This window comes from Eumetopias jubatus, unplaced genomic scaffold (assembly GCF_037043125.1).
Source record: "Eumetopias jubatus isolate StellerSeaLion01/CBP00866 unplaced genomic scaffold, mEumJub1_p1.0 scaffold_10, whole genome shotgun sequence".
NCBI lineage: Eukaryota > Metazoa > Chordata > Mammalia > Carnivora > Otariidae > Eumetopias > Eumetopias jubatus.
In genome coordinates this window covers 53,945,521-54,017,609 of record NW_028274816.1, presented here as the reverse complement: position 1 = coordinate 54,017,609, position 72,089 = coordinate 53,945,521, and the positions used below count along the sequence as shown (strand labels likewise).

The window sequence follows — 72,089 nt, the reverse complement described above, 5'->3', positions numbered from 1 at the left end:
AATTTTCAGGACTGTTTTTTGAGAAATAGATTAAATCAGGAGAGATTACTTTTAAAAAAATAAATAAAAACTTAAAAAAAATTGTTGCATAGTATTAAATGAAAAAAAAAGATTCAAGTGTATGTTATGGGGTTGGGGGATCGACAAACAGGTGAGAAGGAAAAAAAGTACAAACTTCCAGCTATAAAATAAGTCAGGGGATGAAAAGTACAGCATAGGGAATATAATCAATAATAATACAATAACTTCGTGCAGTGACAGACTGTAATTACACTTATCATGGTGAGCATTTTGCAATGCATCTAACTGTCAAATCACTGTATTATACACCTGAAACTAGTATGTCAACTACACTTCCATTTAAAAAAATAAAACAAAATTTAAAAAGTAAAAAATAAAACAAAATAAAGGTATGAAATACTTTTTAAAATTCTTAAAAGAAATAAAGCTGTATTTATGTTATGAATACAAATACACAGCTACAAATACATATGATGAAGAGATTATGGAAATAAAGCATCTATTTGCAGAGGAAGTAGTAAAGTGCAAAATATTTTCATTTCTATTGTTTTCTACTTTTTTTTTAAAGATTTTATTTATTTATTTGACAGAGAGAGACACAGCAAGAGAGGGAACACAAGCAGGGGGAGTGGGAGAGGGAGAAGCAGGCTTTCCGCTGAGCAGGGAGCCCGATGCAGGGATTGATCCCAGGACCCTGGGATCATGACCTGAGCCGAAGGCAGTCGCTTAACGACTGAGCCACCCAGGCACCCCAAGTTTTCTTCTTTTACTTGTGAGATTAAAAAAATGATGAAATAAAAGCTAAAACCAAAACCAATTAAACTTAAAAGTCATAAAGAAAAAAGCACCTGACACACTCAACAAGTCCTCAGATGCACTCTCCTTAAAAGAGAACTTGTGTCCAGTCTCTGAAGACTAAAACGTTAAAGATTTTTTATGTATTTATTTGACAGAGAGAGACAGTGAGAGAGGGAACACAAGCAGGGGGAGTGGGAGAGGGAGAAGCAGGCTTCCCGCTGAGCAGGGAGCCCGATGTGGGGCTCGATCCTAGGATCCTGGGATCATGACCTGAGCCGAAGGTAGACACTTAACGACTGAGCCACCCGGGTGCCCTAAAATGACTTTTTTTTAAAAAGATTTTATTTATTTATTTGAGAGAGAGAGAGAGAGAGAGAGAACGAGCAGGGAGCCCAATGTGGGGCTTGATCCCAGGACCCAGAGATCACAACCGGAGCTGAAGGCAGATGCTTAACCAACTTTAGCTCCCCTAAAATGACATTTTTAACAGTAAGAAAGACAAACTCTACTCACCTTGAACACGTTCATATTCTCTTTCCTTCCGGGGAAACAGAATCCTAGAAAGATAGACTGGAAAGGAGAAAAAAGTCAATGGAAACTCGTCAAGTATGTCACTAACCTATGGGACGGCGCAGGTGAACATGGCTTGATGAGCAGAACACGGCATGCATACCAGATACCCCCCGACCCCTTTCAGTAGGAGTTCAAGGAACAACCTGCCCAACCACACGAATGGCCTCATCCCAGTGTGCCTGTAGCTTCTGCAGTAGTAATTCTTATTCTGGGCCGGGTATAAATTGAGACAATAGCAGTAAGAGAAGGCTTTGGAGTCAATATGCACGGGCTGAAGTCCTGGCTAGGCTATTCAGTAGCAGTGTCATCTTGGGAAGATGATTAACATCTCTTTGCCTCAGTTCTGTCATCTGCAAGTGGGGGAGAACAATGGTATCAACCTCATGGGACTGCTGTAAGGTAGGAAGCTATCAGAGCACTCTCAGTTTCCTATTTCTTTCCAACTGCAGAATGATATTCTATAGTTTGAAATTATCCCTATAAATGTGATTTCTACCAAGAGAACATTGTTAAAATATGTGGAGTTCACAGGTTGTTGCTCTATCACGTCATGAGTCAGGGACTGCTCAAAATCTCTGGCTGTCTTCCTGATAATTTGTTACCTCAACAATAATATCTAAATTGACATGGCCAACTTTTTATAAAAAGGTATAAAAATAAGTGAAGTTTCTTTCTTTCTAAGCAGGAAGTGCACTTTTGACAGGTAGGCATTGAGGTAAAGAAAACTAATCAAACCCAAGATTTTGCAACAACAATAGGTTGACAGTCCATACCTAAGTTAAATAAAAAAGACAAGCATCTGAGTTGTAAACGCATTGTTATAAATAAAGGAATGTACAAGAAATAAACAGGTGAGAAGAGAAAGTTCCCCCTATAGCAGAAGGCAAACCAAAAAATGTAGAATGAAAGATAGTTAGATAATCATCAATGGATGCTAAAAAAATGGTGAAAGTTTGGGAAGAAATAAGATAGTCACATGGTCTCAAAATATTAACTGGAAGATACCTTACCAAAGAAAACAAAGTTGAAACCAGCAATTGGGACAAACCCACAAACGGACACGTACTTCCCATGATGCACTGAGAAGGTGCCTTACCACTTACTTCTGTAGCATCCCGGCTGCTAATGCAGAGCCTGAACCTAATCATAAACATCAGATAAACCAAAAAAAGAGGGACATTCTACAAAATAATTTGCCAATATTCCTCATGAATATCATGAATTAAATAAATAAAGTCAGAGGATTCATTCTCTTTTTTTGTTTTGTTTTAAGTAATCTTTATATCCAGTGGGAGCTCAAACTCACAATCCCGGAGATCAAGAGTCACATGCTCTACCACTGGACCAGCCAAGTGCTCCGGAATCATTCCAGATTAAAGGAGATTAATGAAATAAAAACTAAGTTCAATGCATATCACAGGACTGAACCCTGAACTAGAAAAAGAAAACTGCTCTCAGAGACTTTATTGGGGAAACTCGAAAAACTGAATATGGGCTGTGGATTAGATAATAATTTGTTATCAATGTAATTAATTCCATTTTGATCAGTTTCTAGCTTGCCCTCAAATGGTTCAGCAAAGAAAAACAAAAACAAAATACAAGTATGATAAAGCTGTGAAAGAGACCCCAAAAATGGCATTGGAAGCTAGCAGGACCAACAGCTAGAACTTGGTGTTTCCCACTAATCAGCGAGAATCTCACAGGGCCACTCAGTCTCAGTGATCGTGATGAACAAGAAAAGGACAAGAGACTCCGTAACACAGAGACAAAGACATTCTACAATGACAGGAAAAAAAAAAAAACAAACCCAAGAACTGCCCCCCCCATGAGTGACTGACTACTTTATTAATAGTGACAACTGAAGTCTCAATTTTGTTTCTCCCATCTACTAGCTAAAAATAATTACAACATCCAGTCATCAACTTGCTTCTGCTTTTGAACAGCATGCGAACCAGAACAAATCCTCACTGCTTAAAATTCCCCAACTCAGCTAACACAAGCCAAAACCCTGTAAGCAGCCCCACCTAATAGCCTTTTACCAAGACACCTGGGTGTGTGGGCTGCTTTGCTTCAGCGAGCGAAAATAAACTTAACTCTTTGACTACAGGTATGTTCCTGGGAGGTTTTGGCTGACGGTCACTAACAGAGCAAACAGGCCAAACATAAGTAATTTGATGGGCACCAGGGTGGCTCAGTTGGTTAAACGTCTGACTCCTTTTTTTTTTTAAAGATTTATTTGAGAAAGAGAGAGAGGGTGTGCACACAGGTGTGTGGGCAGGGAAAGAGGGAGTTCTCACTCCCCACTGAGTGTGGAGCCCAATGTAGGGCTTGATCCCAGGACCCTGAGATCCCCTGAGGGGAAAAAAATATATCCAGCTCAGTTTTTTTTTTAAGATTTTATTTATTTTTTGACAGAGAGAGAGAGACAGTGAGAGAGGGAACACAAGCAGGGGGAGTGGGAGAGGGAGAAGCAGGCTTCCTGCGGAGCAGGGAGCCTGATGCGGGGCTCGATCCCAGGACCCTGGGACCATGACCTGAGCTGAAGGCCGAGGCTTAACGACTGAGCCACCCAGGCGCCCCTCCAGCTCAGTTTTATCTGTTACATCCAGCAAAGTCAATCTTTTAGGCCTCAGTTTCTAGACAAGAACCTTTCCTGAGCTTCTCGAATTTTCACATGCACAGGAATCTCCCCAGGATCTTGCTGGAATGCAGATTCCTGGGCCCCACAGGCAGAACGTCTGAATCAGAATGTCTCGGAAGGGGCTCAAGGATGAGCATTTCTACCCAAGTGATGCCAATGCCACTGGTTTGTAGACCACAATTTAAGTGGCACTGCAGCGTACCACCAGGCCCAAAGAAAGCAGCCTCCACTAAACAGAAATATACACAAAGAGAAACCAGACAAAAAGGCTAAGATGTTATCATTACATTCCAAGGTTATACGTAATTAAAGTTTTTATTTATATATTTCTGTATTTTCCATAGGGATTAGGCTACTTCTATGACATAAATATTATTTGAAATAAATGACACAGATCAGAAAGCTACCTTAAAGTAGGAAAGATAGGGGAGCCTGGGTGGCTCAGTGGGTTAAGCATCAGACTCTTGGTTTCCACTTAGGTCATGATCTCTGGGTCATAGGATCCAGCCCCATGTAGGGCTTCGCAGTGGGGAGTCTGCTTGAGATTCTCTTTCTCTCCGTCTCCGTCTGCTTCTGCCCCTTCCCAGCTCGTGCTTTCTCTCTCTAAATAAAATGAATCTTTTAAAAACAATAAAATAAAGTAGGAAAAACAGCAGTACCACTTAACACAGCCACTGTGTGACGGAAATGGGTTCATTTGCGTAAAGCTTTTAGAATCGAACTTAGCAACTAAGGCTCAGCTATAATCATTACTCAAGTGCGTGTCCCACACATTCTCCAATTTACGTGACTATCGCAGTAGAAGAATGCCAAGTCCTACTCACGCGGAGCTCTGATGCCTCCTCCTCCGCGCAGTGCTTTTTGAGAAGTCAGGGCTGGGGAAGGAAAGGAGGTTGTGAAATACCGGGTTTGTTTCCGTTCCCGATAAATTACACTCCTCAGTACCAGCTAGAAGCAACTCTCCTTCCAAAAAAAAGGTCAGGAGTCCAGGACAATTCAGCTGCCTGGGCTCACAGAACCTCACTGCGAAATGGGCGCTTCTCGGATAATTACAGCAGTATTAGTAACAAGAAGTCTCCTGCCAGGCAGTTACAAACCTTTTACTTGTACTATCTCGTTTCTTTCCTCACAACACTGTAATAGGAAGGTATTACTTTTATTTCCCTTTTACACAACAGCAAACCAAGACACAGAGGGATTAAGCACCCTACCCAGTAACCCACCCATATGAAGACGGCTAGTTCGCAGGTGGGGAGCCAGGACAGGGGTGCAGAGAGCCCGGGAGACCCTTAAACCCGGAGAAGCACAACCAGAGCCCGCCCCATCCAGGGCAGGTCCCCAACGCGCAAAGAAGTTCCGCCCAGGAGAACGCAAATCCCTACCCCGGGCTATCACACCTCCGTTTTTAGCCGCTCTTCCTCTTTCTCCCCAAATGAAATGCTGGTGGCTGCGGGACCCAGGTGCGTTTTCGGGAGAAGTTTGAATGGGTCGTGGACAGCCGACATGAAACACCGTAATCAGGGAAAAGATGGCTGCTACGGCGTCCTCCTGGGGCGGAAGTGCCTGCGACCAACCAGCACTCCTGGACTACACTTCCCAGAATTCCCGAGAACCACCTTCTTCAATGGAAGTACCTGTGACTACACGGAGCTCCTGGACTACACTTCCCAGAACTCCGCAGCACCACCGTCTTGAATGGAGGTACCTACGACTACATGGAGCTCCTGGACTACACTTCCCAGAATCCCGCGGCGGGGTGGGGGTGGGGGGACGTTTACAGACCGGCCTCACTGTAGCTGCGGGATGTGACTACTAGGACTCTGGACCACAACAGGTTCCCAATTGCCTGGGGCGGGAGATAGGCAGAAGCACCGCCCTATTACCCTTCACCAACTCAGGGACCGGAAAACAGACAAAGCCGCTCCCCTTTTGCGGAAATGCCTGACTACTCTAAGATCCTGGTTTTCACTTGCTGGAATCCCTAAGAAGGTCTGGGCAGACGTCTTGCTATTCTAGCACGTCGGCCGTAGAAGAGTGTAGATTCTGTTCATCGAAAGGCTGAGAAGCTGAGTACCACTTTAGATAAGCTTGAGGGGCTAAAACAACGTAAATCCGCTGCTTACCACAGAGGCGTCCTGGTAAACCCCAAAGAGCTTCACCATAGGACTAAGAGCAAAAGGAAACTGGGCCTTCTTTGGCAGGAATTAAAGGCAAATGTTAAAATTACCTCAGTCCCTGAAATTACGTGAAAATGAATTGCTGGCCTCTTCCAACCCTTGCAGAAGCAAGTGAAAATCCTTTGTAAAGGAAGATGTCAGTCATCATCCTGGGCCTCAAATTATTTCTATAATTGTAGAATTTGTGATGTCAATATTACGCCAAGAGAACTTCGTTGTGGGGTGGAGCATTACTTGGCATAAAGAGGGTCATTTCATAATGATAAAATTTCCAAAGTACCAGAAAGTAAAAACTTCAGTTCATACTTTATAAAGCGAAAATTGACAGAAATACAAAGAGAAAGATTCCAACTCAGTTGGAACTGGAGGGGTTTGTTTTTTTTTTTTTTTTAGATTTTATTTATTTTAGAGAGAACGTGCATGAGCAGGGGAGGGGCGGAGGGAGAGGGAGAGAATCGCAAGCAGCCTCCCTGCTGAGTGAAGCCCCTTGCAGGGCTCCATCTCATCACCCTGAAATCATGACCTGAGCCCAAATCAAGAGTCAGACACTTAACCAACTGAGCCACCCAGGTGCCCCAGAACTAGAGATTTTAACACACACATAGAAGGAAATGTTGAGCCTTAAATGCATGTATTAAAATAGAAGAGAAGCTGAAAATCCATCCTGAAAACATCAATCTCAGAAGGTGAATAAACAAATGGCAAAACTAAAGAAAGCAGATAGAAGAAAATAAGACCAGGTTGATGAAATACAAACAAAATTAAGTGGATCTTCCCCTCCCACAAAAGGCCAAAAGATCACCCTGTGGATAAAGCAATAAAATTGATGAGAGTATGGTGAGAATGACTAAGAAAAAAAAACATATATGAAAAATATTATCAGGAATAAAAAAGAGAACATCACTAAATATTATGATACTGTGAACAACTTTATAAAAATGTATTTGTGAATTTAAATGAAATCAATATATTTCTAGAAAAACAAAAATCTAAACTTACATAATAAAATTAATACTTAATGAAATGACAGATATTTCACTTTTGAAATTGGGAATGAGAACACAATGCTGATTATAACTACTTAAAGTTGTACTGGATCTTGTATCCAGCAAACTTGCCAAACTCATCTATAAATTTCCATGTTAATGCCACATTTATCTGGACTTTCTATACACCTAATCATGTTAATTGTAAGTAACAACAATTTTATTTTTTCTTTTCCAATTTGTACACCTTCTCTTTATTTTTCATTCTTTCTTGAACCGGCCAATATCACTTTATTTCCTCTAATATATTCTCAATTTTTGTCTTGAATATTTTAAAGCAAATCCCAGAGATGTACTTGCACAAGTAAAAACATTACTATCTATCTCTTACTAATAAGAACATTTTTTTTTAATTAGTCTCCACCCCCAACGGGTCTTGAACTCATGTTCCACTACCTGAACCAGCCAGGTGCCCCTGATAACATTTTTAAAGCCTAAATATATTGTACAATTATACATTTAAGAAAAGTAAAAATATTTGTTTAATAACAATTTATGCCCAAATCCTGATAAAAATTTTTTCAATTGTGTTAAATGTCTACTTAATTTTATTGAATCCAGATATAAAAAAAGACCCATACATTTTATTTATTGGTTATCACTATTAAATATTTCTAAAAAATACGCTTTTCTTTCTTTTTTTTTTTTTTTTAGTATAAGACTGAATTCACGGAAAATCACATTATTTTCCCTACACTTGGACTACTTTGGATTTGGCTAATTGCCCCAGCAACATTGAAACCTATAACTCAATGGAACAATAATTAAAGGATTCTTTTGTCTTTTTTATGTTTTTGTGTTCCAAATTTTTCTGGAATATCATCCTCCAAGAGCCATGCCTGGCTTAATACAACATGGCACACAGACCAGATACAGAAGTTCTTCCCACTACAAGTAAACTGAAATCTTGAATGTAGTATGATAAAATATGACAACATAATTTAACATTTTATTTATTCATTCACCTTTTCCCCATGATATCCTCCATTCCCTTCTCTACCCCACAAGCAATCATTCTAATTTGTTTAGCATGTTACCTTTTCAGTGTGTTTTTGTGCAAAATGTGTGCAGTCTATGTGCATGTGTTGTTTTTTTTAAAGATTTATTGATTTATTTGACAGAGAGAAATTGCACATGTGTTTTCAATTTACATAAATGATACTGTGTCATAAAATTCATTCTGGTGTTTTTCTCCATTCAGGTGTATGCTTTTAAGATTTATCCACCCATCTGATTTATTTTAGAGGACTCCATTTTCTGCACCCATAACATCTTTTTTTAAGTTTTTATTTAAATTCGTTAGTAAACATACAGTGTAATATTAGTTTCAGGTGTACAATTTAGTGATTTAGCACATCAGCACTTCAGTCCCGCATTGGGCTCCCTGCTCGGCAAGGAGTCTGCTTCTCCCTCTGCGCTCCGCCCCCACCCCCCGACACACACAGCTCATGTGCACACTCTCTCAAAAAAAATAAAATCGTTTTTTAAAAAACCACAAATATTTTATTAGGGCTAATATCTATGAGAGAAAATGAAAGGGAACCTGGGAAGGGGGCTGTCAGAACCATCAGATCATGGTACAAGTGTGACCCTGAGTGAAGGAATTTTGGAAGAAAGATTTGGTGATCATACTAGACTGCCCTGTAATTTTTTTTTGTTTGCACATTCATAGTTTTCATTAGTTTCAGGGGTAGAATTTAATGATTCATCAGTTGCATATAACACCCAGTGCTCATTACATCAAGTGCCCTCCTTAATGCCCATCATCCAGTTACCCCATCACCCCACCCAACTCCCCTCCAGCAACACTGTTTGTTCCCTAGATTTAAGAGTCTCTTATGGTTTGTCTCCCTCTCTGATTTCATCTCATTTTATTTTTCTTTCCCTTCCCCTATGTTCATCTGTTTTGTTTCTTAAATTCCACATATGAGTGAAATCATATGGTATTTGTCTTTCTCTGACTTATTTCACTTAGCATAATACCCTCTACTTCCATCCACGTGGTTGTAAATGGCAAGATTTCATTCTTTTTGATGGCTGAGTAATATTCCACACACACACACACACACACACACACACACACACACGTGTGTGTATATATATACCACCTCTTCTTTATTCATTCATCTGTCAACAGCTCTTTCCATAGTTTGGTTATTGTGGGCGTTGCTGCTATAAATATTGGGAGACTGCCTTGTAACCTAAGTAAAGTTCTTCAAAGCTGTCAGGGAGTCCCTGAAAAAAAGTCATTGGATAGCCAGGAGTCCCAGCCTCCAAGAATGGCCCATCTTAGGATTTTTATTGTGTTGACTGGGAGCAATCATGGTAAGACACCTCCATGCAAATGTGGTGGTAGATTTTAGCACACAGCAGTGGGAGCCTTTAATCAATTATGCTCCCTGCAGTCAGGTAATTGTGAAGCAGGAAACTGTCTTGTCAATTTGGGTTTATCTGATATTCCCTCATGATTAGATTTGATTGTGTATTTTTTTTTTTTGGCAGTAATAAGAGTGAAGCAACATCATATCAGGGGACTTAAAATGTTGGTTTGTTCTGTTATCAATGATATGAACATCTTGGCTAAGAGATTATTCACCAGATTTCTCCATGATATACTTACTCTATTTCCTTTTATAATTAATAATACTTTATGGAGAGAAATTTTCAGCTGTGTAGTATCCATCCTGTTTCTCAGTAACTTTAAACCAATAAAGCCATACCTGCTGTCTTATGGGTTGAGGATGACAAATCATTTTTTTTCATCTACTGAGTTTTCTGTTACAAATTCCCTGATAACCTATTATGGTATCTTATGACAGCAAAACGACAAAAACCAAACCAAACCAAAATGAAGGCACTGGTTTCTGACATCATGTGTGCAGAAAAGTTTAACATAGAGCTGAGAGTGCTACCTGTAAAGAGGCCTGCTTGCTAGCCTGGCTCTTGATCAGTATCTGCGTACTTGGATTGCGCCGGAGGATTCCTAACATTCCCTAAGAGTATCTCACATTGCCTAAACTCTTTGTGCAACATGGTTTATGTTGAATATCTATTTTCCTTCTGAGAGTCTTTAATTTTGGTACATGCCAGGCAGAGAATGCCTAAGTGACCAGCCCCCAGTAAAAAAATCTAAGGCACCAAGTCTCTGATGCACCTCTCTGGTGACAGTTACACGTTATCACAATTTAGTGCTCAAGGAACTTAGTACATTGTGATTCCATAAAGAGCGAACTCTTGGAAGCTAAAACCTGATTTCCTCCAGACTTCATCCTTTGTACCTTCCCTCTTTTCTCACTTTACTTTTATCCTTTCAGTGTAACAAATCAGTTGTGAGTACTCCTAGTGTCTTGTGAGTATTCATAGAGAATGAAAGAACATGGAAGTAGCCTTAGGAACCCCCAACATACCACACAAATTGATACAACACAAGCCTTAGTGAATACCTACTAACATCCTATGAATATGTGGTCCAGAAAATCAATTGTGGGAACCTGTCTCAACTAGATATAATTTGGTGAGTTTAAAGCTCTTTAATTAACTACAATGAAAAATCACCATTGTGTCTGACTGTGGACTGGCATCCAAACCTGCTCTCCATCTTTATTGGTTCCATATCCACAGGGTCAACTATTATTTTTTCTTTCTTCATGCACACCTTTTCAAAAAGGAATCTTTTTTTTTTAATGCCTCCATGATGTATGTATACTCATTTTGCTTCTAGCTCCAGGATTTGCCCTCTCACTGTTATGGATTTATACTTCAAGCACAGCATGCATCAATTACAAAGATACAATTGTTAAAACTCAACTTCTCTGCATGTAAAACAATCAGAGAAGTTCTTGGCTTTGAAATTGGCTTCCAGAACCCATTCCTTAATTTTGATCTTATACGCCATATGACAATATAGAACACTCATAATGGCTTAATGTCAAGGGAAAATTATTTGGTACTTTGATAAATTCTATTACAGTAATTTACTGCTTTGGTAATATTCCATATTCAATGAAAAACTAAAACATAACTTAAATGGAAAAATATCAGGGGTGGAGGAGAGAGGAATTTAAAAATGGGAAAAGACCACAAAATGCTCCTTGCCAAGGAAAAGCACTATGGAAGAGCATCCCTTTATATGTTATCTTATACATGTACACATATACACGTGCATGCACACAGAAACACACAAGGATCTATGGTGGATTATGCTATGAAGGCTACAATCTGATTTTTCAAAGCCCATACTATGTATTTCTCTCATTACAGATATCTGCCATAATCTTAATGGCTTCAATATAGGAATATACCAAAACTCAAATTCCTACGTATGTGCACTTATCCCATTTATAAAAACTCAGTGACATCATCAATACAGTGCTCATCTTTTTAGTATTTTAATCTCATAATCTTAACTTCCAAATATGATTCCCAGATCAAAGAATGTACAATCTATATTGACATATAACTCCTTTCCCAGAACCATGCTTCAGTGCTGCCAATAGGGAAAAGCATATAAATATCAATCTCACCTCAGAAATACATCTGATAAAATTATCAAATTCTCACAAACTTGGGGCATATTCCTTTCATGGGTGTGGGGAATAAAGTATAGACTCTATGTGAGAAGTTTTGATAAAAGAAATACTACAGTAATTAGAAGGCAAACATTACGAGTTGTGATGGAAATGCAATTAGAAATCACCAAATCAAGGTTGATTAAGAAAATTGTTATTGGTTAACTACTGGTGACACTTTCAAAGTGTTATAGTAAATACCTGCCTTAACATCGATAGATAAAAAAAGATTAGTTGTGTGAAATGCAGTTAAGTCCTTGCTAAGTTAAAAAAAAAAAAAAAACTTTTTCAGTCTGTACTGTCAGAAAAATTACAAAAGACAGTTCAATGTATACAATCCTTGGAAAAACTGGACAGGGGCCAGATAAGAACCCAACTTGAGAACAGAGGCTGTGGGAGGAAAGGAACCAATTGTAGTACAGTAATAACATTAATGTGTGGATTGTAGTATCAGGTGATTTTCTACATTTCAACAAATGTCCATTTCCCTGAATTAATTTTATTTTGCAGGTTTCCTCCTCTGGACACAATTTTCCTGTTTATTTAACATACACGTAGTAAGCACACCTACAAGTGCTAGTCAATGTTAAGGTTGTTTAGATTTTTTTAAACTTTTATTTAAATTCCAGTTAGTGAACATACAGTGTATTAGTTTCAGGTGTACAATATAGTAATTCAACAATCCCATATATCACCCAGCGCTCATCCGAAGTGCACTCCTTAATCCCCATTACCTGTGTAACCCATCCCCCCAACCACCTCCCCTCTGGTAACCATCAGTTTGTTCTCTATAAAAGAGTCTGTTTCTTGGTTTGCCTCTCTTTTTCTCCCTTTGTTCATTTGTTTTGTTTCTTAAATTCCACATGAGTGAAATCATATGGTATCTGTCTTTGACTTATTTCACTCAGCATAACAATCTCTGGCTCCACCTTTGTTGTTGTAAATGGCAAGATTTTTCTTTTCTATGCCTGAATAATATCCCATTGTATACATACACATCTTCTTTATCCATTCATCAATTGATGGAAACGGGCTATTTCCGTGGTTTCGCTATTGTAAGTAATGCTGCTATAAACACTAGGGTGCATGTATCCCTTTGTATTAGTATTTTTGTATTCTTTGGGCAAATACCTAGTAGTACAATTGCTAGATCCTAGGGTATTCTATTTTTAACTTTCTGAGGAACCTCCATACTGTTTTCCACAGTAGCTGCACCAGTTTACGTTACCATCAACAGTGCAGGAGGGTTCCCCTTTCTCCACATCTTGCCAAAACCTGTTGTTTCTTGTCTTGATTTTAGCCATTCTGACAGGAATGAGGTGCTAACTCATTGTAATTTTGATTTGGATTTCCCTGACAATAAGTGATGTTGAGCATCTTTTCATGTGTTTCTTGCCACCTGGATTTCTTCTGGGAGAAATATCTATTTAAGTCTTGTGCCTATTTTTTAATTGGATTATTCACTTTTTGGGTGTTGAGTTTTATAAGTTCTTTATATATTTTGGACATTACCTCCTTATCGAATATGTCATTGGCAAATACCTTCTCCCATTCAGTAGGCTGCCTTCTAGTTTTGTTTCCTTTGCTATACAGAAGCTTTTTATTTTGATGTAGTCCCAATAATTTATTTTTGCTTTTGTTTCTCTTGCCTCAGAAGACTGATCTAGAAACAAGTTGCTACAGCTGATGTCAGAGAAATTACTGCCTGTGCTTTCTTCAAGGACTTTTATGGTCTCAGGTCTCACACTTAGGTCTTTCATCCATTTTGAATTTATTTTTGTGTATGGTGTAAGAAAGTAGTCCAATTTCATTCTTTTGCATGTGGCTGTCCAGTTTTTCCAACACCATTTGTTGAAAAAAAAAAAAAACCTCTTTTTCCCATTGGATAGTCTTCCCTGCTTTGTTGTAGATTAACTGGCCACATAATTATGGGTTCATTTCTGGGTTTTCTATTCTGTTTTATTGACCTATGTGTCTTGTTTTTGTGCCAGTACCATACAATTTTGTTTACTACAGTTTTGTAATATAACTTGAAGTCCAGAATTATGATGCCTTCAGCTTTGAGGGCTGTATAGATTTAGCAGCAAAGTCCCAGCCCTCATGGAGCTTACATTCTAGTGGGTATCAATTCTAGTATACCCATCATTATACTTGTGTTAAAGGCCAGACCAAACTCTTTTCCTAAGTACTACTACCTCCTAAGTGATTCTGAACAAAGACTTACCACATCACTTACAAGGTTTCTCAACTGTGATCTTGTGAAAACTGAGCTATGTTCAATTATTGCTTAAATACCAACTAAACTAACACAAGTATTTTCTCTCTTATGAGACTCAATGATGATAAGAATTCAGGGTTTTATTAATAAGCATCATTTTGGAGAACTTCTTTCTGATGATTCTTTGATGTTCTTACCACTCTTCTTACTTTCATAAAATGTATTGCCACCATGAGTTTTGCGGTGATGTGAAAGTTTTGATCGCCAACGGAAGCTCTGACCACACGTCTCACACTTGTAAGGTGTCTCCCCTGTGTGAACCCGCTGATGAGACTGCAGCTGCGAAGAGTGGCGGAAGACCTTGCCACACACATCACATTTGTATGGTTTCTCTTCACTGTGAACACTCTGATGAACCTTCAGACTTGAGGCCTGACTGAAGTGTTTACCACACTCCCCACACTTGTAGGGTTTCTCTCCTGTGTGGACCCTCTGATGCATGTCAAGATTCAAGCTCCATTTGAAGCCCTTCCCACACTCCTCACATTTGTATGGCTTTTCTCCCGTGTGGACTTTCTGATGGGCTTGAAGGTGTGAACTGCGACCAAAACTCTTCCCACACTCCTCACATTTGAATGGTTTCTCTCCACTATGGATTCTCTGATGGGCCAGAAGATTTGCGGCCTGCCTGAATACTTTGCCACATTCCTCACAATTAAATGGTTTCTCTCCTGTGTGGATTCTGCAATGAATTTTGAGATCTGCTCTACGATTGAATCCCTTCCCACACTCTTCACATTTGTGTGGTTTCTCACCAGTATGGATCAGCTGGTGAATCTGAAGTCGGGAACTCTGATTGAAGCCCTGCCCACACTCCTCACACTTGTAAGGTTTCTCTATGCTGTGGGTCTTCAGATGGGACTGAAGATATGCTCTCTGACTGAAGTCCTTCCCACATACCTCACATTTATAGGGTCTCTCTCCCGTGTGGACTACCAGATGAACTTGATAACGGGTTTTTGTACCAAAGTTCTTCCCACACTCATCGCATTTGTATGGCTTCTCTCCTGTGTGGACTCTCTGATGTGCCTGAAGATTTGAACTCATAGTAAAGCCTTTACCACACACTTTGCATACATATGGTTTCTCTCCAGTATGGATTCTCTGATGGGCCCGAAAATGTGAAGGCTGAATGAAGCCCTTCCCACACTCCTCACATTTATAAGGTTTCTCTCGTGTGTGGCCCTTCTGATGGATATGAAGATTTGAGCTACAAAAGAAACACTTCCCGCACTCCTCACATTTGTACAGTTTTTCTCCTGTGTGGACCATACAATGACTATTAAGTGATGATCTACGTCGGAAACTCTTGCCACATTTATCACATTTGAAGGGTTTCTCCCCAGTGTGGATTCTCTGATGTTCCTGAAGATGTGAAGCATGAATGAACGCCCTTCCACACTGCTCACAATTATAAGGTTTCTCTTCCATGTGCAATTTATAATGAACATTAAGTGCTGATCTACGACAGAAGCCATTCCCACACTTCTCACATTTGAATGGCTTCTCCACAGTGTGAACTTTCTGATGAGTTTGCAGACATGAGCTCTGGCTGAATTCCTTACCACACTCATCACACTTGTAGCGTTTCTCTCCCAGATGAACTCTCTGATGAATATGAAGTGCTGAGCTGTAACAGAAGCTTTTTCCACACTCACGACACGTATGAGACTTCACTCCTGAGTGTGTTTGTTGATGAAGATCAAGGCTGGAGACATCACTGAAATATTTCTTAAATTCACTAGACTGATCAGGTTTCTGGCCTGTGTGAGTTACAGACTGTCCTGCTCCAACCTGTCCAGGTGAATCACCTTGTGTGGGGAGCTGAGAACTCTTTATCATGGAGCCCTGACACCTGGTTAAGTCACTTGCAATCTGTTGCCAGATCCGCCAGCAGGAAAGCTCTTCAGGTGGTTCTGCTTCTATAACAGTCTTCATCTTACTTTGGATCTTTCCTCCTGTAAAGACAGAATGCAGAGATGTGGACAACTGAAGACTTTGTTCAGTGTTCTCAAGGTTTCACATTTAGGAGACAGCATGAGACTTTAATGAATCCAGAGAATATTGGGTAGGTCTTTTCCATTGTGTATCTTATTCTCTGGTTTACACGTGTGTGGAATCCAAGAGGGGGTCCAGTGGGCTCCTATCCACTATGCAAGTACACACCAAGTCTCCTTTTTTTTTTAAAGATTTTATTTATTTATTAGAGAGAGAGAGAACAAACGGGGAGGAAGGGCAGAGGCAGAGGGAGAAGCAGGCTCCCTGTTGAGCAGGGAGCCCGATGCAGGGCTCAATCCCAGGACCCTGGGATCATGACCTGAACCGAAGGCAACCACTTAACTGACTGAGCCACCCACGCACCCCCCACACCAAGTCTCCTAAGAGAGGTACAAGTTAAATGCCAAAGACTTAATTCAAAAATTGATAATATAATTCAAATGTTAACCTATGGTCATTTCCACTGAATTTGGAAGTCAGTGTAGAATTTGAATAGCAAATTATATAGTTAATAAATTATGGAGACAGAAACGTTATATAAGTCCACAATAGCCAAACTGTGGAAAGAGCCAACATGTCCATCGACAGATGAATGGATAAAGAAGATGTGGTATATATACACAATGGAATATTATGCAGCCATCAAAAGGAATGAGATCTTGCCATTTGCAATGACGTGGATGGAACTGGAGGGTGTTATGCTGAGTGAAATAAGTCAATCAGAGAAAGACATGTATCATATGACCTCACTGATATGAGGAATTCTTAATCTCAGGAAACAAACTGAGTGTTGCTGAGTGGTGGGGGGTGGGAGGGATGGGGTGGCTGGGTGATAGACATTGGGGAGGGTATGTGCTATGGTGAGCGCTGTGAATTGTGCAAGACGGTTGAATCACAGATCTGTACTTCTGAAACAAATAATGCAAGATATGTTAAGAAAAAAGAAAAAGAAGAAGATAGCAGGAGGGGAAGAATGAAGGGGAGTAAGTCGGAGGGGGAGACAAACCATGAGAGATGATGGACTCTGAAAAACAAACTGAGGGTTCTAGAGGGGAGGGGGGGTGGGGGGATGGGTTAGCCTGGTGATGGGTATTAAGGAGGGCACGTTCTGCGTGGAGCACTGGGTGTAATGCACAATGAATCATGGAACACTACATCAAGAACTAATGATGTAATGTATGGTGATTAACATAACAATAAAAAAATTTTAAAAAATAAAAATATATATATATAAAAAAAGAAACGTTATATAATAAAATATGAATTGACTAGAACTTCAAGAAAAGCAATAACATAATCAAATTTTGGGTTCATGTTATATATCCTAATATCCAATACCCTGAAATATTTCTATTTATATTTATATATTCAAAGTATTCCTGGAAATTCTGCACGTTTACCTAATCTTATCTTTGTTTTGACAGACATTAAATGAGTTGGCTACTATTACAAATTTTTGACCACTTCTAATAATTTAAGTTCAGAAATGTGTTTTCTAAATTATCTCATTGGTATTCCCAAGTCTCTATATTTATACAAAGGTTATCTGAACATTTGGAGATTATTTTTTCAATAAACTTTTCAATTAGCTTAAGAAGTACTTTTCTTAAAACTCAACAATAAGAAAAAAAAGAACCTGGTTTAAAAATGAACCAAAGACCTTAACATACACCCTACTGAAGAAAATATACAAAGGGCCAATAAGTGTATGAAAAGATGCTCCACATCTTACGTAATCAGGGAAATGCAAATCCAAACACCGAGACACCCTACACACATACTAGAATGGCCAAAATCCAGAACACCAACACCATCAAATGCTGCCAAGATGTGGAGCAACCAGAAATGTCATTCATTGCTGGTGGGAATGCAAAATGGTACAGCCACTTTTGAAGAGTTTGGCAGTTTCTTCCTTTCTTTCTTTTTTTAAGATTTTATTTATTTGAGAGAGAGTGAACACAAGCAGGGGGAGGGGCAGAGGGAGAAGCAGACTCCCTACTGAGCAGGGAGCCCAATGCAGGGCTCGATCCCAGGACTCCAAGATCACAGCCTGAGCCGAAGGCAGACACTTAACCAACTGAGTCACCCAAGTACCCCAGGTTTGGTGGTTTCTTACAAAACTAAACATACTCTTACCATACCTTCCTGCTATTGTACAATCTGGTATTAACCAAAAGGAGTTGAAATTTTAAGCCCACACAAAAAACTATACACAGATTTTTATAGCAGGTTTATTCAAAAGGACAAAACTTGGAAGGAACTAAGGTGTCCTCCAGGAGGTGAACAGATACATATTAACTGTGGTACATCCACACAATGGGACATTATTTGGTGCTAAAAAGAAGTGAGCTATTAAGGCATGAAAAGATATGGAGAAAATGTAATGCATATTACTAAGTGAGAGAAGCCACACTGAAAAGTACAATTCCAACTGTACAACATTCTTGAAAAGGCTAAAGTATGGATGGAGTAAAAAGATCAGTTGTTGCCAAGGGTTAGAGGGGAGGGATGAAGAGGTGGAGAACAGGATTTTTAGGGAAGTGTAACTACTCTATGTGATATAATAATAGTGTGTACACGGCTTTATCCATTTGTCCAAGTCCATAAAATGTACACCACCAAGAATGAACCCTAATGTAGAGTACAGACTCAGTGATAACAACGTGTCAACACAGGTTCATCAATTTTATCTGGCAGGGGATATTGATGTAAGATGCTGTGGGTACATGGGGACAGGTTTATATGGGAGATCTCTGTCCCTTTTTTTGCTATGAACCTAAAACTGCTCTAAAAAAAATAGTCTTTGAAAGCACTACTGAAAAAAATGTTTACAAAAGAAAAATTTGGGCCCCTTGGGTGGCTCAGTCGGTTAAGCATCTGCCTTCGGCTCAGGTCATGATCCCAGGGTCCCGGGATCGAGCCCCACATCTGGCTCCCTGCATGGTGGGGAGCCTGCTTCTCCCTTTGCCTGCCGCTCCCCCTGCTTGTGCTCTCTCGAGCTCTCTCTCCCCACCCCATCAAATAAATAAAATCTTTAAAAAAGAGAAAAATTCACTCCCCTACCTGTATGAACAGTCAATTAAAAGCTGCCCCCTCTTTCAATCCAGCAGACATGTGGTAAACAGCCTCTATATAACTACATAAGCCTTGCATCACTTTATTGGAAAGTTACTTCAGTGTCGAGGTATCTTGAATGTCTAGAATGACTTGTGGGTTTGGGAGCAAATACCCAAAGCACATGGACTAAAATAAGCATAAAGCAAAGAGTGGAACTTAAGTTTCTACAGGCAAGTTTCCTTCATGAGGACAAAAGGGAAATAAAGTTGAACAGAAAATATACATGGCTCTAAAACCTGACAGAAATTCAGATCTCTAGGAAAACTGTGAAAACAACAGAAATGGAGCCTGGGAGAAGGAAAAGGTAAGGTTACAGTATGAGCTCTGAAAGCCAATCCTAGAGTGGGCGTTCAATCCTGCCAGGAACTCTTCCCAGACAGATGCATGGATGGTTCCTAATGATTTTTAGGTCTCTGCTCAAAGTGAGCCCAGCAACAAGCCCCTTTACCGCCCAGTGTAAAATAATCAATCCTGTCCTCACCCAGTTCACCTCCGGTGACTCCTATCCCTCCTTTTTTATGTTCCATGCAGCATCCTGCACCATGGCTAACACGCTAAGTGATCTGTTGCTCACCATGTCTTTTCCACCACGATGCAGCATCAAGGAGGGAAACATGTTACACTTTTTGGGCTGAACACATTTTACACTTTCCTACTTTATAACCAATGTCCAGAATCATGTCTGGAACATGGTGCATAGTCAACAAATGCAATGAATAAATGAATCCCAGTTTGACTATTTTGGTGAGAGTTTAAGCCAAGTCTTAGAAGGAAAACATCTTTTCCAAGTAAGTTATTTGAAACAGAAAAGGGACAGAACACTGTGGTTTTGCTGGGAAGCTGAAAAGCTGTATAGGGGACATCAAGAACCAGAGGTACATGACGCAGGATGCTAATAAGAAAATCAAAGGTGGGGGCGCCTGGGTGGCTCAGTCGGTTTGGCATCTGCTTTCGGCTCAGGTCATGATCTCAGGGTCCTGGGATTGGCCCCACGTCAGGCTCTCTGCTCAGCGGGGGTCTGCTTCTCCCTCTCTGTGCTCTCTCTCTCGCTCTCTCTCAAGTAAAAAAAAATAAAAGAGAAAATCAAAGGTGGCAAGAATCCCTGGGATGAAAAGAAAGAAGGGCCTATTGCTGGTTCTTTCTGAAGCTTTAGGACTGTCTGTCTGATAAGAGTGTAGAAACACAGTACATATACAAATGTGTGGATAAAATAGCCCATCACAACAATTTTTCAAATTAAAAAGCTCTAATACTCCAGTGAGCTGGAAATATTTAAAAGCGTGTAATAAGCTTTCAGAAAAAAGAACCAGGACAGAAACTATCAAAGCACCACAGCCAACAGGACAGGGGTCATTACATAAAATGCCTATGAAAGTCACAGATGTGAACTCACACGTGAAATGTTTGTTCTGATTACAATGAAAGATCCATTTCTTACTATGGCTCATGCTCAAAAAAACTTGAAAACTTTGGTTCTAGAAGTTCCCCAGTTCTTAATTAAACAAATTGTTCAAATGGAAAGATAAGTTGCAAGAACAGAATCTTGGAAAAATATTACGTAGGTGAGTATGTACTTTTTTGGTAGGTAATGTAGTTCATGGTTATATTTAACAAACTGACCCTTGGAAAGAGTAGTTGTGTGGGGTGCCTGGGTGGTTCAGGCAGTTGAGCAGTCGGTTCTTGGTTTCGGTTCAGGTCATGATCTTAGGGTTGTGAGATCGAGCCCCGCGTCAGGTTCCGTGCTTGGCAGGGGGTCTGCTTGAGGATTCTGTCTCTCTCCCTCTGCCCCTCCCAACACCTGCACACATGCTCTCTCTCTCAAATAAATAAATCTAAACAAAACAAAACAAAAAGAGTAGCTGTGTGAGGGGAACAGGAAATACCTCTGAGGATGTGACAGTAAGTTTCCTGATTCTCTCTAGGTTAGAATGTTCACTAGTTGAAAAACACCCAATCTTCATTAAAAATCAAGGGAAAACTGTATGACATCTATATTCTTTAACATTTGTTTAATAGCTAAATTTGTAGAAAAAGCACGATATATTTCTGAACCAGATATACAGGCAGCATTCACGTATGTGTCTCCTATTACTCTCACTTTAAATCTTCCCCCTCAAGGACAAGGAAGGGGAAACCAGGGGGCAGTAACATGGGTGGGGGCTTTGAAAGAGGCAAATGGGCTGCAGATGGCAAATCTTCAAGAGGAAGGCAGCTTACAACCTGGTTGACACTGACACTATAGGAAACAGATCTTTTTCCCTCTGTTGGGGGATCTGAGAATCAGAATCAGAATTCTCGTCCCAAAAGTATTCTTCCCAGAAATGAAAATGCCCCCTAATGGAAGATTCCAGGAAGGCCACAGGCAAAGGGTGTTACTCAGTATGGTTACAACCACAATGCTTCTAAGTTTCTCTGGGACACGGGTCAAGTGCACAGACCAACACACATTCATGCCAAGGGCACCCCCAAGAAAGTGAGTGAAATAGAAAGTAACTGGATAGGCATTAATCAGAAGACAAACAATGTCCTGCAACATCCTTCATTTACTCTGGTTTGCACAGGACCTACAGCTATCTCCCCGACCCATGGAGACACAGGGGTCTCCTATCCATTGACACATTCACCAAATCAACACATATTTCCAGACACCTGCCACATACCTGATGATTCTAGGCACTGAGGACAGAGCAATGAACAAAAGAGACACAGTCCCTCACTTGTGGGGATCACACTCCAGGGGAGAGAGAGAAGAGATGACCAAACAAACGAAACACATGAGGCACAATATAAGGAGGAATAAGGAGAGTAAAGGGAGGGTGATGTTTTATGTAAGTTGGTCAGAAAAGGCCTCTCTTGTGATACTGAAACTGAGCACAGACAGGAAGGATGCATGGACGGATGGATGGATGGATGGATGGATGGATGGAAGGAAGGAAGGAAGGAAGGAAGGAAGGAAGGAAGGAAGGAAGGAAGGAAGGAGGTGGGGAGGGGAAGGAGGGATGGGAGGCAGGGGACGAAGGATTTCAGGTAAGAGTACGCCGGCCAGGGGGTAAGGGCTCTGAGGCAGAAGGATATGTAGTAGGCAGATTAACTGGCTCCCGAAGAATCCATATCCTGATTTTTGGAGCCCAGAATATGTTACATAACACAGCAAAGGGGAATTAAGGTTGCAGATGGAATTAAGGCTGCTAATTAGCTGACCTTAAAATGGAAGACTATTTTCTATTTTCTGGGTGGGCTCAAAGCAATGGAAAGGATCCTTCGAGATGGAAGAAGAGCGTAGGAAGGCAATGTGACTGCAGAAGAACGGACAGGGAAAAGCAAGGCTGCTGGCAGTGAAGATGGAGGAAAGGGGCCACAAGTTTAAAAACCTGGGGTAACTTCTAGAAGCTGAAAAAGCAAAGACACAGATTCTCTCCTAGAGCCTCCAAAAAGAAATGCATCTGTGCAGACACTTTGACCGTAGCCCAGTAAAAACCATGTCATACCGAGGACCCGGAGAACTGTGTGGCAGTCCACCTGTGTCGTTCTAAGCCGTGAAGTGTGTGGCAATTTGTGACAGTGGCAGTGGGCACTGCAGCGTCTCTGGCCAGGCTGAGAAACACGGGGGGCGCAATGTGAGTGGAGGGGGTGGAGCAAGAGGAAGTGGAGAGGTGATGTGGGAGAGAGGAGCACACTGTGGAGGACTCTAGAAGCCACTTGAAGAGGTTTTAACTCCGGAAACCTGAGTGGCTCAGTAGGTTAAGTGTCTGCCTTCGGCTCAGGTCATGGTCCCGGGGTCCTGGGATCGAGCCCCGCATCGGGCTCCCTGCTCGGAGAGGAGCCTGCTCCTCCCTCTACCTCTGCCTCTCCCCGCTTCTTGCACTCTCTCTTTCTCTCTAAAATAAATAAATACACTCTTAAAAAAATAAAAAATAAAGAGGCTTTAACTCAAAGAAAAATAAGCCGTACAGGGTTTTGAGCAGAGGAATGGTGCCCTGACTTGCATTTCCTAAGGATCACACTGGCCACTACATGGAGAACAGACAATACAAGGGAAGGTGTGGAAAAAGGTGTGCCATACAAAGACGGCTGAAATGATTCAAGACGGGGTCTGGTCATTTGGACCAGGTGAGATGGTCACCTGGGGGGAAGAAGTAAGACACACGGAAGAACACCGGCAAGGACTCCCATCTGCTTGGTTCTTAACCTGATCTCTCTTCTCTGTTGGTTGCTGGAATCATCCAAAGCTTTTTTGCTCTAAGTGGAACATATCATGTCTAAAGGGGTGCTGCGTTGTGAACATGCAAAGTTACATATTTATTATTTTTTTTTAAAGATTTTATTTATTTATTTGACAGAGAGAGACAGCGAGAGAGTGAACACAAGCAGGGGGAGTGGGAGAGGGAGAAGCAGGCTTCCCGCTGAGCAGAGAGCCCGATGCGGGACTCAATCCCAGGACCCTGGGATCATGACCTGAGCTGAAGGCAGACACTTAATGACTGAGCCACCCAGGCACCCCTGCAAAGTCACATATTTAAGATGAACACACAAGGGCGCCTGGGTGGCTCACTCAGTTAAGTGTCTGCCTTCGGCTCAGGTCATGATCCTGGGATCAAGCCTCCCATTGGGCTCCCCACTTAGCAGAGTCTGCTTCTCCCTCTCCCTCTCCTCCCCTCTCAAGCCCTCTCTCTCTCAAATAAATAAAAATCTTAAAAAAAAAATTAAAAAATAAAATGAACACACAAAAGGTACAAATGAGTATTTGGATTCCTACACATACCGGTCAATTAATCAAAATCAGCGTTTTTCAAACATTTAAAAAAATATGACCTATTTCAAGACCCAGACATATATGCATGACAGAAACCTATTTCTAACCAACGTCTATCACACAATTGGCAGATTTTTACTGTGATGTATTCATTACAGCTAACTGAGATTTTCAAACTGAGATAACAAACTGAGATTTTCTACTTTATTAAAAAAACTGCTGGTACACCATCAACACAGGTAACCATTTCAAAAGCCCCGAAGCCTTGAACACCCAAGGACACAGAGTCAATCCAGGAAGCAGATATTGAGGCATACAGCGCCTATGCTCACCCACAGAAATCAGATTCCTGAAGTTCTCCAACATCACGTCTCCGTACAGCTTCCTCTGGGCGGGGTCCAGCAGCCCCAGCTCCTCCTCCGTGAAGACCACTGCCACATCCTTGAACGTCACCGTCTCCTACAACATCAAGCACACGCAACCTCAATCTTGCACCCAGTGGCCACTGGGAGTGGGGCAGCATTGAGGAGGTGGAAAGGATGGTGTGAAGTGGTTTCAGAGTTTGAGGGACTCAAGTCCATCGGCAGGGTTCCAGGCCCTTCTCCTCCTACCCTGCCAATGCCACACACTGAAGTTCCTTCAAGGATTAAACAAGGGAATACCTATTGCCTTTGGAACAGTACATGGCACAGAGGAGGTGCCTAACAAACATCTGATATCAATCGTATTATTTCTTCATGTTGCCAACACCAGTACCTTTTTCATCACATTTTGTGGCTCTGTGTTATCCCAGAGAACAGATCTCTATCCTTACCTGTTCTGAACAAATGATATTTAATTTTACATATTTTTCTCATTATAACCCATCTGCAAAGTACGTCGTTTTACGTAGATCTTGTTGCCCTGCCTGATGACTTGAAAATAATTGCTAGAGAAAATTAAAAGGTCAAAAATGGGCACATTTAAAATTACGATCATATGATGATAGATTTTCTTCCCAATCTTTTTCCTACTTCCCTGATCTTTCAAGGGAATACAACAACCCGGGTTCTCCATACAATGGCCAAGAGCAGGTTACGTGTTTTTCTATGGTTTTGGCAATCTGATTTGGAAGAACAAGTTGTATAAGTATTCCCACTTATTTGATTGTAAATTAATAGAACTACCTTTTCAGGGGCGCCTGGGTGGCTCAGTCGGTTAAGCGTCTGCCTTCAGCTCAGGTCATGATCCCGGAGTCCCGGGATCAAGCCCCGCATCGGGCTCCCTGCTCAGCGGTGAGCCTGCTTCTCCCTCTGCCTCCCTTCTCACCCCCACTCATGCTCTCTCTCAAATAAATAAAAAATATCTTAAAAAAAAAAAAGGACTACCCTTTTTAGATGTTTATTCGTATTTCTCCTTTTTAACATGGCTGTGCATATCCTTCTTTATATTCCATTGGGGTTTTTTTTTTTCCCTTTCCCATATGCGTAAGTTTCCTATTATGGGCTTTGTCTCTTTTTTGGCATCCCTGTGGTAAATATTTTTGCCCCAGGTTACTGTTCTGGTAATTCCATGTAAAGTGTCTTTTGCCACAGAGGAATTTAAAGATTTTATACAAGAATTGTGCTAACTGCTGTCTTTGCGCCTGCAGGTCAGTGAAGGGGAGCAGCCACAGGAAGAGACACAGCCCAAGACAGGGGTCAGGGACAGCGCCACCTGTGGAAATCATCTCACAGAAGAGCGCTCCAGGGGCGCCTGGGTGGCTCAGTCGGCTAAGCATCTGCCTTCGGCTCAGGTCATGATCCCAGGGTCCTGGGATCGAGCCCCACATTGGGCTTCCTGCTCAGCGGGGAGCCTGCTTCTCCCTCTCCTTCTGCCGCTCCCCCTGCTTGTGCTCACTCTCTCTCTCTGCCAAATAAATAAAAATCTTAAAAAAAAAAAAAAAAAAAAGCACTCCAGACACACACACCACAGGGCCCAGGGCCTGAAATGAACTCTGTCTTCCTGTCTACCTCTTTCACTCGAGCAGAATGCCTCACATTCCTGCCCCTGGCTCCTTGTGTGAATCTGAGTGGGTCTCTCATAGTCACATGTTTAAGATGAAGATAAGGCCGACACCTCCTCCCTCTGCTGCTCTGAGGAGTCAAGGCACAGAATGCAAGTCACTGGCCGATACTAGGACCGAGGCACGGGGAAGATGGAATCCAGCTCTCCCTGAGTGCAAACCTCCAGCAAGATCTGTGTGAAGCAGCACTTCCAGCCTGCTCTGTTCTGCCTGCAATTAGATATTCCACATAAAAAACAGCCTCCCTGGCACGTATCAAATGTGAGGACAAAAAGCTAGCAGACTGTTTTCAGAGCCGATGTGGGGGGACAAGGTTTTCTGTCAGAAAGTGGTCGCCGCAGTGCTGCTTGAGACAATAAAATTCCTAAACCATGGACGTGCCTATGAATGGGAAGGAGTTAAAGATAGAAAGATACATCAACTCAATGGGAATGGGATGCAACCGTAAAAAATGAACATTACTTAACATCAAAGGGAAAAAAAAAATCAGAATTTAAAATTAAGTGTATATTATGAATACAAATTCAGTTATGTATGCCCACAAAGATAAGAGTAGGAGAAAGTTGAAACGGCTCATTTGTCAGGTGGGAAGTAATGAAGTGGGAGAATTACTCATTTCTAGTCATTTTTTTACTCTGTAAGATAAATAATAATAAAACAAAAACCAAAAATACATGCAAAAATAGGTCCGCAAATGCCTGTTGCTCTGTTTGAGTCATCCCCAGAAAAATGTGTGACGACCTGAGTAATGAGATGGAATTTGTAAAGTGAGAAAGGCAAGCCCTACTCACCTTGAACATGGTCATGTGTCCTCCTACTTCCAGGCGTGTGTAGAGTCCTGAATTGCACAGGTACCAGGAAGGTGGAGCTGCACCTGGCGAGGTGCCCAGGAAGGCAGAAAAAAAGGCTTTAAAGGTAGCCCAGGATGCTGCTCACCTACACAGATGATGACTGTGAATCCATACATGATCTGTACACGAACGTTCACAACACCATTATTCATTAATAACCCTCATACTGGAAACCACCAAGATGTCGAGCTATGACCTATGCAGGAATGAACAAATTGTGGCAAATCCATACAATGGAATATTACTGGCCAATTAAAAGGAAGGAGTACTGATCACGCTACAGCATGGATGAACCTTGTAAACACTGCTGAAAGTGAAAGACACCAGTCACAAAAGGTCAGATACTATAGGATTCTTTTTCTATGAAATGTCCAGAAGAGGGAAATCTACGGAGACAGAAAGCAGGTTAGTGGTCTCTGGGGTATTAGGGGAGAAAATGGGGCGTTAACTGAAAATAGGCATGAGGAATCCAACTGGGGAAACAAAAATGGTCTAAACTGAATTATAGCAATCGCTGCACCACTCAGCAAAGTTACTAAAAGTCATGATTCATGGAGTGCACCTGGGTGGCTCAGTTGGTTAAGTGCCTGCCTTTGGCTCAGGTCATGATCCCAGGGTCCTGGGATCGAGCCCCATGTTGGCCTCCCTGCTCTGCGGGGAGCCTGCTTCTCCCTCTCCCTCTTTCCCACCCCTTACTCACAATCTCCCTCACAAATAAATAAAAATCCTCTCTCTCAAATAAATAAATCTTTAAGAATGCCCACTAACAAGTGTATCTTCCCATAAGAAGACTTTATTAATTCTGATGAAAAAAAATAGTACCTTTAAAATGGAGAAACCTAATAGAAATCACCTTAGTTAGTCAACAAAGTTGAGTTCACCAAAACGTAGACAAACCAACATCCTTTGGCTCCTGTTACACTGCAATGACAAGGATGCCTCAATGGTTCTGCGGAATCCCTGCCAATGACTCAGAACAAAACCTAAACATGTATACATCAGATAAACCCCAAATGAAGAACTTTCTCCAAAACGACTTCCCTCTATACTCTTTAAAAAGCATCAAGAACCGGCTCCTGGGTGGGTGAGTCGACTAGGTGTCCGACTGTTGATTTCAGCTCAGGTCATGATCTCAGGGTCATGGGATTGAGCCCTTGTCGGGCTCCACACTGAGCACAGAGTCGGATTGAGATTCTCTCTCTCCCTCTTCCTCTGCCCCTTCCCCCACTTGCATTCTCCCTCTCTCTATATAAATAAAATCTAAAAAATAATAAAAAATAAATAAATAAATATTGCTTCAGGAACAGGGGCACCTGGCTCAGTCAGTACAGCATGCAACTCTTGATCTTGGGGTCACGAATTCGAGGCCCCACACTGAGCGTAGAGCTTACATGGAAAAATAAAAAGTTAAAAAAGAAAAGCATCAATGAAAAAGACAAAGGCTATGGAACGCATTCCACGTTAAGGAACATCAAGTATGATAAAGTTTTTGTAAATGTTTATAAACAAATATACAGCTTAGCAAAGCATAAAATTGGGACTTTGAACTGGGATGGGGAGGGGAGACTGGTTATAAGGCCTTTGAATGAAAAACAGAACAAAATTAACTACAAGACTGTGGATTACATAACAGGATGTTATATAACGTTTTCCACCATTATCTAACAGGTAACACTATTAACTACTGTTAGTAATAACTTACTAGATACCTAACATCTAATTGATAACTAATAGATACTATTATGTAGTATAATATCTAATATTACCAACTAAGTGGTGCTAAATTTCTATAATCAGCCTCTCCTAAATCCCTCTTCCCAAGATACCTCCTGTGGGACTTCCTTCCTTCAGAAAGCTAAAATAAGCTGTCATTGAATTACAGGTATATTCCTGGTGTTATGTGGCTGATGGAGCCACAAAACAGGCAAAATGTCAACAATTGGGGTATCTGGGTAAAGAGCATATGAGAATTCCTTATACTATTTTTGCAACTTTTCAATGGAAAAACTTTTAATTATATAAAAACAAAGTCTTGGGGCACCTGGGTGGCTCAGTTGTTAAGCGTCCGCCTTCGGCTCAGGTCATGATCTCAGGCTCCTGCGATTGAGCCCCACATCGGGCTCCCTACTCGGCGGGAAGCCTGCTTCTCCCTCCCCCACTCCCCCTGCTTGTGTTCCCTCTCTTGCTGTGTTTCTGTCAAATAAATAAATAAAATCTTAAAAAAATAAAAATAAAAAATAAGTAAAGTCTTAAAATATCAGGAAACAGCCATAACAGTAATAATGGGAATAACAAAGATGATCATGAAATTTTATGGAAGCTCATTAGTTTATTCTTTCTTGGCAGTGTTTAAAAGTTTCCATAGTTGGGCGCCTGGGTGGCTCAGTTGGTTAAGCGACTGCCTTCGGCTCAGGTCATGATCCCAGAGTCCCGGGATCGAGTCCCGCATCGGGCTCCCTGCTCAGCAGTGAGTCTGCTTCTCCCTCGGACCCTCCCCCCTCTCATGCCCTCTCTCTATCTCATTCTCTCTCTCAAATAAATAAAATCTTTAAAAAAAAAAAAGTTTCCATAGTTATGGGGCACCTGGCTGGCTCAGTCAGTGGAGCATGCAACTCTTCATCTTGGGGTTATAAGTTTGAGCCCCACATTGGGTAGAGATTACTTAAAGATAAAATCTTAAGGGGTGCCTGGGTGGCTCAGTCAGTTAAGTGACAGACTCTTGATTTAGGCTCAGGTCATGATCTCAGGGTCCTGGGATCAAGCCCTGCATCAGGCTCCACGCTCAGCAGGGAGTCTGCTTAAGATTCTCTCCTTCTCCCTCTGCCCCATCCCCTGCATGAGCAGGCACACTCTTCATGCGTGCTCTTTCTCTCTCCCCCCTACCCAATAAATAAATAAATAGATCTTTTTTAAAAAATAAAGAGGGTGGGGGGATGGGGTAACTAGGTGATGGGTATTAAGGAGGGCACATGTTGGGATGAGCACTGGGTGTTATATGCAACTAATGAACTGTTGAACACTACAATAAAAACTTATGATGTACTGTATGCTGGCTAACTGAACGTAATAAAATATAAAAAAAATAAAAAGAAATTATCATAAAAAAATAAAGAATAAAATAAAATCTTAAAAAAAAGGTCCATAGTTAAAATACACCAGGGGACAAACACAAAGAAATATATGATAATTTGTTTATAAACAAACATAACAAACATACACAAAGAACCACCAAACAGAAATGCATTAAAAGCTTCACAGTTGCTATCTTTACATTATGGATTAATGGATAATTGAAAATTTTTTCCCTCATATTTCTGTATTTTCTGAATTTTCCATCATGATTCCATATGAATAAAACATATTATTAGTAATAAGTGAAACAAAATAGTTGACAATATTTGAAAAAACTCAGAAAAGTCGAAGCCCATTAGCCTTGCTTTTCAGGTCCTCCAGAATCAAGTGCTAACTACCCGGGGTCTGATTCCTGCTAGTTCCTATGGCTTAACGAGAACATATCCAAGAGATTAGGAACTCGAGTTCTGGACTCGGACTGCTTTCATCCCAACCCCAGCTCAGCCTCTTTACTAGGTGGGGACTATGGGCAAATCATTTATGCTCCGTGGGTCTTAATATCATTTTAGAGAACAGAAAAAGAAAGCAGAATTTCTTCACAGAGTTATAGTGTGGTACAATGTATTCATTTGTATAAAACCGTCATTGGTGAGGTCGGCAATTAAGGATTCATTATTAATGCCCGTGCCCGATTACACATCCTATATATTATCCGACTGATGTGAATACTGTTATAAAAGAAAAATGCCAAATCCCACTCACGTGGAACCTTGCTGTCAGTAGCCAAGGCGTCACTCCTTCCACCTCTGTGCAGCCCTTTGTGAGAAGTCAGGCTGGGGAAAGAAAAGAATGTTATGAAATGCCATGGTCGTGTCGCCCTTCTCAATAAAAGTTAAAACCTCCCCTCCCCTCCGTGCAATCTGGAAGCAACCCTTGTCAACAACTAGAGCCCAAGACCTGATGTTTACTGCCCACCTGCTTGTACTCATTAACCTTTGTCTTACATTTTTCCTTAAGCTCTTCTCCCCTAGCTTACCTTGGGAGAGGGAGAAGCAGGCTTCCCGCAGAGCAGGGAGCCCGATGCTGGGCTTGATCCCAGGACCCTGGGACCAAACGACCGAGCCACCCAGGTGCCCCTCTAGCTTACCTCTTAACTCAGGCAAGTGAAACCCGAAACCACGCCTTGGGTGATGACAACTGCCAAGACATTCCCCAGGCCCAGATCACCCAGACCTTTGGAGCCCAACTCATGCTTGCACAGAAGAACCATGGAGTGACTTCTGGAATGACCTATTTCCTTTGCTTCATTATAATACTAAAATCTCTGCCCCAGGTAGGGGGAGGGAGGGAGGGCTCAGCCTCATTTACATAACAGTGTATGTATAGGCATGTTTCCTTAAGGTGCATGCTCAACCTTATGCCCGCCTCTACATAGGATGACAAGACTTCCCTATCTAAAACTCCTTCCTAACCCTAAACAAAAGGAACCCATTCACCCCCTTTTGGGGAATCGCGGTTTTGGAAGCCATTCCCTGTGATTTCTTTATTTGTGGCAAATAAGCTTCCTTTGTGCAATGATTCAAGCTGATAGTTTCTGACTCACCAAGGAGGGAACTCACGTTGGTTCTGTTACACCCTCGCCTTCCTAAAAGAGAGTTTATAAGGGTCCTGGGATTACCCAGCATCATGCAAGAATCAGAGAAGAGAGAAGGTTCTGTCGTGGGATATCTGACCCTAACCCAGGGACCTGACTGCTCCTCAGGAAATTAATACTAAGAAAGGTCACCATTCACCATGTGCCAGAACCCGTTTTTAGATTTTTATTTGTATCACTATAACTGACATGCACCTGGCTCTGGGATTCCCAAACAGACCAGATTCGGCCTCTTGCCCCTGACAAAATCCACAGGCAGAGAAACGAGTGGTGGTGAAATAAGAAAGGAAATTTATCTCAGTGAGGCCAACACCAAAAAGACTACAAACAGCTCAAAGGTTGTCTTCAGGGTACTGAAAATACTTCCAGGTTTATACAAGGAAAATGTGGGGCAATGGCAGGTGCGCAGCAAAGGGCAAGTGATCACTGTCTCAATCACGGGTGGGGCCCTGCTGGCTCAGAGCAGTCCTTATTGCATGAGGGGGTAGTCTGGGTTCCCACCAGGGGATGCTATGCCCTCGGGGGTCTCCCACCCGAGCGAAGAGACAAGCTGGAAAGAAGCCAACTAGAAAGTTTGAGGTCAAAATGGAGGCAGCTTTCACCACCTCTTTCAATTCCCCAACACCAGGAAGCAGAAGCACCCGTGGGTGTAGGGAGGCAGACACTGGGCGAGCTGAGACACGCAGAAACTCTCAAACCAGGCCATAGGTGACCCCACCCCACCCCAGGACTCGCAAACCACCCTGAACGCAGAGACTCCCCCTGAGATGCACACCACAGCCCTCCAGCTCCATACCTCCGTACTCTACCCAGGTTTCTTTTCTCCTCAATCGCCCGGTCGCTGCAGGTACCAAGCGCAGATCCAGGAAGTTTGGAAGCGCCGGGAGAGGCGGAACTGACGCACCTCTCCCAAAGAAAATTCGGTAGCAACCTCACACTCCCCCAACGGAAGTGCCCGCGAGATCGCGGAGCTCCTGGACTACACTTCCCAGAAAGCACCAGATCCGCCTTCCAGAGCGGAAGTGCACGCTACCACACAGAGCGTCGGGACTGCACCTCCCAGAATGCATCAGATCTACCTTCCGGAGCGGAAGTGCTCTCCACCACACAGAGCGTCTGGACTACACCTCCCAGAATGCTGAAGGCAGAACATTCTTAATCTCACCCTCCAAAGCGAGTGTTGCGGCTACTGGGAGCTCCTTGTCTATACTTCCCCAAATGCCAGAATGGAAGGAATCACATAGTCCCGACTTCTTGGGTGGTCATACGGGTTTCTACATTAAGAGTCTGCGTCACCTCTGCCTGAGTCCTCAGCAACATTATTCCATGGATACAACTTCCTGAATTCGAAATGCCTCCCAATTGTGACAGGAGTATTGTTGGAAAGGGAACGGGTGAGGAGATAAAATCTTCAGGAAATTAACGGGAAATGATCGCTTAGGCGACACTAGGTGATTGAAAGGAGGATGCTGTTTAGTCATAATCTGACGATATGAGGCTAAAACAGAGTTTAAGAATGGGTGGTGTAGAATGATTCGGGAGAGGCGGTGAGGAGCGAGGAAGTTACCCGCCCCTACTCCAGACCCTGATGTACCACAAGTTTAGTAGTAAAAACAGCTTAAAAGGGCCAAAGTGGAATCTTGTCCTCATCGAAAATCGCTCTTCCCTCACTTAAACTTTTCATTAAAATTATCACTGCTTCGGAGGTGAAAACGTCAAGTTTCAGTAAAGTTAAAAATTGTCCACTCTCTCAAAGCAAGCAGGACTGCTGCAGAGCTTGACATTTGAGTTATTCTGATTCCCAAAGCCTACGACGATTTAATGCCAAAGCACTGAGGAGGATTTTGTAGGTGAGGGAGCATGTTCTAGTGTTAAGAGTTTTTTCCTTTATATTTTCTGGTTAAAATTCTTTATTATAGTTAGCAATTATTAAACAGGTATGTTACTGAAAACTAAAAATAGCATGAAGTAAATAAGAAAAAAATGCGCCTAGAATCTTTCCCCTTGAAGATAAAAAATGTTTGTCTCAAATATGTTTGTCTCTACATAAAGTTACATATACCTATCAACATACATATTTGATTTTTAAAAATGAGGTCTCATGTTCTCTATCCATTTTTCTAAACTCAGTATAAGCTAAACATTTTCTAGTATCAGTCACTGAAAATCTAACTCTTCCCACATGATGGCTGTATGATGTTGCATTGAGTGAATTGAGAATGAAAAACAGCCCCTGACATCTGGTGAAACAATATTACACACTGGACATTGATTTAGAGCATATACAGCATCTGGGAGGATGGTGTGCAGCCCCACAGGTTACTGCCCCCTAATTGGCAGTATAACTGAGGCTTCAAATATAATTTCACCATACCATGAAGCCAATTACTTCAGGATGATAGGGTAAATAGAAAGTGGCAGAGCAGCTTACATGGCTGCCGAGACCTATTGCAGAATCTTCTCTTGTTCTGGGCCCAGTCAGAAAGTTTTCAGGTCATTCATAAAGGGCAAAGTGGCACACCCTGATTAGGTTTATATTACCTCTAAAATCCAAAGAGGCTCACTAGATATTGTAACTCATTTTTGTGGGAAGATACAAAACATTCTTTTTTTTTTTAAGACTTTATTTGACAGAGAGAGAGAGTAGAGGGAGAGGGAGAAGCAGACTCCCCACTGAGCAGGTCCAGGACTCGATCCTAGGACCCTGAGATCATGACCTGAGCAGAAGGCAGACGCTCAACCGACTGAGCCACTCAGGCGCCCCGACACATTCTTCACCTAGAAGGACAGCTCAACATGCAACACTGAATGCCTGGAAATTTTACGTGAGGTGCAAGACCCCTGCATATTTCTGGGATTTATTCCCACCCTCTGACATGCAAGTCAATACATCTAAGGTAGTTCCTACCTCTTGCTCACCAGATCCAATCAGCACAATATCATCAATGTACCATTTGAGAGCAGCAATGATTCAGTCACTGCAAAAAAAAAAAAAAAAAAAGTTTGATTATTTCCTCTCAGTGCATAGTCACCCAGGTACAATAGCCGTAGGTCCCTTTGGGAAACTCTGGAGAAAAGATTAACAGCCCACATTTTTGCAGTACGGAAGGTTCCATCCTCAAAGGGACCTGGCCTCTCCTTTACCCAAAGGATTCTGGGTTTGTAAACTGGACATGTCTCAGAATTGATTCAGGAGCTGTGATTCTCTGTTTTGATGATTCAAGTTAGACTTCTATTTACTTGACCTAAAACTCTGCCACCTGTGTAGATCAAATAATAATTTAGTAGCTTGCCATCTTTTTATTCACTAGGGACACAAAGATCAACAAGGAAATGTAGAGTTATGCTTTTTTTTAAGATTTTATTTATTTATTTGACAGAGAAAGAGAGAGCACAAGTAGGTGGAGTGGCAGGCAGAGGAAGAGGGAGAAGTAGGCTCCCCGCCGAGTGGGGAGCCTGACGTGGGTCTCCATCCCAGGACCCTGGGATCGTGACCTGAGCCGAAGGCAGATGCTTAACTGACTGAGCCACCCAGGCGCCCCAAGTGTAGAGTTATTCTTAGAAAATATATTGTAAGCCCTAAGGAGTGATTGTGGAAGCAGCTGAAATGTCAGCAGTGTTCCTGTTCTCAGGCATTTGAACGCAATGGCCTGGTAGGAACAGGATCCCATGATCCCCAGGGGCAGGGCATAAGTTAGGAGCTATGAAAGAATGTAACATTTAGTCTCCCCCTTTCTGGTCCTGGCGATTGCTAGCCCAAACATCCTGCTCCTCCTTTATCCCATGACTGACTCCCTGCGTGCCTACGCATAGGAGAGAGTGCAGGCCTGCTTTACAGCTTCAGGATATTTGCCATCCCTTTGTACTCCTTTCCCATGCTTCCAGGCATCTGTCCTTGCTTTTCTGATAAAAAGATAAATAAATAAAAGCTATGTACAGGATTCAGCTGCTGCCGCCCTCCCTTGCAAAAGGCAGCCCTGCACAGCCGCTCAGATTGGTGTCTGAGAACTTTATTTCAGTGCACGACAACAGGAAAGGTCAAGAAGCCAGTGCATAATGACTTGAACTCTCAAGTCATTAATACTTGAGCTGGAATTTGAAGCCACGTGCTCTTTTTCCCCCCCACTCTCTCCAACATAGTTAGGAACAACCCCCCCTTATACTCCTTAGCTTGACCAATATGTTCTAAGGTCTTCAATAGTTATTTCCTTAGGAATATTGAATATATATTTCATATGTTTGCTGTCACACTATGGCAAATGCCCTATTTTCCATGGGAAATAGAGTCATTCGTGCCTTTAAATATAGTAAGATTCAAGAACCAGTTCTAGAAAACACAATTCAGAAAATTTATTCTTAACATTCTGTTCCTCTAGAACCACCCTTGGAGCAAAAATCCTTTTTTTCATAGATTCAACCAAAGAAAGAGAATTAAGTGAAGAGATTTATTCCAAGAAACTGACTTACTAGATTGTGGGGCTGGCTTGGCAAAGTCAAAATCCTTAGGACAGGACATCAGGAAGGCCAAAATGGACCTCTTGGCCACAAACGAAAGATACTACCAACAGACAGAATAATGGTTTCTTACAGGGAAGCTTCAGCTCTGCTCGTAAGGACTTTCAACTTGTTAGATCAGGCCAACCGAAGTTATCTAGGATACTACACCCTACGCAAAGTCAATTGATTCTGGACTTTAATCACATTTACAAAATACCTTCCTAACACCTAGGTCTGTGACATAATAACTGGGGACTGTAGTCTAGGCGAGTTGCTACATAAAATTGACCATCACACAGATCTTCGTCAGCAGGAAACTGGTTAAGGAAAAAATGATGGTTGGTACACCTACTGTGTAGGCACTAGAAATGCGGTTGGAGGTTAATTTATTGACATGAACTTCAAGAATTGTTTCAATTTAGTGAAAAACTCTAATTAGAAAATAGTATGCATTAGGTTCTAAGTTTGTAAAATTCTATACAACTCTTACTTGTATACATAGATGTACTGAAGCATGCTCATCAAAATATTAATGGTGGTGAATTCCTACTACTTCCCACTTTCTTCTTTTGACTTTCCTATATTGATGTGCTGCTTTTCAATGTCCAGGCATTATTCTTGGCAGTAAAAAAAATCAAAGTATTTATACTTTTTTTAAAAGACTTTATTTATTTGAGAGAATGAGAGAGAGAGAGAACATGAGAGGGGGAGGGTCAGAGGGAGAAGCAGACTCCCCACTTTATCAGTCTCAGAACCTCTGCCTATTCATCTGGAGATTGATATTTTGTTACATATGCTATGTCTTAATACAAATATTTAATTCTTGAGAGAGATTAATCTGGTTATGTCAATCTCCAGATGAATAGGCAGAGGTTCTGAGACTGATAACTTTAGAATCAGTCACAGTGTGTCAAATAAACAGGAGATGCTGTGGTACTGCACTCAGATCTTTAAATGGATATCCTACCAATATGGTTAGATGTTAATGACTTGGGAAGCTTCTCCTTTTCAAACAGAGAAAGGATGATGACCTCAAACAAGCCCCATCAAAGGTAGGTAAGTTCAAAGCTAAGATAGGGAAACATGGTGACAAGTGGGAGCTGAAACTGGATGATCTCACAAAAGCTCTGGAACTAGATACAGATCTAAAAATTTACTGCTGAGGGTGGTTGGGAGTCTAGGCCTCCCACTTTGGGAGACACGAACATGAACACAAGGCAGCCAGTCTCAGGTGCTGTCACTACCTGTGACCACCTTGAGGACCCCTGCTATGTAGCTTAGGTATACACCATACCTGTAGTCTTTTTTTTTTTTTAAGATTTTATTTGACAGAGAGAGACACAACAGGAGAGGGAACACAAGCAGGGGGAGTGGGAGAGGGAGAAGCAGGCTTCCCGCAGAGCAGGAAGCCCAACACGGGGCTCGATCCTAGGACCCTGGGATCATGACCTGAGCCGAAGGCAGACGCTTAATGACTGAGCCACCCAGGCACCCCTGCCATACCTGTAGTCTTTTCAGTTTTAGGAGTTAAGTACTTTTGGCTTAATCTGGTGAGATTTGTTACAAATAATTGCTTTGGTGATGATTTATCCAGTATTTGGTGACAGTTTAAAAGGAAAAAAAATTATAGGCCCTAGATTTTTGTACACCACGTATGCAGGAAAGTTTATAGAGCAGTTCTGAAACCGTGATCCTTAGAAAGCCCTGCTTGCAAGCCTGGACTTTGGCTGGTGTCAGGGAACATGGATTTGGGAAGACTATGCCATTTCATTACTGCTAAGAGAGGTTCACTGTGCCTGAACTGTATGATGTGGTTTACTCTGAATACCTGCTCTTCCTCTTGTAGGCTTGGATTTTGTTACATGCTAAGTAGATGGTGCCTACATGACCAGCCCTTAATAAGAACCCTGGGTACTGGTCTCTAATGAAGTCTTTTTGTAGGCATTTCACACGTGTGGCCACAATTCAATGCTGGAGTTGAGTGAGTCCTGATACCGTGGGAAGAGGGCTTTTAGAAGCTCACGCTTGGTTTCCTTTCACTCGTATCTGGACTAAGGAATAGAGCACAGGATCATGGGGGAGGGAGGGAAAACTGAATGGGAAGAAATCAGAGAGGGAGACAAACCATGAGACTCTCAACTCCGGGAAACAAACTGAGGGTTGTGGAAAGGGAGGTGCATGCGGGGATGGGGTAACTTGGGTGATGGGTGATGGGCATTAAGGAGGGCACGTGATGTGATGAGCTCTGGGTGTTATACACAACTAATGAATCATTGAATACTACATCAAAATCTAATAATGTACTATATGTTGGCTAACTGAATTTATTTTTTTTAAAGATTTTATTTATTTATTTATTTATTTATTTGAGAGAGAATGAAAGATAGAGAGCACGAGAGGGAAGAGGGTCAGAGGGAGAGGCAGACTCCCTGCAGGGAGCTCCTAGCTCCCTGAGCAGGGAGCCCGATGTGGGACTCGATCCCAGGACTCCAGGATCATGACCTGAGCCGAAGGCAGTCACTCAACCAACTGAGCCACCCAGGCGCCCTTGGCTAACTGAATTTAAATTAAAAAAAGAAAAGAAAGGACATCTATGTACCTTTTCCCTTTACTGATTTTGCTCTGTATTCTTTCACTGAAATATAGTCCTAAATCCAACTATATTCTGAGACCTCTGAGCAAATCCAAGAACCTCAAGGTGGTGTTAGGGACCCTCAAATGACTACATAAATTGAGACAGCATGGATCTCAGTATCTGGTATCCTGTGAAGATATAGCCCAGAAAACTGATTATGAAAATGAATCTATCAGATATATTTTGTAAATAAAGCCCTTCAGTGAATACACTTAAATTATCACCATGGTGTCCGAGAAGTGTGGAAAGGCATCCAAAGCTGCCCTTCCTCCTTAGAGGCTTGACTGCTATGCTATGATCTCTACCCATGCATTTTTTTCTTCAAAGCATTTCTTTTTGGGGCACCTGGGTGGCTCAGTCAGTTAAGTGTCTACCTTTGACTCAGGTCACGATCTCAGGGTCCTGGGATTGAGCCCCACATCAGGCTCCCTGCTCAGTGGGGAGTCTGCTTCTCCTTCTCCCTCTGCCTGCCACCCAACCTCCTGGGCTTGTGCTCTCTCTCTTTCAGACTCTTTATCTCACAGAAATAGATAAAATCTTAAAAAAAAAAAAAAAAAGCATTTCTTTTAACCTCCACAACATAACCACTTTACTGGTATCTCCAGTATTTGCTCCCTGGCTTATGCCTCAAGATGCATCTTGTGCATCAACTACAAAGCTGGTCGATCATACTCATTAGCTTATCAGTGCATTCAAAGCAAAATTTTTTTTTGCTTTTGAATACTGCTTGAGTCCTACTCCTTAATTTTGATCTTATCTGCCATACGATAATGTAGAGCCATCTTAATTAGGTGACTTAACTGTAAGGGACTCATAATTTTTCAAATTCTATTGTACATAATTTACCAGTTTGATCAAATGGATGTTCATTAAGAAATAACATAATAGAAGGGTGCCTGGGTGGCTTAGTTGGTTAAGTGTCCAACTCTGGGTTTCGGCTCAGGTCATGACCTCAGGGTCGTAGGATCAAGCTCCGCATTTGGCTCTGTGCTCAGCAGGGTCTGCTGGAGATACTCCTTGCCAGAGAATATTAAGAGTATCCACTCCTACATTATGTATGGACATACACAGAATACACACATATATACAAGAGAGTTATGAATTTTATTATACTACGAAGGCTATGGTCTGATTTCACAAAGCCTGTATTATGTTCTCCTGATATTACATGTCCTTGACATTACCTCAAACGCCCCATGTTATTATGGGATCATATGAAATTTAAACAAATTCTTATTGGTGAACATTTGTTATTTCCAGTTTAAAAACTGTGTGACATTAATGATGTGGTTTTCATCTTTTCATTGTTTGAATCTCATAATCATGTATTTCTGTAGTATGATTTCCAGATCACAGTTGCATGTTACACATTCCATTATATACTGCTTTTCAAAAGATATGTATTGTCACCAAGAAAGAAAAACATGTAACTGTCATTTCTGCACCAGTAATATATCTGATGAAACCACCAAATTCCAAATTTTTCTATTATTTATTTCATGGAGATGAAGGAAGAATATGGGAAGCTGACAAGCTAAATGTCCTTCAAATTTGGCATAGCTTCTACCAGAGAAATTTGATTTAAAAAAGAAGTGCTACAATTAGAAGGCAATCATATAAAAGATTACACAGAAATGCAGAAATTTAAAAATCAATGAACTCAAAATTAAGAAAATTTTTATCATTACTAACTCTGACACTTCTAATGTTACTTTGAACCCTTGCCTTAACGTTGTTGAGAAAATTCAATTAAGCTATGTGCAGTGGCGTTATCATAGAGTTAAAATTGTTTGTCTGCAATGTGAGAAAAATCACAAAATAAGAGTTGATTTTCTACTGTATAAACCAATGGAACATGAAATCAAGACCGAAAAAATAACCCAACCACAGAATAGAGGCTGAGGGTTTACCAAGAGCCAACTGCAATAGGATACTACCAAAATAATGCTGTGGAATGCAGTACTGGGTATTTCTGTGTTTCAATTCCTATTTGTTTCTCTGAATTATTTAATTTTTTGTATTGTTATGTTTCTGAATTTTTTTTGCTGGATTCCTTTTCCAGATACAATTTTTAAATATTGCACATTTTCTTTGATTAAAATATTTTATCACAACTTTCTCCCATTTTAAGAACTATGTCTCAGTATGGACCTTCTTGGGCTGATTTTTGGGGTGCTCTCTGTGCCTCCTGGATCTGTTTCCTTCCCCACAAAAAGGAAGTTTTCAGCAATTATTTCTTCCAATAAATTTTTTTGTCTCTCTTCTTCTTCTGGGATCCCTTTAATGCAAATGTTATTATGCTTGATGGAGTCAGAGTTCCCTAAGACTATCCTCAATTTGCGTAATTTTTTCCTCTTATTTGCTCAGGTTGATTACTTTCCCATTACTCTGCCTTCCAGGTCATTAATTCATGCCTCTGTCATCTAGCTTATTTATTCCATCAAGTGTTTTATTGTGTTCTTCATCCCCGATTGGTTCTTTTTAATCTCTGTGCTAAGGTTCTCACTGATGTCCTCCACTCTTCTCAAGTCCAGTGAGTATCTTCATGACCATTACTTTAAATTCTCTATCTGGCATATTACTTGCATCTGTTTTGCTTGGGTCTCTTGCTGTGGTTTCGTCCTGTTCTTTCATTTGGAAATACTCCCTCCCCGCCCATTTTGTCTCTATCTCTGTGTATTATTAAAGTCAGCTAGGTCTCTTGGCTCTTGAAGGTAACGGCCTCACGAAGGGGTCTGCACTGCCCTGCAGTGCATTGTCACCCGTTCCTCGGGAACTGTCGCTTCAGCGAGTGTCTCCTAAGCGTGCTGCCTGTGCCTGCTGTGGCGTCCTGGCCTCTTTTTCCTTTAGTCATCTGCGGAGGCTCTCTGCCTGTTGTGGGCAGTGTTTGGTCCTCAGCTAGGTGGGGCACATCCTAATGTGTGTTGGTCTGCATGCTGCCACTGCCACCTCTGGATGTGCTATCCCATGAGACACGCAGGTCAGGAGACGAGGTGTTCGTGGGGTTTGCTCTGATCTCCCAGGGGAGGGGACGTGCAGTGTCGGGGCTGAAGCAAGTGTGATGGGGAAAGGCGGATCCCTGGACCACAGGGGTGCGGGGCTTCGTGTAAGCAAGTTAGGTAAGGAGTGTTGGCGCCGCGCTGGTTCCAGCAGGTGGCCATGTGTTTATGCTGGGGGGCTGTGGGGGGAAATGGTGCCTACCAGCTCCTTTGTTCCTGGAGGGGTCCCTGCCTCTCCAGGCCATGCTCTGAGTAAGACATTCTCTCTCCCGTCCGCCCCTGGCATTTTTCAAACTGCTGATTCCTGGCTGTACCTCCACTGGTTGGTTGTCATGCTCTCCCAGAGCCCAGCCCACAGACATTGAAAATCCAAGCTTTAAGTCCCGCTGGTTGTAAGAACTCATGAAATTTGGCCCCTCTCACTTTCAAAGCCAAATGTTATGGGGATTTGTCTTCCCCATGTGGTCTCCCCCCGTGATAATCTGTTTTTTGCCTTCTCCACACCACCAGCTCTGTCCCCGCCACAGATGGCCACAGTCTGTTTCACTCTCAAACTGCACCTTTGCCCTTCCTACCTTCTTTGATATTGCCTCTTCTCTACCTTTAGTTGATGAGCTTGTTATGCCAGTCTTCAGGCCGATTTCTGGGTTACTTACGCTGATGTGATTGTTGTCTAGCTGTATCTAAGGGAGGAGGAAAGCTTAGGGTCCCCCTACTTTGCCATCTTCCCTAATTCTCTCTCTTCCTTTTGACTCACTTAGCAAGTACTAAGTGCACATACAGAGTGCTACTCAATATTGATTGTGTAAATTCAGCATAAAATGAACTCCCTGCCCTCACAAAGCTTATATTTCAGGGGACATCAATTTTAATATCCACCATTAGAGTTTGATAAGTGCCTAAAGAAAGATTATTTCAACAGCCTGTTTCTTGAGTGAAAACTATAACTGCTAAGGTTCTAACTAAAGTCCTCATTGCACCATTTGTGTGATCTTGGGATCACTGGGATGTAGTCAGCTATGGCAGAAACATTGTTACTGAAACAAATGGTTTCCCTCCTATGAGACTGGATGAAATTTATCACCAGCATGGATTCTGTGATGAATTTTAACATACGAACTTGAACTGAACTGCTTACCACATATCTTACACTTATAAGGTTTCTCCCCTGTGTGAACTCTCTGATGAGATTTTAGATGTCCAGACTGACTGAAGACCTTACCACACATATTACATTTGTACGGTTTCTCTCCAGTGTGGACTCTCTGATGAACTTTAAGATTTGAGGTCCTAGTGAAGTGCTTACCACATGCCCTACAGGTGTATGGGTTCTCTCCCATATGGACACTCTGGTGCACATCAAGATCCAAGCTTGTCTTGTAGCCCTTCCCACACTCCTCACATTTGTATGGTTTTTCTCTGGTGTGGACTTTCTGATGAGCTTGCAGGCATGATTTCTGACCAAATCCCTTCCCACACTCTTCACATTTGAATGGTTTTTCTCCACTGTGGACTCGCTGATGTGTCAAAAGAGGTGAGACCCATCTGAAGCTCTTCCCACATTCCTTGCAATTATAGGGTTTCTCCTCTGTGTGGAACCTCCGGTGGTAATAAAGATGTGTCCTAGAAAAGAAGCTCTTTCCACATTCCTCACATTTATGTGGTTTCTGTCCCATGTGAACTTTCTTATGGATACGAAGACGTGAACGCCAAGTATAGGACTTCCCACACTCCTCACATTTGTACGGTTTTTCTCCTGTGTGGACTACACAATGACTATTAAGTGCCGATCTACGACGAAAGCTCTTACCACAGATATCACACTTGAACGGCTTCTCCCCAGTGTGGACTCTCTGATGGTCCTGAAGATGGCAAGCATTAATGAAGGCCTTCCCACATCCCTTACACTTATAAAGTTTCTCTCCCGAGTGTAACCTGCAATGATTACTAAGTTCTGATCTACGACTGAAGCCTTTCCCACATTCTTCACATTTGAATGGCTTCCCTATAGTGTGGACTTTCTGATGAGTTTGCAGATGTGAGCTCTGACTGAATTCCTTACCACATTCATCACATCTATACCGTTTCTCTCCCAGGTGAACTCTCTGATGAATACGAAGTGCTGAGCTATAAAAGAAGCATTTCCCACACTCATGACATGTATGAGACTTCTCTCCTGAGTTTAACTGTTGAAGATCACAGTTGGAGGTATGACTGAAGAATTTTTTACACCCATTTCCCTGGTAAGTTCTCTGGCCTGTCTGAGTTATAAACAGTCCTGCCCCAACCTGGCCAGGTAAATCACGTTGTTTGTAGAATTGAGAACTTTTTATCATGGAGTCTTGACACCGGGTTAAGTCATTAGCAATGTGTTGCCAGATTTGCCAGCAGGAAAGTTCTTCATGTGGTTCTGCTTTAGGAATAGTCTCCATCTCATGTTGGACTTTTTCTCCTAAAACGACAGAGAATGCAGATGTGGACAAATGAAGGCTTTGTTCAATGTCTTCATAGCTATATGTTAGGAAAGAGCATGGGACTTTATTTTTTTTTTAAGATTTTATTTATTTATTTGAGAGAGAGAGACAGTGAGAGAGGGAACACAAGCAGGGGGAGTGGGAAAAGGAGAAGCAGGCTTCCCGCGGAGCAGGGAGCCCGATGTGGGGCTCGATCCCAGGACCCTGGGATCATGACCCAAGCCGAAGGCAGATGCTTAACGAATGAGCCACCCAGGCACCCCAAGAGCATGGGACTTTAATGAATCCAGGGAATATTCCCTACATCCTTCTAGTGTATATCATGGTCTCTGGTTTAAATGCCTACACAAACCAAGAGGTGGTCTAGTAGGCTCCTATCCACTAAGCAAGCATCAATGAAACAAACTGATAATCACTCCAAGCCTCCTATGTGATATACAAGTTAGAAATCAAAGACTTAATAACAAAAGTAATAATGATATAGGTTAATTTTGCTGTTTGTACTGAATTTCATAAATCAGTGTAAACTCTTATTTTTTTAAAAAATAAGCTCCACACCCAGCATGGAGCCCAATACAGGGCCTGAACTCACAACCCTGAGATCAAGACCTGGGCTGAGATCGAGTCAGACACAACTGACTAAGCCTCACAAATGCCCCAAGAAACTCTTCAATAGTAAATTATGCAGCAAATAAATTATATACACAATGAAGGCCTTTGTCCTCAACATCTGAGAGATAGTTCTAAGCCCCTGGCATGTCAGGCCTCAAAGGAATGTCGTAGGGTCTTCAGTCACATTCGAGAGTTTAACAGTATGATTTAGGGACAAGGCTGACCACACCAGAAAGACCAAGAATATGATTTTAGGTGGGGCTTTCAATCACCTGGTAGTGTGGACCAAGAGGCTGAGAATAACCATATGAAACCATTCAGTCTACACTGGTCATATGACAGAGCTCCAATAATTACTCTGGACACAGGATCAGAGTTTCCCTAACTGGTAATATCCTGTGTATAACCGTACACCTTCATTTTGGAAAGTAACACAATAACACATCCCTGACTCCACGGAGAGAAAACATGGCAACTCTGCATCTGGTACCTCCCTAAACTCCTTCTCATATGCTTTTTCTCTTGCTTGACTGTAAGGTGTATCCTTCCCTGTAATAAACACTAACTGTGAGTATAATAGCATTCAGTTAATTCTGCCAGTCCTTTTAGAAAATGATTCAATCTGAAGGCAATTTTGGAAACTCTCAAACCCGTAGTTGGTGTTAAGTGCCAGGAGGTCTGTGTAAACTGTCCCTCTAAACTTTATAGTTGCTTAAACAATTTGCAATCCTATATATCAAGCACCTAGAACTGATTATAGCTATATATTCTAAGTATTCCTGCAAATTCTACATAATGTGTATAGTTCATCTTATTTTCCTGTGTTAATACACACAGTTAATACACCTTAAAAAGGGAGAGCAAACTGTAGTTTTGCTGTGAAGTCAGACTACCCACAAGGAGGGTGGTGTTCCTGATCAAATAATTGAAAATGGCAAGAACCACTAGGGGTGAAAAGACTACACAAGGGTTTATGCACTGGTTTCTTCTGAGGCTTCTGGACTGTCTCATTCAAAACAGAGTGAGGAAAATCTTTGAATGTAGATAAATTAGGCTTTCACATCAGTTTTTCTGATTGAAAACTGCAGCCTTTTAGTCAGCTGTAAAATAAATTTAACATCATGGAATAAGCATTTAGGAAAAAGGGACAGAAACTATCAGAGCATCGTTACTCACAGGAGTGGGGTGACTGCATGAATTCTCTTATAAAGTCATACATATAAATCTACATATGCGTGAAATATTTTTTTTTGGATACACTGAAAGATGCATTTCTCAGTAGGGCTTGTGTTCTAAAAAGTCTGAAAACTTAGTTCAGGAACTCAGTAGGTCTTTCATTAAACAAATTGTTCATATGAAAGGTAAGCCCTAAGGGTGAAAACTTGGAAAATTATTAACAGGTGAGTGTGTACCTCTTGGTAGATACTACTTTATGGTTATATTTAATAAACTATCCCTTTATAATAGTTTTCTTTGGGGTACCTGGGTGGCTCAGTCAGTTAAGCATCTGCCTTTGGTTCACGTCATGATCCCAGGGTCCTGGGATCAAGTCCCGCATTGGGTTCCATGCTCAGCAGGGGAGTCTGTTTCTCCCTCTTCCTCTGCCCCTCTGCCTGCTTTTGCACACATGTTCTCTCTCTCAAATAAATAAATAAAAATCTTAAAAAATAATAATAATAGTAGGGGACTTTAACACCTCACTTACATCAATGGACAGATCATCGAAACAGAAAATCAACAAGGAAACAATGGCTTTGAATGATTCACTGGAACAGATGGATTTAACAGACATATTAAGAACATTCCATCCTAAAAAAATAAAACAGACATTCAAAATACAAAATGTATAATTAAAAAAAAAAAAGAACATTCTATCCTAAAACAGCCAAATACACATTCTTTTCAAGCGTACATGGTACATTCTCCAGAACAGATCATGTATTAGGCCACAAAACAAGCATCAGCAAGTTCAAAAAGATCAAAGTCATACCATGCATCTTTTCTGACCACAATGATATGAAACCAGAAGTCAACCACAAGAAAAAATCTGGAAAGACTACAAATACATGCAAGTTAAATAACATGCTAGTACACAATAAATGGCTCAACCAAGTAATAAAAGAAGAAATAAAAAGTACATGGAAATATATGAAAACACAACAGTCCAAAACCTTTGGGATGCAGAAAAAGCGGTTGTTTTTTTTTTTTTTAAGATTTATTTATTTGAGAGAGAGTGAGAGCACAAGCAGTGGGGAGGGGCAGAGGGAGATGGAGAAGCAGACTCCCTGTGGAGCCCCATGTGGGATTCAATCCCAGGACCCTGGGATCACCACCTGAGCCAAAGGCAGACGCTTATCCGACTGAGCCACCCATGCACCCAGAAAAAGCAGTTCTAAGAGGGAAGTTTATAGCACTACAGGCTGACCTCAAGAAGTAAGAAAAATCTCAAACAACCTTAACTTTACACCTTAAGGAGCTAGAAAAGGAACAACAAACAAAACCTAAAAACAGCAGATGGAAGGAAATAATAAATATTAGAGCAGAAATAAATGATATAGAAACAATAGAATAGATTAATGAAATCAGGAACTGATTCTTTGAAAAAAAATCAATAAAATTGATAAACCTCTAGCAAGACTTATCAAGAGAGAAAGAGAAAGGACTCAAATAAATATAATCACAAATGATTATATTTATATATATTTACATATATTTATTATATTTATTTATATATTATATATATTTATATATATATTTATATTTATATATCTCACAAATGAGAGAAGAGAAATAACCAATCACAGAAATACAAATAATTACAAGAGAATATTATGAAAAACTATATGCCAACAAATTGGACAATTTAGAAGGGATAAATCCCTAGAAACATATAACTTACCAAAAGTGAAATAGGAAGAAACAGAATATTCGAACAGACCAATTATCAGCAAAAAAACTGAATCAGTAATCTAAGAAGTCCCAACAAACAAGAGTCCAGCACCAGACGGCTTCACAGGCAAATTGTGCCAAACCAAACTATCCCAAAAAATAGAAAAGGAAGGAAAACTTCCAAATTCCTTCTATGAGGACAGTATTACCCTGACACCAAAACCAGATAAAGACACCACACACACACAAAAAAAGGAGACAGAGAGAGAGAGAGAACTACAGGCCAATATCTTTGATGAACAGATGCAAAAATCCACGACAAAATACTAGCAAACTGAATCCAACAATATATTAAATAAATCATTCACCACAATCAAGTGGAATTTATTCGTGGGTTGCCAAGGTCATTCAATATTTGCAAATCAATCAATGTGGTACATCACATCAATAAGAGAAAGGATAAGAACCATATCATCATTTGAATAGATGTGGAAAAAACATTTGACAAAGTACCACATCCACTCATGGTAAAAACCCACAACAAAGTAGGTTTAAAGGGAACACAAAGGCCATATACGAAAAACCCACAGGTAACGTCATCCTCAAAGGGAAAAAACTGAGACCTTTTTCTCAGCAGTCAGAAATAAGACAGGAATGTCCACTCCTACCTCTGTTATTTAACATAGTACTGGAAGTCCCAGCCTCAGCAAGTAATGAAAAGAAATAAAAGGCATCCAAATTGGTAAGGAAGAAGTAAAACTTTTGCTATTTGCAGATGATATGATACTATAAATAGAAAACCTGAATGACTCCACCGAAAAACTGCTAGAATAAATTAATTCAGTAAAGTCACAGGATACAGAATCAATGTACAGAAATCTGTTGCATTTCTACACACCAATAATGAAGCAGAATTAGAAATTAAGGACTCAATCCCATTTACAAATGCACCAAAAATAATGATACATCTAGGAATAAAGCTAACCAAAGAGGTGATAAGATCTGTACATTGATAAAAGAAACTGAAGATGACATAAAGAAATGGAAAGACATTCCATGCTCACAGATTGGAAGAACAAATACTGTTAAAATGTCTATACTGCCCAAAGCAATCTACACATTTAATGCAATCCCTATCAAAATACCTGTCAGAATGGCTAAAATTAAAAACATAAGAAACAAATGTTGGTGAGGATATGGAGAAAAAGGAACCCTAGTGCACTGTTGGTGGGAATGCAGACTGATGTAGCCACTGTGGAAAACAGCATGGAGGTTCCTGGAAATGTTAAAAATAGAACTACCCTACAATCCAGCAATTGCACTATTGGGTATTTACCCAAAGAATATGAAAGCACTAATTCAAAGGGATGCATGCATCCCTATGTTTATAGCAGCATTATTTACAATAGCCAAATTATGGAAGCAGTGCAAGTGTCCATCGATTGATGAACAGATGAAAAAGGTGTGGGGTGTGTAGGTATGTACTGTGTGTGTGTGTGTGTGTGTGTGTGTAATGGAATATTATTCTGCCATCAAAAAGAATGAAATCTTTCCATTTGCAATGACATGAATGGATCTAGAGTATAATGCTAAGTAAAGTAAGTCAGAGAAAGACAAATACCATATGATTTCACTCACACAGGGAATTTAAGAAAGAAGACAAACGAGCGCCTGGGTGGATCAGTCGTTAGGCGTCTGCCTCCACTCAGGTCATGATCCCAGGGTCCTGGGATTGAGTCCCTTGTAGGGCTCCCTGCTCCGCGGGAAGCCTGCTTTTCCCTCTTCCACTCCCCCTCCCCCTGCTTGTGTTCCTGCTCTTGCTATCTCTCTCTCTCTGTCAAATAAATAAATAAAATCTAAAAAAAAAAAAAAAAGAAGACAAATGAGCAAAGGGGGGAAAAAGAAAAAGAGACAAACCAAGAAACTAGAGAACTTATGGTGACCAGAGGGGAGGGGGGATGGGTGAAATGGGTGATGGGGATTAAGGAGGGCACTTGTGATGAGCACCAGGTGTTATATGGAGATGTTGAATAACTACATTGTACACCTAAAACTAATATAACACTGTATGTTAAATAACTGGAATTAAAATTAAAACTTAAAAAAAAAAAGTTTTTCTTCCCAGAAATGACTATGCCCCCTACAAAAGGAAAGCCTACAGGGAAAGCATGTTCCCTCGTGTGGTCACAACCACAGCGCTTGGAGGTTTCCTTGGGATCTGGGTCAAGTGCTCACATAGAAACACACAATCACACTTCAAGTCATCTAAATAAGTAAAAATTGGATAGGCAGCCATTTGAAGACAAGTAATAATTCCTCAGTATCTTCAGTTCACTCTGGTTTATGGTCACTTATTAGCTTTTGCCATGAGTTATGGAGTGACTGGTGAAAAGAAAGCCTATGCCCTGGTTTCTTACAAGGCTTCTGGCCTGTTTCTTTGAAAATAGGGTGGAAAAACTTTGGATATAGATAAACTGGTCTTTTGCACCAGATTTTTAAGTTGCAAACTAAAGACCTTTAGCGAGCTGTGGAATAAATTTAAAAGCCTGTAATAAGCATTCAGAAAAACAAACTACCCTGCATCACCAGCAGCAAGAAATACAGTTAAATTCTCCTATCCATTCATTCATTCACAAAGTCAATAAATATTTACAGGTATCTGCCACGTCCCTCCACTAGTCTAGGGGGGATGGGTAACACCAATAATCAAAACAATTAAAATTCTCCTCCTGCAGATTATACCCACTGAGGAGAGAGAAGTAAGAAGTAAACAGAAATGTATGAGACACAACAGAAGGCAAGAGGAGTAAAGACAGCATTGTATTTTACATAGAATGGTCAGAAGGCCTGTGTCATGGTATTAAAACCCAGCAGAGACCTGAACAAAGAAGAGAAGAACCAGTAGGATTTTTGGTGAAAGACTATTTCAGGCTGAGTGAAGAAGTAAAGGACCCCGAGGGAGAAGCTTCTGTAACAGACTTAATAATGGTTCCTGAAAGATGTCCATGTCCAATCCCCAGAACCTGTGAACATGTTATGTTATGTTAATTGGGTTGCAGATGCAAAGGAAGGTGCTTATCAGCTGATCAGGAAAATAGGAAGATCATTCTGGATTATCTGGGAGGGAGCAATGTCATCAGAAGGGTCCTGAAAGGTAGGAGACAGAAAGGAATGCAGCCTTGTAGACACCTTGATATTATCCCCGTAAGATGTGTCAGAGTTCATACCTGAAGAACAAAAATACAATAAAAGTTTATTGTTTAGTCTGCTATATGCATAGTAATTTGATAAGGTGGCAATAGGCAATGTACAGTATCCTTGGAAGGCCTGAGTAATAGCAGGGAGGACAACATGGTGGAAAAATGGGAGCGAGAGTGGTGCCTGGCTGGCTCATCTGGACAGCATGAGACTCTTGATCTCAAGGTTGTAAGTTCAAGCCCCACGTTGGGTGTAGAGATGACTTAAAAATAAAAAAACCTTGAAAAAAAATAAAAAGGGAGCAAGAAAGAGAGGACAGATGACATATTCAAAGGAGAGGGCCTGGAGATGCAGCGCAGACTCCAGGGGACTCCAAGAGCCACTTGAAGTGGTTTTAACTTTAAGGCGGGAGAAAAAAAGAAGCCGTCATGGATTTTTTTTTTTTTTTTAAGATTTTATTTACTTATTTGAGAGAGAGGGAGCATGAATGGCCAGGGGCGGGGTGGGGGGGAAGGGAGAGGGAGAGGGAGAAGCAGCCTCCCCGCTGAGCAGGGAGCCCGAAGCGGGACTTGATCCCAGGACCCTGAGATCATGATCTGAGCCAAAGGCACACTCTTAATGGACTGAGCCACCCAGGTGCCCAGACATAATGGATTTTGACCAGAGGAATGGCAATCTCAATTACATTGCCTAAGGATCACTTTGACTGCTCTGTGGAAAACGGGTGTAGGACAGGAAGGGTGGAAGCAGGACAACCCGTACAGAAGCTGCTGTAATAATCCAGGAAGGAAGTTCGGCAATTTAGAACAAGGTGATGGAAATAAGCATGAAGCAATGTATGTCACACAGTCGGGAGAGTTGCCTCCAAGACTCAGGGTTACTTGGTTCTTACCTGAATTGCCTTTTCTTTGGGTTGCTAACTTCACCATCCAAAACTTTTCTTCTCTTACCAAGTGGACCACATCTCGTTTAAATGGCTGATGCCCTGGGAGCACACACAGTCATATGTTTAAAGTCAACACACTCTAGGGAAAATTCACTGGAAAATGCGGTTCCTACTACATGTTCTTCAAGCAATCAGAAGCAATGTTTTTCAAACATTTGTTTTCATGCCCATTTGAAGAAATATCATTTGCCAAGTCTCCTACACATATACAGAATGAGTTAGGAAGTACTTACTCTTCTTTGATTTTTTGGAAGAGTGTGAGGAGGACTGCTATCATCTAATTTATTTATTTCATTAAAAGTTGATAACAGGACTCATTGTACTGGTTTTATAACTCCTGATAGGGTCAGAAATACATGAGGCAGAGCTGTATACCGTCCATTTACATCTCTTCAACAAAACAAAGATTGGTCTGTTGTTAAAAAAAGAAATAATGCTCCTGCGAGTCCCACATATATTAGGAAAATCAGATCCCCAAACTCAGAGAACCAGTTCAAGGGCCCCAAAGCCTTGAAAACCCAAGGATACGAAGCCACTCCTGGAACTAACATTCAGTAATAGAGGGCTGATGTCCTCACCCACAGAGACCAGGTTCCCGAAGTTCTCCAGCATCACGTCTCGGTATAGCTTCCTCTGGGCGGGGTCCAGCAGCCCCAGCTCCTCCTCTGTGAAGACCACCGCCACGTCCTTGAATGTCACGGCCTCCTACAACACCGAGCACATGCTGTCTCAATCTTACAACCAACCTTCACTGAGAGGGACAGCGCTGAGAGATATATCTTCCTATCTGTCACTTTTACTCAACAGAATGGCTAACATTTCTGACCCCTGGTTTCCTGTGTGAACCTGAGTAGGTTTCTTATATTTTACATACCTAAGTAGAAGATGAAATCAGGAACCCCCTTATACAGCAGCTCTAAGGAGTAAATGCAGAGACAGAACTAAGCGCCTGGCAAATCCAGCAAGCCTGGATGTTTTATTTTTATTTATTTATTTTTAAAAGATTTTATTTTTATTTATTTGACACAGAGAGAGAGAGCACAAGCAGGGGGAGTGGCAGGCAGAGGGAGAAGCAGGCTCCCAACTGAGCAAGGAGCCCGATGCGGGGCTCAATCCCAGGACCCTAGGATCATGACCTGAGCCGAAGGCAGTTGCTTAACCAACTGAGCCACCCAGGCGCCCCAGGCCCGGATGTTTTAAACTAAGGTTATACCTCAGTTTATAACTGGAAGCAACCAAGATGTCCCTTAGGTGGTAAATGGATAAACTGTACATCCAGACCAGAGTATAATTTAAGGAGTAAAAAAGAAAAAGAGCTATCAAGCCATGAAAAGACATGGAGTTACCTTAAATTCATATGACTAAGTTAAAGAAGTCAACCCAAAAGGTTACATACTGTATGAATCCAACCATATGACATTCTGGAAAAGGTAAAACTATGGAGACTACAAACTATGGAGTCTGAGAAAAGATCAGTAGTTGGCAAGGGTTAGGGGAAGGGAAGGATAAATAGGTGGAACACAGAGGACTTTTAGGGCAGTGAAACTATGTAGGATACTCTAACGGTGGGGCCACATCATTACAAATTTGTCCAAACCAACAGGAAGAACAACATCAAGAGTGAATCCTAAAGTAATCTATGGACTCTGGGTCATAATGATGTGCTGAGAGAGGTTCATCGATTGTAACAACTGTACTACTCTGGTGGCGGATGTTGATGATGGGAGAGTCTGTGGGTGTGTGGGGGCAGGGTGGGAAATCTCTGTACTTTCTGGATTTTACTGTGAATGTTAAACTGCCCTAAGAAATAAAGTCTATGTATATACACATATACACAAACCTAAGGTTATACATTACTTTGAAAAAACTAATACACGACAGAATGAAAGCAGACCAGTAAGTGACATGCAGGGGATGACTCAGACATAAGACAGACTCTAGCTCTTCCTGTGTGAAAATCTCCAACGAGATTCGCATAAAGCAGCAGTTAGCCTATCACGCTGTGGTGTATTTGAATACCCTATCTACAAAACTCTAACATGGCATGTATCAAATGTACTTTTTCATTATCGAGCTCCTAATACATTGAGGAGAAAAAATAGGGAGCTTATTCAGAGAAGTGATTTTTTGCAGAAAAAAATTGCAGGTAGGAAAACGATCACTGCAGTGTTGCTTCAAACAATCAAACTCCTAAGCCACCTTAATGTGTAGGAGCAGCAGGCAGTTAAAAATTAAAAATCATATCAATTTAGGGGCACCTGGGTGGCTCAGTTGGTTAAGCGACTGCCTTCAGCTCAGGTCATGATCCCAGGGTCCTGGGATCGAGCCCCGCGTCAGGCTCCCTGCTCGGCGGGAAGCCTGCTTCTCCCTCTGACCCTCCCCCTGCTTGTGTTTCCTCTCTCGCTGTCTCTCCCTCTCTGTCAAATAAATAAATAAATAAAATCTTAAAAAAAATCATATCAATTTAATAGAAATATGATATAACCACAAATAACGAATGTTCTATTAAACCAAGAAGCACAAGTCAATATTAGATGTATATCATGAATAGTAATAAATCTATGAATATACATAAAAAGAGTATGAGAAAATAAAAATAGTTAATGTGTCGGTGGTGAAGCAAGCAGAACTGGTCATTCCTAGTAATTGGTCCACATTTACTATTTTTAATATATGTATATTTGAGTTTTTTTATTATGTTCAATTAGCCAACATATAATACATCATTAGTTTTTGATGCAGTGTTCAACAGATTCATTAGGTGCATATAACACCCAGTGCTCATCACCACACACGTTTATTTTTGAAACAAAATGAATAATGATAAAATAAATGCTAAAAGCAAATACAGAGTAAACAGGTTATTTAGCCTGGTGTTCTCAAGTCACCCCAAGAAATGAAAAAATATGTAACTTTTTTTTGAGAGTGAAGAGAGAGAGCTGTAGGGAGGGGCAGAGAGGGAAAGAGAGAATCCCAAGGAGGCTCCTGGCTGAGCACAGAGTCAAGGCGGGGCTCGATCTCAGGACCCTGAGACCATGACCTGAGCCAAAATCAAGAGTCGGACGCTCAACCAACTGAGCCAGCCAGGCGCCCCAACACGTAACATTCTGAGTAGTGAAATGGAATTCTAACAGCAAGAAAGGCAAGCCATATGCACCTTGAACATGGTCATTTTTTTCTTCCTGCTTCTGGAGAGGTAGATTCCTGGAATACGGAGTCCTGGCAAGGCAGACCTGTGCCTGGTCGTGTCTGGAAAGGCAGAAAAGGACATGAAAGGGTGCCCAGGGATGATGCTCGCCTACATGAATGCTTACTGTGAATTAGCCAAGAAGCCCCTTCCTTGGGGTGGCTGTTGCTGTCCACAGCACAAAGAGCAGATCATGGCTACTCCATTCCTACACAACACACACACTGGTTGTTATGTGTTGCCTTGTGCTATCTTGCCTTGCTCCCAAGGCAGCAGTTCAGATTCTGATACGATGGAAACTGACACAACGTAATGCATCAAGCAAGAATCATCTCTGCGGCAACAATATCTGGGTTCAAATCCTACCTCAGCTTCTCACTAATTGTAACATCTTGGACGAATTAATAACATCTCTTTTCCTCAACTTTGTCATCTGTACAACTGGGACAATAACATTTCCAACTCATGGAACTGTTGAGAGCTGGACAACACTTGGAATACACTCAGGGTTTCTTACTTTTGCAGCTCTAGTAAAAAAAAAGATGACACTCTGCAATATGAAATTGCTCTTATGTATGTGATTTCTACCGAAAGACATTGTAGGATACCTGACTGAAGCTCTGACGTTGACTGTCCTGTTGCATGAAGGTCACTCGTAACCTCTGAAAAATCAGTTAACTCTGCCTCATTGTCTTCCCTAATATTGTGTTACCTTAGTGATAATTTTTAAATTGTTGTGGACAACTGTTTACCCAAACAACAACAACAACAACGGTTTCTAGTACCTATTAAGAAAACACAAGATTCTGGGGGGTGGGGTGGGGTGGGTGGGGACAGTATGATGAAGCCAATCTGGAAAACAGTTTTATGCAGTTTGTCAAAAAGTTAAACCAAAAGCTACCAGTCAGCCTAGCAATTCTACTCCTCGGTATCTACCCAAGAGAAATGAAAACCTATCTCCAAACAAAAACATGTACATATGTATTTATAAAACTGGAAACTAAGATATCCACCCATGGGTGAATGGACAAAGTGTGGTGTGTCCACACTGAAATATTAATAGGCAATAAAAAGGAATAAAATTATGATGTATACAACATGGATGAACCTTGAAAATATCACAAGTGAAAGAAGCCAGTCACAAAAGACCACATCTTGTATGATCCCATTTAAATAAAGGGTTCACAATATAGAGACAGAAAAGAAGTTAGTGGTTGTCTGGGGTTGTTGAGAACAGGCATTAACTATAAATGGTAACAAGGGGTCTTACTGGAGGAATGAAAATGTTCTAAAATTGAATTATGGTGAGAGCTGCACCCCTCGATATTACAAAAATCACTGAACTGTACACATGCAAAGGGAAAAGTCTGATATAAAATCAAGATCAACTAAGTTGTTTTTAAGAATTGTCTGAGAAGCAACATCTCATTTAAGTTAACAAACCTGAACTCAGAGTCCATATAAAATTTATATTTGACTGAATCAAAAAAAAAAAAAGTGGGACGAAAAGGGATGGTGATCTTCACAGCAGAAAGCCCACTAATAAAACATGTCTCCCCACTGGACACTTTAATTACAAAAAGAAATATAGTAACTTCAGTGGTAAAATGGCAGACATCCCCTTCACCAAGTGAACAAAATTGACATCACCAATATAAAAACCAAAATACGTCCTTCAGCTCCTGTTATGTTGATTGAAAAGGCCACGTCACCACTTCTGTGGAATCCCCGACAATGCATAATCTGAATCAAACTGTGAAATCTATCACATAAAATTCAAAAGATGGGCTTTCTCTGATACAACTTGCCTACACATCATGAACAAAAACATCACGAACAAAATAATGAAGGATGAGGAATCATTCTGGATTAAAGGAAACAAGAGAAAACATGACAGCAAAACGCAGCCCACAAAATTGGCTTTAATCAGGAGAAAACAGTTATAAGGATTTTAAATGAAAAACAGAACACATTTAAGTATGGACTGAGGGTCAGAGAATAGCACATTAACAATGTAATTTTCTGATTTTGATCTAGATACTGTGATTATAGAAGAGCCTATCCCGATTCCTAGAAAATAAACACTGTTTAAAAGAAAAACACAGGCCTAAAATGACATCACTTAGGCCAAGTCACCAAACTCAGGCTTAATGACTAACCCAACTGCAGTTTCAACCTCCCCCAGAAACACAGTGTTAACCAGGAATTCACTCAGGAATTTTCTGATAAGCACCTATGAAGTTAATCTGACACACAGGCCCTCTCCATCCCTTCTAGATGAGGTAATCTGCATAAGATCCGCTGCTCTTCCCTCCAAGGGAAAGTGGCCTTGCTTGAAACAATCTCTTTTCTTTCCTCTTGCTAATAACTTCCTTGCCCCACCCTCCTTCCTACAAAAACCTTGCATTTTGTACAACTCCTGGGAGCTGCCTTCTACTTGCTTTATGGGATGCTGCCCAGTGTATGAATCATTTAATAAAGCCAATTAAGTCTTCAAATTTAGTCAGCTGAATTTTTGTTAACAATACAAATACTTAGGGACAAAGAGGTATCATCTACAGAATAATCTCAAATTCTTCGGGGGGAAAAAAGATGCGTGAAGCAAAAAAGGCAAGGGCAGTTGATAGCTAGAAGCAGCTAGGCCTTGGTGTTTTCAATTCATCATAAATAATTTCAAGAATATCAGCAATTTTCAGACATAACTACTTAGTGTCAATGGTGCAACAAGAAAGGAAGTCTTTTTTGAGACAAAGGCCAAGGACAGAAAGGAAGCTCTGAAATACCACAATTATATCTTTGTCCCTGAGAAATCAGAAGATATTCTGCCCCCGCCCCGCCCCTCCTCCTTTCCAGCCAGAAATGGTTTGGGAGTGTTAACCTTAAAAGTAAAACTGCCAGTTATGTTACTGGAATAGCAAAAAATCGCAATCCAGGACAAGCAAGATACAGCAAAAACACAGGCAAGTCCACAGAACGAAGGAGAGGAACACTCTTTTACAGGGTAAAGGGAGAACGGGAATGCTGTCATAAAGAAAAAGTCCATTGGAGCAAACTGGGGCTTGGAAGTATAGTGGCTTTTCATTGGCTGAGTTTTGACAATCTCTCATTGGCTGGGCTGACGCGGGGCGGGGGGGGGGGGCGGAAGCCATTCTTCCTCCCTCTGGGATAGTAACCAAGAGCTAAAATAGTATCAGGTGGTCTCTTCCAATTGGGTCTGCAACTGACAAGAGTTATGGTAGGGTATGAGGGCTTTCCCCTGCCAGCCTCGGACTCCATTCTAAAGGAGGTTTCTCTCTATTAATTTTACACAGGACTAACTCCTCAGAAGGGGTTCGGGACTATCGAGCTTCCTATAGGGATCAAAAAGAAGTGCCAGGACTCACTGCAGCCACGATATTCGTGGCTGTCCGGTTACTAAGCACAAAATTAAAGAGTCTAATACCAAGAGACCACCATTCGCCACGCGGCAGGAACTGTCCTTAAGACTTTTATTTATACCATCTCCTTGGATTCTCAAACCACTGGATTACAGGAAGGTAGGAATGTCATCCCAATTTTACAAAAAAACAAAAACAAAAACAAAAACACCCCAACCCCCCCACCCCGCGGAGACAGAGAAATTTAAGTAAGTGGCCCAATGAATGTTCAACCGCGCGACAAGGGCAGAGCGAGGGAAAGGCGGGCGGCCTGGGGAGGCAGGACTGCAGGCGGAGAGTCCGGGAGACCCTCCGCCAGGCCATACGCTGCTCAACCGCCTCAAACGCCAAGAGGGTCCCCGGAGGGGAACGCCACTCCAGCCCTCAAGCCACCTCTCTCGCGCGCAGCTCTCCCCCCCAAAATAAATGGGCAGTGGTACTAGCACCCAGGGAAGTTCAGGAGGGTCCCGAAACCAGAACCCACTTACCACAGCGACCGAAGAGCCTGCGGCAGAGCCCACAACGGAGCCCGGAGCAACCTTGCCACCTGAGCGGAAGTGCCTGAGACCGCCCCGCCCCAAACTCCGCTGGGGATCGACTACCCAGAATTCCTCTCTCCCGGCAGCTTTGCGGAAGTACCCGGGTCTCTGCCGAACTGGCGGACTACATTTCCCAGAAGTCCACGGAACACCGGCCCCATTCCCACCCTCCCCGGCCGGAAGTGCTTGCGACTCCTGGGAGATGCGGCTCTGTAGTTCCCCCGCTGGTCGTGGGGGCCGAGTTCGTGTTGTCGAGTTTGTGTTGTCCAGTTCTTGGGCGATAACGTGCGTTCCCATACTGGGGCTAGAGTTCACCTCTCCCGGAATCCGGCATCAGAAAAAATTCTGTTATTTAAGCTATTAGTTTTGTCTCTACAATAATAGCAAACCTAGCTAATATATCACTGGAAAGGTTAGTCTGAAACTGCAATGATGAACTTAAGATCTTCAGAAGAATGCACAAGGTCAAGGCTTAGGAAACTGTACATTTGGAAATCTACACAGCAGAACTGTTGAGAAAAACACTTTAAAACTATTAGAAAATTCATGGGCCCAAGAGAGGTATGGTAATTTGGTTGATTCTTTATTACCTCTCCCACCGGAGTCTGAATCACCCAAAATCCACGAGTCACCTCCATTCTGTCAGTACACTATCACGTGATGGTCTAAAGGAAATATTGTGCCACAGAGAAGCGCCTTTAACAGGAATAGCCAAGGCACCTCAACAGAACCTCATGGACACAAGTCTTGGAGTTACCTGGGATATTTGGTAGACCACTCAGATGGAATAAAGGCCAGAGACAATGCCAGAAGGACAAATAAGACTGGACACACGTGGTTCCAGGTCCCGGCTCTAGGCACCCCAACTGGACAACACTCACTACCAGTAATGACCAAATTCAGGCAGCAGAGGGCAACATAAAAAAAATTGGCACTGCATAATGTGGGCCTTCTCTAGGCTAGGGGCCTGGCCCTATCCACTTGGATCTAAGAGCTATATAGTCTCCTTCATTCTAACTGACAATCTCACTTCCTTAAGCACACATAGTCTTTTGTTTTTATTTAAATTCTAGTTAGTTAACATACAGTGCAATAGTAGTTTCAGGGGAATTCAGTGATTCATCACTTACATAAACACCCAGTGCTCATCATAACAAGTGCCCTCCTTAATACCCATCACCCATCTAGCCCATCCCCCACCCATCTCCCTTCATCAACCTTCAGTTTGTTCTCTATCATTAGGAGCCTTTTATGTTTTATTTCCCTCTCTCATTTCCCCCCCTCCTGTATGTTCATCTGCTTAGTTTCTTAAATTCCACATATGAGTGAAATCATATAGTAATTTGTCTTTCTCTGACTGACTCATTTCGCTTAGAGTAATATACTCTGGCTCCATCCACATCACTACAAATGGTAAGATTTCATTCTTTTGATGGCTGGGTAATATTCCATTGTTTTTATTTATATACCACATCTTCTTTATCCATTCATCAGTCAATGGATATTTGGGCTCTTTCCATAATTTTGCCATTGTTGATAATGCTGCTACAAACATTAGGGTGCATGTACCACTTTAGTACATATAGTCTTATAAGCTGCACAGCTGTGAGTATCTTCATCTATGATGTCAGCCCTAGCCTGACATCACCAAAACTGGCCTTTAAAAAGATTGGGCTTATGACAGAAATTCCACTCCCAATACCCAAGAGAAATGATACCCAAGAGAAATTAAAACATATGTACACACTGGTACAAAAATGTTCATAGCATTATTCAGAATAGCCAAATTATAGAAACAATCCAAATGTCCAGTAACTGATGACTAGGTAAATAAAATGTGGTATATTTACACAATAGAATCTTATTCTGTGATTAAAAAATGAAGTACTGATTCATTCGAGGGTTAACCTTGAAAACATGCTTAGTGAAAAAAAGCTAGACACAATAAAGAATGTATTTTATGATCCCATTTCTATGAAATGTGCAGAAGACATCAGTCTATACAGGAAGATTAGTTGTTATCAGGGACTTGTCCATTGGGAGTGGAAAACGGCTGCTAATGGATGGGGGCACGTGTTGGTGGGCTGCTGAAAAAGCTCTGGAATGAGATAGTGGTGATAGTTTAAATCTTTGTGAGTATACCAAAAATCATGCAATCATACACCTTACAAGTGTGAATATTAAAGTATGTGAATTATATCTTAACAAAAAAGATATTGGCCTGTTTGAAACTATTTCCCATTCACATGTTACTATGGACTGGATTGTGCCCCTCTGCCATGCATATGCTGAAGCCCTAAACTCCAGTGTGACTGTATTTGGATATAGGGTTTTTAAGAAGGCAATTAAGATTAAATAGGTCATCAGAGTGGGGCCCCAATATGATAGGATACAAACAAATGGAAAAGTATTCATGTTCATGGATTGGAAGAATTGATACTATTAAAATATCAATATTACCAAAAGCCATCTATAAATTCAATGCAATCCCTATCAAGATTCTAATGGCAATTTTTTTTACAGAAGTAGAAAAAAACACTCCTAAAATTTATGTGGCACCACAAAAGACCCCCAATAGCCTGAAAAAGAAGAATAAAGCAGGAGGTAACACACTTCCTGATTTCAAGCTATACTAAAAGTTATAGTCATCAAAACAGTATGATGCTGGCATAAAAACAAATAGATCAATTGGACAGAATTGATAGCCCTAAAATAAACCCAAGCATATATGGTCAACTAATATTTGACAAGGGAGTCAAGAACATTCAATGGAGAAAAGACTTTCTTTCCCAATGAATGGTACTCGGATAATTGGATATTCACATGTAAAAGAATGAAACTGGACCCATATCTATACCACTCAAGAAAATTAACTCAAAATGAATTAAAGACTTAAATGTAAGAAACTCCTAAAAGAAAACAGGAATAAAGCTCCTTAACATGGGTCTTGGTTATGATTTTTTGGATATGACACTTAAAGCACAAAGAACAAAATAAAAAATAAACAAGTGAGACTATATCAAGTTAAGAAGCTTCTGCACAGCAAAAGAAACCATCAACAAAGTGAAATGACAACCTATGCAATGGGGAAAAAAAAATCTACAAGCCATATATCTGGTAAGAGGATAATATCCAAAATAGATAAGAACTCATATAACTCAATATCAAAACAAACAAACAAGCCACCCCCCTCCCAAATAACCTAACTAAAAATGGTCATAGGACCTAAACAGACACTTCTCCAAAGAAGATATACAAAATACCAACAAGTACATGAAAAGACGCTCACTTTTACTAGTCATTAGTAACACCCCAATTAAAATCATAGTGAGATATCATTTTGTGCATGTTAGAATGGCCATCAACAAAAAGACAAGAGATAACAAATGCTGGCATGAATCTGGAGAAAAGGGAACACCTGTGCACTGTTGGTTAGATTGTAAATTGATACAGCCACAGTGGAAAACAGTACGGAGGATCCTTAAAAAATTAAAAATAGAACTACTATATGATTCCAGCAATTCCACTTCTGGGAATATACCCAAAGGAAATGAAAACACTAATTTGCAAAGATATCTGCACCCCCATGTTTGTAGCAGCATTATTCACAATAGCCAACACAAGGAAACAACTTAAGTTTTCATCAATGAATGAATGGATAAAGAAGTTTGGGTATATATTTACAATGGAATATTATTCATCCATAAAAAGAAATGATCAATGCTCGCTTCAGCAGCACATATACTAAAAAAAGAAATGATGAAATCCTACCATTTGCAACAAAATGGATAGATTTTGAAGACATGCTAAGTGAAATAAGTCAGACAAAGACAATTACTGCATGATTTCACTTATATGTGGAATCTAAAACAAAAACAAAAATCTAAAACAAAAAACAAACTCATAAAGAAAGGGAACAGATTTGTGGTTACCAAAGGCAGAGGGTGGGGAGTGGGGGGAATTGGAGGAAAGTAGACAAAAGCTATAAACTTCCAGTTATAAGATAAATAAGTACTAGGGATGTAATGTATAACATGATGACTATACCTAACACTGTCATATAATATATAGGAAACTTCTTAGAGTAAATCCTAAGAGTACTCATCACAAGGAGAAAATGTTTTCCTTTCTTCTCTTTATTTATGCGAGAAGATGGATGTTAGCTAAAGCTATCGTGGTAATCATTTCACAATATATGTAAATCAAACCATCACACTGTACACCTTAGACTTACACAGTGATGTATGTCAATCATTTCTCAATAAAGTTGGGGCTAAAAAGAACATAAATATTTGGTTAATATGTATGTGAAAATATTTATAACAAAATAATGGGTATTTAGAACTATTAGAGTCATCATTGTTGGAACTGACGTAATAGTGTTATCTACAACTATCACCTTTCACTACTCATTCCATATTCCCCTTACTCTCAGAAAACACCTCACTTCATTGTGGTTCTTTTCCTATTCTTTTCCTAGTGGAGGAACCAAATTCTCATTCTTAAAGGTTTTGAGACATTAACAGTCCTGCCTGAATTGTGGTGTTGTATTTTTCCATTGTTTTTTAATCGTAAGACATGGTGCTTTTAAGAGACACCCTAAGTGATCTCTTGCATTCTGGACATATTCTCACTTACCTCCACTGTGTTATAGCAACTCAATTCTCTCATTGTTATCAGCATCAATTACCCAGCCAGTAAAATAACCCCCTTCTTTGACTATTCATTTAGAAGTAAGAGACATCAAGTGCCCAGTTGGAAGTATCAAGTTCAAATTCAATGGAATCATTATTGTGTCTTCTGATGGAATCATTCATTCCCTTGGAAATAAGATCTCTATAGAGCTTGTTCATGGAGACAGGAAGCAAAATATTTGCTATTGGATCACTTGAAGTAATAGTGAGTGGAGCCACTCAAATTTCTACCCCTGGATTCCTGATCTTGTGAAACTTGTTTATGGGTAAAAGAGCACCGTATTCTGGGCACTGATTTAAATCATATACAGCATCTATGAGGACGTTGTTCCAGCCCAACAAGATACTGCCACCTACCTGGTAATGCAACTAAATTTTCAAAAGGTTAGTCCATTTTCTATCAATTCAACTACTTCAAGGTAATGGGGAACATGATAGAAACAGTGCATTCCATGAGGATGGGCTCATTGCCACACTTCATTTGCTATGAAGTAAATCCCTAATCAGAAGCAATGCTGTGTGCAGATTCCTCAAAAAAATTAAAAATAGAACTACCATATAATCCAGTAATTGCACTACTGGGTATCTACCCAAAGAATATTAAAACACTAATTCAAAGAGATATATGCACCCCTGTGTTTATTGCAGCATTATTTACAATAGCCAAATTATGGAAGCAGCCCAAGTGTCCATCAATAGATGAATGGATAAAGAAGATGTGCGCATATATATATATATATCGCATATATATATATATATATATATATATAGTGGAATATTATTCAGCCATTTAAAAAATGAAATCTTGAGACACCTGGCTGGCTCAGTTGGTTAAGCATCTGCCTTCAGCTCAGGTCATGATCCCAGAGGCCTGGGATTGAGTGCATTGGGCTCTTTGCTCAGCGGGGAGCCTGGTTCTCCCTCTGCCTGCTCTGCCTGCAGCTCTCCCTGCTTGTGCGCTCTCTCCCCTGACAAATAAATAAAATCTTTTTTAAAAATAAAATAAATTAAAAAATGAAATCTTGCCATTTGCAACAACATGGATGGATCTAGAGAGTATAATGCTAAGTAAAATAAGCCAGTCAGAGAAAGACAAATACTATATGATTTCACTCATATGTGGAATTTAAGAAACAAAAGAATAAAGGAGAAAAAAGAGACAAACCAAAAAACACTCTTAACTATAGAGAACAAACTGATGGTTACCAGAGGGGATGTGGGGGATGGTTGAAATAGGTGAAGGAGATTAAGAGTACACTTATCTTGATGAGCACTGAGTAATATATGGAATTGCTGAATCACTATATTGTACATCTGAAACTAATACAACACTGTATATTAACTACACTGGAATTGAAATAAAAATAAATTTTAAAAAAGAGAGTTAATGCTGTGTGGATCCTACAACAGTGGAAAAGAACTGTTAGAGTACACAATTGGTAGTTTTGGCAAAAGCACTACAGGCCTGGAAGGTGAATCTATTTCCAGAGTGTCTATTCAATTCAAAACAAGGCACTACCCCTTCCATGATGGGAATGGTCTAATGGGACCAAACTCCCACAGGTAGTTGCAAAATCATCCTGGGGAAAGGAGCTATATAAAGGAACTGGTGTTGGTCTCTGACGCCAGCAACCGGGCACTCAGCAATGGCTATGGGCAGGATGGCCTTGGTACATGGAAGTTTAAGTTGCTGAAACTGTGGATAACCTCCATTCCTGCCATTATGGCCACTTGGCTCATGAGTTCACTGGGCAATGACAGAAGTGGCTGTTGACAAAAGCTAAAAGGTAGCAACACACTGGGTCAAACTACTTACTTATTAAAACCCTCCTCTACTGAAAGTACCCTATGGTGGTGATTTACATGGAGCACACTTATCTTCACATTCTTTCCCCACTCAGTGGTCTATCCAAAATACCTCTCCCTTAGGATCCTGTGCAACCAATTTTCCAATCATTTATCTTTGAAGAACCTGAAAATCCAGCCAAACACTTGGCCATCACCCATGAAACTATATAGACTCTTAATTCTAGCCATTTGTTTCTTCAGGCCAAATGAGCAACCAAGGTGCACTGCTCAAAGTTCTGCCCACTGGAAGGATTTCCCTTCACAACTGTCCTTCAGGGATGTCCCAGAAAGAGTGTTATGTTTCAGTTGAACAATTCCAGGTCTGTGCCTCCATATCACACAGAACCATCTGCAAATTGGTCAGGAGTGAGTTTTCCCTTCCTCACCCAACTAGTCATAAGGAACTTTCTGTAAAACTATACAGGCACACTGGGAGAAAGTAATGTAGCACAAGTATGGACCATGGGCATTTGGGCCATTTACTGATGCTTTCAATGCCTCATATATATTTCCATTTACTTCTCATATATATATCTCTCTCTTTCATTTGATAATGGAGTGCTTCCGTACATGCCCACATCTAAGCTTACATTGGTAAGATGACACCTAGTCCATGAAGGCAAGGTCAGGGTATATGGTAACTTGGTAGCCCATGGTTAACTATTCAGCCACTACTAAAGTGCAATAGTAAAGCAAAAGCTGTTTCTTAAAGAGAAGATAGGTGTGTCTGTAGAGGATGCAGGGGTTTGTGCCAAAATTCTAAGGGTCTGTGCTATGAATCATCTATAGGAGCTGGCCAAACATTAAAAACACCATTTCTGTCTGCCACTGACATTTCAAGAACCCTTGAATCTGCTGGATCATATGGCCCAAGTGGCAGAGCAGCTTATACATGGCAGCCCAGACTTATTGAGAGCCTTCTTCTCCTCTGGGCTCCAGTCAGAAAATTTTCAGGTCACACATAAAAAGAACAGAGTAGCACGCTGCAATGAGGAATATGCTTGTTCAAAAATCTTGAGGGAGCACACTAAGCAGGGTGGCTCTCTTTTGGTTGTAGGAGGGGCCAGATGCAACATGTCCTTTACTTTAGAAGTGGTATTTCAACATGCCAACACCAATGATCCCCCTAGAAATTTTACTGAAGTAGAAGGCACCTAGATTTTTAGGGAATTTATTTCCCACCCTCTGGCATGCAGTCTTACCAATATGCCTAAGACAACAGTGACTTCCTGATCACCAGGGCCAATAAGCCTCAATCAATGTGCCAGTTCAGAACCAGGATCCAGAAATCCCAGGTAAATGGTCCCTTTGGGGGAAGCCTGGGAAAAAGATTAAAACTGCAGTATTTGGCAGGGTAGCAGGGTACTTACTCAGGAAGATGCAACCTTTCCTTAATTCAATAAATTCTGGGTGTTAAAACTGGCTCATGTCTGGGTGCTGTTTAAGAGGTAGTTAATCTCTGTTTTTGGTGGATGCAGTTGGAATTCTGTTCAAATGACATAGAACTATTCCAGTTATACACATCAAATAAGAATTTAGTACTCTTCACATCTATTTATTTCAGGGACATTAAGGTCAATAGCCAATGTAATATTATCAGGCTATTCTGAATACGACATAGGCTCTGCTGTCCATTAAAGTATCCCTACCCAACTTGTCTTGGGATTAAATGCCACCACTTGGCTGACATCACACTAGGAGCCCATCATTTAATTTCATTTAGGGATCCCAGTTCAATGGCGTTCCCACTGTAATACCTCATCTACAGAGAAAAACAAACCTTGAGCTCTTCAAAGATGCTGAGATTCCTCTCACAAATTCCTTCTCATGGTGAATTATGATTTCTCTATTCCTCCATGGTGGGTGAGCATGTCTAACATGATAAATCTACTCTAACATTCAAATCTCCCTATGACTTTGATCACTTTCTTCCACATTGTACCGAAGAAATTCTGGAATTTCAACACACCGTAGCTACATCTCCTTCCATTTTTTTTCAAACTACCAACCAACTAAACAACCAAAAACAACAACAACAACAACAACAACTCTTTCCAACTTATGGAGCTAAAATATTGAATCCAGAATCTCTGCTTAGTGAAAGCCTCTTTCAGTATATTCATCTGACCCAATTTTATACTCCTTGTACATGATCCATATCCCTAAGATCCATTGCCAAACACGTTCCCAGATTTGTCTATATAAATTGAAGAATTGTGCAATTCTCTTGATGTGTGGAGTACCACCTCAGTGTCATATTTGTACCGAAGTCTTTGGTCCCAGGTGTGACTTGAATCTAAGTACAGGTGTGGAAGCAAAGAAGTGTGGCAGGATTTGGTCCTGAGGAGAATCAGCAGTGTCTTTCACGGTATCTATCTCAGAGAAAATCACTGCATGTTATTCAGGCATAAAAGGGCCAATTTTCTCAGGCAGTGGTGGAATGGCCGCTTCTAGTGGCAAGGATGACTTTGCAAAATTCAGGGGTTTGAAAGCAATCAGTCATGGACAGGGGTACATTTGTAGGTATTCTGTATTCCAACAGAAAATTTCCAGCACTGTTGGAACGATACTTCTGAGAAGAGATGCATTGAAGAGGATAAGAACATTTTCACTTTACCTGTGTCACATCTCCTCCAAGGCAGCAGGGCTCACTGCCGAGAGAGATCCCACTGGCCTCCAATTTCTCCCACATGGGAAAGTATGATCATGTGAGTGGGTACTCGGCTTCCCCAGCTGTGTGGGATGCTGCTCAAGAGGCTCACTTCTTTCCTGCTCTACCCAGAATACTGAGGTGATCTGCATGGTTGAAGGGTTGGGAGAGTCTGGGAGCACAGCAACCAGGGCTTGGAACTCATCAAAGGTACACAGATTCTACTAAATGCTTCACAGATTGTCAGGAAGCCTGCCCACAAGCTGCTGTTGGGGATGCCTCTCCTGCAGTTCTGCAAACTGCCCATTGGCACCCCCAACTCTCCACATGCCTCATTGCCTCTACCTTGTGACTAGCTCCCTGCACCTACCCCAGCAGATGATAAGCATGAGGCTTTGCAGACCTCTAGCAAACACACACAGAAAGCCAGCCCAATTCTGCAGGATTTGGAAAAGGAACACAAAAGTAAGAACTTCAGGGAAAAACCATAAGGGGGAGAAAGGGAGGCTCTCAACATCAATCCTGGCTTTGTGGGGTAGAGAAAAGTCACACAATCTTATAAATGTCCCCATCAAGGGAGCCTGGGTGGCTCAGTTGGTTAAGCGACTGCCTTCAGCTCCGGTCATGATCCTGGAGTCCTGGGATCGAGCCCCGTATCAAGCTCCCCACTCAGCAGAGAATCTGCTTATCCCTCCCCTTTTGCCCCTCTCCCCCATTCCTTCTCTCTCTCTCAAATAAATAAAATCTTAAAAAAAACTTAACTATCTTGAAGTTTATAGATTTAACAGAGCTTCAAAGTGCTCAAAGCAAAAACTGACAGAATCGGGGGCGCCTGGGTGGCTCAGTCATTAAGCGTCTGCCTTCGGCTCAGGTCATGATCCCAGGGTCCTGGGATCGAGCTCTGTGTCGGGCTCCCTGCTCTGCAGGAAGCCTGCTTCTCCCTCTCCCACTCCCCCTGCTTATGTTTCCTCTCTCCTGTCTCTCTCTCTGTCAAATAAATAAATAAAATCTTTAAAAAAAACCTGACAGAATTGAAAAGAGAAAAAGACAAATTCACAATTACATCTGATAACTTAAATACTCCTCTCTCAGCAATTGATAGAATAGAAAATGAGTAAAGCTACAGAAGACCTGAACAACATTATCAATAAGCTTGATCTAATTGAGCTGACATTTATAGACTAATTTACCCAATAGTAGAATACACCTTCAAGTACACATGGAATATTTACTAAAAGGAACCATATTCGGGTGATAAGACAAACCTCCACAAATTAAAAAAAACAGAAATCATGTAAAATATTTGCTCTGATCACAATGAAATTAAAATAGAAATTGGGATCACATAACTGGATAATGCTCAAACATACGGAAATTAATATAAATGTCGATTAGTTAAATCATCTAACCTAATATGGAGTTGGGCAATTTCACTGGAGACACAAGTTTATTAGTGCCTATGATGAAATCATTGAACTAAGCTTCTACCTTAAGAAAGAAGAGTGAAGTAAAAAAAATGGCGAGCAGAACATAGTAAGAATCAAAAAATCAGTAAAGAGTAGAGAAAAATCAACAAAACTAAGAGCTAGTTCTTTAAGACCAATAAAATTGATAAACCTCAAATGACAATAACCAAGAAAAAAGAAGAGAAACAGTATCACCAATATCAGGAATGAAAGCAGGAACATCACTATAGGCTCCAAAGCTATGAAAAGGACAAGGAAGTTCCTCCCAATTAACAAGTCTCATTACTGTCATTAATAGGCTAGACCAACACTAGGGAAGCTCCTAATTAATTAGAACTAACGGCAACAAATGAATCTGTGTTGGATACCACCATTTACCATATTAATCCTAGAGTGGCTCAAATAAAACTTTATTGTGGTGGTTACAAAGATAAAAATAGAGTCCATCAAACAATGCTTCCTCATCAGGACTAATTCAAAAATTGGAGGGGTATATTTATGTTTGTTGTTGTTTACTGGAGATTCACACACTTAGACTCCCCAATCATCTGAATCACAGAAAAGTCCAACTTAAAAATGCAAGCCTTATTCCCAACAGGCCATTCAATTACTAAGTATAAACCTCAGTCCTTCCACAGCTCCTAACATCCTTACAGATGCCCCAGCTCCACTCATTGACATACACAATGCCTCCTCCCACAGCTCAATGAATCTTTTAACCAAAACAAACCCCTTTACCAACCTCCATCAATGGCAATTATTTGCCTCTTACCCTGGTTAGGGACTAGAAGTCTTCTGTGCCCTGATCACCTCCTGGAAATTCATGCTGATATACTTCATTGGTGGGTAGTATTTTGGTCCCCATAAAATGTTCAATTTTATTAAGTATTTCATTGACCTGGGATGCTGGGTTACATTGGTGCCTGGTGACCCTTCAGAGTTTAAAAAGGGAAAATCCCTCACTACAAGGAACGTCACTGGACACCAAGTCCATGGAATTCAAAAACTTATTTTTCATCATAGGCACTAATAAACTTGTGTCCCCAGTGAAATTGCCCAACTCCATATTAGGTTAGATGATTTAACTAATCGACATTTATATTAATTTAAGCCCTGAGATATTGTGATATAATAAGAAATATATATATTTGGTCTTCATCCCCAGTTCCTGGCATAGAGTTCCTAAATCCCTTGGAATAGCCAGTGTGATAGAAGCCTCTTTTGTTCTAATGATGTGCCCCTTAATAGCTTCAGGACGGGGGCACCAGGAAGACCAAGGTATGATTCAACGGTTTGAACTCTCAGTCCAATAACCCCAACATCTGGGGAGGGGATAGGGGATGGAAATTGAGTGCAATCATTAATGATCAATGATTTAATCAATCATGCCCACATAATGAAACTTTCATAAAACTCCCCAAAGGATGGGGTTTGGAGAGCTTCTGACTTGATGAACACATCAAAGTGCTGGGAGGGTGGTACATCTGGAGAGGGCATGGAAGCTCCAAGCCCTTTCATCCATACTTTGCTTTATGCATCATTTCCATTTGGCTGTTCCTGATTTGTATAATATCCTATAATATTAAGTAAACTGATTTCCTGAATTATTCTTCCTGGTGTGCTTCTGCCAACATCACCATAATAGGCCTTAAAACTTGATTAATTTCCTCTGGGCCCCCAGATATCATTGACTCTGATCAGGATACACATTAGTGCTCATTCAGTTCAGGCACAGACCTTACAAAAAAGCATCACTTGGAACATTCATTTGTCCTATCATCTACATATAGAGAAATAATAGTCTACTGAAGGATGCCCTATTAAAATCACAAAATGGATGGCTTCCAAATGGCTCTTTCACACACTGCTTTAGTCGCCCTGAACTTTCAATCTATAGGTCCCAAGACTCTCTGCCAAAATGCCATCAGGGGACCATCCCTCTTCTTTCCAGTCTCTACAATACCCAGACAGAACTCCCTTTTTCACTTAACGACACCCTCCCCATTCTCCTGCCTCTTTTCAATTCTGGCATAACGTGTGCTGGCTTGGCATCCAGTTCTAGGGCAGATAATGGAATGGGATTCACTGAGAACTGAGGGCCCATGACCCCTGAAAAGATCCTATAGGCCACAAGAAAGGTCTCTGGCAAACTTGCTTCCCTTCCCCGCTAGTATAAACATTGGCTAATGGGAGGTCTCCCTTTACAAGAAATATGTCTTGGTACCTAGTCCCACACCTAGGGACTAGGTAATTGTGTATATCTTTAAACAAGAGGAAGATCTTAAATTAGTTCCCAGCACCAACTTTTTTTTTTGAGAGAGAGAGAATGCACATGAGCACACATGTGTGTGAGCAGGGGCTGAGGCAGAAGGAGAGGGAGAGAGAGAATCCGAAGCAGGTTCCGTGCTCAGCATGGAGCCTGACACGGGGCTTGATCTCATGACCCTG

The 72,089-nt window shown here is 41.1% G+C and overlaps 3 protein-coding genes across 12 annotated transcripts in view; all 3 read right to left on the bottom strand.

Annotated features, from left to right (window-relative positions):
• The window catches only part of LOC114197120 (uncharacterized), a 13,777-nt gene extending 8,059 nt beyond the window's left edge, over positions 1-5,718 (bottom strand). Inside the window, exons 1-4 of one of the 4 annotated variants that reach the window (XM_088027641.1) lie at positions 5,416-5,718; positions 4,858-4,908; positions 4,441-4,636; positions 1,333-1,389 (exon numbers count right to left, since the gene is read on the bottom strand). In XM_088027641.1, coding sequence (XP_087883767.1) covers positions 1,333-1,347 — 15 coding nt within the window. In that variant the 5' untranslated portion in view covers positions 1,348-1,389; positions 4,441-4,636; positions 4,858-4,908; positions 5,416-5,718. The remainder of the gene's footprint in view (positions 1-1,332; positions 1,390-4,440; positions 4,637-4,857; positions 4,909-5,415) is intronic. The other 3 variants (XM_088027640.1, XM_028088015.2, XM_028088014.2) reach the window with 3 other exon arrangements.
• Positions 5,719-12,410: 6,692 nt separating this feature from the next.
• Positions 12,411-32,545, bottom strand: LOC148163242 (uncharacterized). Of its 5 annotated transcripts, none has more exons than XM_088027645.1 (5): positions 32,388-32,545; positions 30,700-30,770; positions 26,806-26,984; positions 24,303-24,429; positions 12,411-16,060 (listed from the first exon to the last, which is right to left on the bottom strand). In XM_088027645.1, the coding sequence occupies exons 3-5, from the start codon at positions 26,818-26,820 to the stop codon at positions 14,196-14,198; spliced, it is 2,007 nt and encodes a 668-aa protein (XP_087883771.1). In that variant the 5' UTR covers positions 26,821-26,984; positions 30,700-30,770; positions 32,388-32,545; the 3' UTR covers positions 12,411-14,195. The 5 variants fall into 5 exon arrangements, with proteins under 5 accessions (XP_087883771.1, XP_087883772.1, XP_087883773.1 ...); XM_088027646.1 differs by having other exon boundaries at positions 26,806-26,950; XM_088027647.1 differs by having other exon boundaries at positions 26,806-26,888.
• Positions 32,546-39,850: 7,305 nt separating this feature from the next.
• Positions 39,851-59,010, bottom strand: LOC114197053 (uncharacterized). Of its 3 annotated transcripts, XM_088027650.1 has the most exons (5): positions 58,933-59,010; positions 54,999-55,090; positions 52,420-52,546; positions 51,788-51,880; positions 39,851-44,174 (listed from the first exon to the last, which is right to left on the bottom strand). In XM_088027650.1, the coding sequence occupies exons 2-5, from the start codon at positions 55,011-55,013 to the stop codon at positions 42,781-42,783; spliced, it is 1,629 nt and encodes a 542-aa protein (XP_087883776.1). In that variant the 5' UTR covers positions 55,014-55,090; positions 58,933-59,010; the 3' UTR covers positions 39,851-42,780. The 3 variants fall into 3 exon arrangements, with proteins under 3 accessions (XP_087883776.1, XP_087883778.1, XP_087883777.1); XM_088027652.1 differs by lacking the exon at positions 54,999-55,090 and having other exon boundaries at positions 58,933-59,006; XM_088027651.1 differs by lacking the exons at positions 51,788-51,880; positions 52,420-52,546; positions 54,999-55,090; positions 58,933-59,010 and adding an exon at positions 46,514-46,590.
• Between the last annotated feature and the right edge of the window lie 13,079 nt (positions 59,011-72,089).

Coding starts and splice junctions, on each gene's coding strand:
- LOC148163242 (XM_088027645.1), bottom strand. Junction 16,061..24,302: donor CAGGAATCTGATTTCTGTGG/GTGAGCATAGGC, acceptor CTGTCTTTACAG/GAGGAAAGATCCAAAGTAAG.
- LOC114197053 (XM_088027650.1), bottom strand. Junction 51,881..52,419: donor CGGGAACCTGGTCTCTGTGG/GTGAGGACATCA, acceptor GTGTGCTCCCAG/GGCATCAGCCATTTAAACGA. Junction 44,175..51,787: donor CCAAAGAAAAGGCAATTCAG/GTAAGAACCAAG, acceptor CTGTCGTTTTAG/GAGAAAAAGTCCAACATGAG.